The 72089-nt window shown below is 36.1% G+C and overlaps 4 protein-coding genes across 4 annotated transcripts; 3 read left to right on the plus strand and 1 right to left on the minus strand.

The window, feature by feature from the left end:
• Positions 1 to 1030: 1030 nt before the first annotated feature.
• On the plus strand, positions 1031 to 33574 carry mia3 (MIA SH3 domain ER export factor 3). The gene is given in 28 exon segments (XM_059498144.1): positions 1031 to 1212; positions 2577 to 2710; positions 3255 to 3341; positions 3430 to 5911; positions 6634 to 6942; positions 7026 to 7162; positions 8744 to 8875; positions 8963 to 8984; positions 9773 to 9861; positions 9932 to 10009; positions 10100 to 10210; positions 10301 to 10372; positions 11282 to 11386; positions 11467 to 11589; positions 11712 to 11787; positions 12466 to 12521; positions 12595 to 12685; positions 12775 to 12913; positions 26499 to 26661; positions 26736 to 26771; positions 26860 to 26927; positions 27012 to 27100; positions 29472 to 29500; positions 29502 to 29586; positions 29715 to 29783; positions 30568 to 30617; positions 31995 to 32247; positions 33017 to 33574. Coding segments are annotated over 28 exon segments (5448 nt in total). The 5' UTR covers positions 1031 to 1088; the 3' UTR covers positions 33256 to 33574.
• Positions 33575 to 36903: 3329 nt separating this feature from the next.
• On the minus strand, positions 36904 to 42526 carry aida (axin interactor, dorsalization associated). Its single transcript, XM_059498145.1, has 10 exons — positions 42247 to 42526; positions 41579 to 41645; positions 41359 to 41412; positions 41168 to 41222; positions 40843 to 40906; positions 40544 to 40647; positions 38485 to 38607; positions 38276 to 38398; positions 37431 to 37548; positions 36904 to 37342 (listed from the first exon to the last, which is right to left on the minus strand). Exons 1-10 carry the CDS (start codon positions 42351 to 42353, stop codon positions 37246 to 37248), a joined length of 912 nt encoding a protein of 303 aa, XP_059354128.1. The 5' UTR covers positions 42354 to 42526; the 3' UTR covers positions 36904 to 37245.
• A 2196-nt stretch (positions 42527 to 44722) lies between these two features.
• Positions 44723 to 54909, plus strand: brox (BRO1 domain and CAAX motif containing). The gene is made up of 13 exons (XM_059498146.1): positions 44723 to 44858; positions 45793 to 45899; positions 47040 to 47146; positions 47252 to 47348; positions 48052 to 48147; positions 48949 to 49021; positions 49221 to 49326; positions 49411 to 49500; positions 50455 to 50540; positions 50699 to 50780; positions 51795 to 51945; positions 52023 to 52182; positions 53118 to 54909. The coding sequence occupies exons 2-13, from the start codon at positions 45799 to 45801 to the stop codon at positions 53202 to 53204; spliced, it is 1236 nt and encodes a 411-aa protein (XP_059354129.1). The 5' UTR covers positions 44723 to 44858; positions 45793 to 45798; the 3' UTR covers positions 53205 to 54909.
• Positions 54910 to 55702: 793 nt separating this feature from the next.
• On the plus strand, positions 55703 to 57910 carry LOC132091758 (transcription factor Adf-1). Its single transcript, XM_059497878.1, has 2 exons — positions 55703 to 55892; positions 57292 to 57910. The coding sequence occupies exons 1-2, from the start codon at positions 55751 to 55753 to the stop codon at positions 57762 to 57764; spliced, it is 615 nt and encodes a 204-aa protein (XP_059353861.1). The 5' UTR covers positions 55703 to 55750; the 3' UTR covers positions 57765 to 57910.
• Positions 57911 to 72089: the final 14179 nt, after the last annotated feature.

Here is a 72089-nt window from a genome sequence, read left to right on the forward strand (position 1 = left end):
GAGGACTCAAAGGTCATGCGCTCAAAGACTCAAATGCTCCTTTTATACCCAAAAATGAAACCTTGACCTATTACCAATTACCAATTCACCTTATATTAATAGTAGTTTAATATAAGTAACGTTTAGTTTTAACTAAAACAGAAATAAATGACTGAGAACATCATTGAGACCAGATAACTCAGGACGAACGACATAATTGTTCAGGAGAATTAAGAGTTGATTAAGTTTATTTATTGATGCTATTCTTGAATCATTTTTAAATTTCAAAACCAGCAAGACACCAGACATTTATATCCAAATATAGTAAAGATATTATTAAATATATTATATTATTCCTTAAAAAAACAAACAAGCAAACATATATTACATGAAAAAGGTTTGCAAGGAATAATTTATTTTTGTTTATAAATTAAAATGTATGTTTTCCTTTAATTTCATTTAGAATAAATTATATCTAAGAAAGAAAACCAGTGAAACTAAAACTATATATAAGTTTTATTTTATTGATTTATTATATATTTTTTTATTACTAAATAAATTTTATTTTTATAATTTTATTTTATATATTTTTTTTCCATCCAAATTGACACAGCTATATATTAAATCTTCAAAAATAGGCATATATTATATATTCCAGCAATGACATAAAATGGCCTTTATTAATTTTTATTTATATGTGAAAATGCTTTCTTAATGTATGCTTATCTATCTATCTATCTATCTATCTATCTATCTATAGCTTCTTGAGTTATCTTATTAAATAATTATTTTTCCTAACATTATTTATGATCAAATTATGCAACGATGTAGCCTACCTAATAATAAAAAATAAAGTAAAACGTAACATAAACATTCTAAAGAGTCTTTATAAAACGTAACATGAACATTCTAAAGAGTCTTTATTGCGCGTGTTGTTGTTGTGGTGCTGCGGTCTCTTTAAGCACGCTGTAACGCGACTCCGGGTTTGTCTCTTCTCCTCCTCACACACACACACACACAGACATAGACACAGACACAGAAGCAGCTCGGCTCTCCTCGGATCTGCTGACGTGTCTGCAGCGGCTCCGTGATCAACAGCTGCCAGCATCATGGCTGCACCGAGTCCCTGTTTTTATTCTGTTTTAATGCTCGTTCTCTGCGCGTGTTTTCCTCCGAGCTGTGCAGAGCGGCGCTTCTCGGACCTGAAGCGATGCGCTGATGAGGACTGCAGCAGTGAGTATCACTGCAACTTTGTGTCGGGATGCGGCTGACGTCATAAAGGCCGCACCGCCGCTCCCGCGGGATACTGTAACTTTGTAACAGATGTAAATAGATTGCGTGAGAAGCGGGGTTTTGTGCTGCGTGGAGGGCTGATAGTGAGCAGCGGCGTCCGTGAAGATCCTGTGTGTTGACCCTGAGCTCAGTTTAGCCAGTCGAGCTAACAACATCAACGCACTGTACACTCAGTCTGGTTCTCTGACCCAGTCCATGCATGTTTCATGCATTTAATATGTTACTATCACACGCTGAAACACGTAATAACATTAAATAAAAGGCCTGGTTGGCATGTAAAACTGACCGATTGCTTGATTAGGAAGGTCGTTATTTACAAACTCCCTGCGAAACCTGATTCGATTGAGATGAATTAGGCTGAGCTGTTGTTGACAAAATAGTTTTTACTCGACATTCAGAGTGTAATGAACGAAAACCGAAGTATTGTCAATATATGCACAATGAAGATATCTGATATATTGCATTGCAGTTTAATCACTTGATGTACATCTGTAAGCATTTTTAATGTAAAATTCAGACAAAAAAAAAATTTGGACGTTGTTGAAAGTTGTGTATATATATTGTTCTTACTAGAACTTTACTTTAAAACTAATGTTTAGAAATAAAATAAAAAACGAAAAACATCAGATGTATTGTCTTTTAAAATATAAAATATTTGTATTTTATAATGCAACTTAATTTAGTTAACAATTTTGTAAGCATTTTAATATATTTTTCCTGTTAAAATTACTAAACTTCTACAGTAAATAATATAATCATTCCCAATCCCTCTTTCCTCAGATTATGTATTTGGAATAAAAAATAATAATTTAAATTTTTACTTGAAACACCACTTTCAACAGAAATGTGAATTTATGTTATCATTAAATGGTTAAAAAATGCATGCTGTACTGTACTGTACACACAAAATTTCTTCATGCAACCTGATTGGATGAATCTCACAAAACCTGTCCATAAATATCCGGATCATGTTGTGGTTCAAAATAATTAGTAAGAAATTAAAGATATATTTTGCTACATATAATTTAGGACCCTTATGATTTGTTGCATTGTCCCTGTAATATACTTTATTTTTAATGTAAATTACAATTAATTAATCACAATGTTTTTTTTTTATTCCATATTGCATTCGATTAAAGAATTAAAAATCTACATTGTAAACAAAATCCTAACATTTTTCATGCAACTTTCATGCAGAACAAGGTTTTGTTAACTTAAAGTGGATGTACAGTACATGTTAAGCTTTCATAATCAAACATGAAGTGAGTAGTTTTCATCCTAAAGTGTTTTTTGTGTCTCTTTAGTGCTTCTCTGCCGAGGGAAGGCTGCCAAGGATTTCACGGGGCCGGACTGTCGGTTTCTCTCTTTTAAGAAAGGAGAGACGATATATGTATATTATAAACTCTCAGGGCAGAGATCAGACCTGTGGGCTGCTAGTGTAAGTAATGATTGATTGATTATTTGGTCGTTATGGGTGTTGCTGATGATGTACTCAGTATTTGATTAGTATTACTATTGTCATCGCAAACAGTTTACATGTCTTTATTTAGTTGGGCGACAGATCATGCATGAATCTTCAACAGCAGAGAAATTTGTTAAAGGAATATTTCACAAAAAAAAAATCCTCTGCAGTGAATGGGTGCCATCAGAATGAGAGACCAAACAGCTTATAAAAACATCACAATAATCCACAGCACTCCAGTCCATCAGTTAATGTCTTGTGAAGTCAAAAGAAACAAATTCATAATTACAGTGATTTCAAACCATAATATCCATAATAACGCTTCCTCCAGTGTTAAAAGTAATCTGGTCTGAATCAGGAGAGAAATCCACACAGATCAAGCACCGTTTACAAGACAAAACAGTCCAGAACCGTTTTAAACAAATATATGGGTGGATTTTGATGTTAAGGACAACAGACAAGGGTTTTATACTGTAGCACAAAAATTTACCTTTTTCTCTCTGTTCGTCTGTTTGCATAGGTTGGAAACCACTTTGGTTATTTCCCAAAGGACTATCTTATTATAAATCATATATATACTGAAAAAGAATTGGAGGTACCCACAGAGGTATGTTGATGTGGCTAATATTAACTTATTCATGTTAACGAAATGACTCCTCAAAAAAATAACCAAGCATCTTTCTTTCCCTTTTCAGGAAACAGATTTTGTTTGCTTTGAGACTGGTCTTGATCAATTTGAAAGCTACGACATTGATGTGTTATTAGGCAGCACAATGTTGCTAGAAAATGAGAATTCAACAGAAGAATCGAAAGAACCAGCTCGGAATGAAGATGCATCTCAAATGACAACAACAGAATCAGTGGAACCTCTTGAATCTGAGTCATTCGATTCAGAATCAACATCGATACTTGAATCAGAGTCAGTAGATTCAGAATCACTTCATGAATCTGAGTCCGTAGATTCTGAATCTACATCGCTTCTTGAATCGGAGTCAGTCGATTCTGAATCAACATTGCTTCTAGAATCCCATTCAGTCGATTCAGAACCAACATTGATACTTGATACAGAGTCAGTAGATTTAGAATCATTTCATGAATCAGAGTCAGTCGATTCTGAATCAACATCAATTCTTGAATCACAGTCAGTAGATTCAGAATCAGATTCACTTCTAGAATCAAAGTCAGTTGATTCAGAGTTAAAATCGCTTCTTGAATCCAAGTCAGTAGATTCAGAATCAACATTGTTTCTCGGATCGAAGTCAGTAGATTCAAAGTTAAAATCACTTCATGAATCAGAGTCAATCGAGTCTGAATCAACATTGCTTTTTGAACCAGAGTCAGTAGATTCAGAATCAAAATCACTTCTAGAATCAAATTCAGTAGAATCAGAATTGCTCCATGAACCACAGTCAATCGATTCTGAATCAACATCGCTTCTTGAATCAGAGTCAGTAGATTCAGAATCAAAATCACTTCTAGAATCAAATTCAGTAGATTCAGAATCAGAATCACTCCATGGATCAAAGTCAGTCAATTCAGAATCAACATTCCTTATTGCATCTAAGGCAGATGACTCAGAATCTGTAGAAGCTCCTGAAATCGAGACATTACAAAAATCTACTGAAGAGGACTCTGATGGCTTTCAGCCAGAGAACGATGTTTCATCAGAACCAACGACTGAATTTAAAGATGCACTAACAGAAGAGAACGAAGGTATTTCAATAGGCCAAGATGCTGAGGTCATTTCAGAGGATGTAGAAACAGAACCGTCAGATCCTGACGCACAAGATATTGATTATTCTGAGCTTTTGCACAACCAAAGTGACGCTGATTTTGAGCCACTTGAAACACAAACCGCAGGTTTAGATGAAGTACATGAAGAAGCTGCTAAAACAGAGCTAAGTGATAAAGACATACCACTACAAACACCAGAGAAAACACTCGAAGATGAGGACAGGTCAGGCTTTAAAGATGCTTTCAAAACACAGCATGATGGTGAAACGCAAGCGAATGAATCACTTCAGGAACTCACCGAAGAAGTTGAAGAACAAGCTGGTCTTGAGGGCACTCATGCACAAAGTGATTTTGAAGTACTGGCTGATGCAGATGAAGCCATTGACGTCAAAATCCCAGAATCTTCTCATCCGTCTCCAAATGCTAAAACCGCTTCGAATATGAGTCAAGACGTCCCATCTGAACCAGCATTGGAAACGGAGTCTACCAAAGCACCACCGGCATTAAATATAAGTGAAATCACTAAAGAAGACAATCAAGAGGAGTTAGACGTTGTAGACGTTCTTCAGAAGGCCATCATGGGCAAGAATGAAAATGCAAACATAAACATAGCAAACGATCCTCAGGATGCAGTTACGAAGAATAGCGAAAAAGTGAGTGAATCTAATGGCGGGGATGAGAAGTTAAAGGAGGAACTTGTTACAGAAAGCTCAGAAACTCTACCTCCAATTGCCCAAATGGATGAACAGATTGATAAAGTGAAGAACGAACTCTTGGATCTACTGAAAAACACACTGGAAGAGGAAGAGGACTTGAATAAAGACGCCGAAGAGCTTTTAGAAGACGAAAATGCAAACGCAGCACTTCTTTCTTCTAAAGCTCAGCTCACAGAAGACATACATGAACCCAAAGAAAACCAACAACCTGAAGGCGATCAGTGGGTTGAATCCCAACAAAGCGCAAACATTACAAAACAAGAACAAATCAGAGAAATTCGTCTTCCTCCCGAGGAGCCCGAGTACAACGATAACGTGCTGAGGCTCACTATCTTACGGGATCACCTGAAGGACGAGGAAATGGAGCACATGCAGAAGTATTTAGAACTTAAGAACCTGTTCAAAATCGAAGCCATGTTTTCAGATCTAGATCTGGAGATGAAGTCTGCGAGAGAGCTGCAGACGGACACGGAGGAAATCGAGCAAACGCTGGACCAGATCATGGAGGTCTCGGAGAACTCGATTCTCGATGCCACAGAGGACATATTCAATGAAAGAGACCAGGAATCTCAGGGACACGGACAGCAGAAGGAACCGGAAATGTATGATGTTGAAGCTGCCATCTTAGACGCTTTCCAGGAGATCATTTTCACTTTACGACAGAAATATTCAGCAGCCAGTGACAGCGCACCGTTGGTCGAAGAAGAACATCTCGCTTCTGAAACAGGTCAGTTTAGCAGAAAGGTTCTTCATTGCAATGCTTGCATTTCCAAATCACTAATTAAATGCATTTGCCTTTTTCAATGCATCATTTCAGGTTTGACCTATAATCAGAAACTGTTTGCGTTGTTTTAACCCTTTAAAATCTACTGCATCACATTTGATGCATGCATTTCTAAAGTCTCTGTTTAACCAGTTGCACACAATCTCGTTTGACTGATAGTTTAGATTTTGTAGCAAGAAGTAAGTTTAGCATAATTGTACAAAAAAAACAACAACAAAAAAACCTGTAATATTGTGTAATATTATTACTATTAAGAATTCTGGTTTTCTACTTAAATATACTTTAAAATATAATTTATTCCTGTGATGCAAAACTGTATTTTCTGCTTGAAGTTCAAGTGTCTTTTTAGTGTCAAATCTTTACTGATTTTATAAGTAAACACTAACTAGACCTGGAGTAAACGCTGCTTGCACTTATTTTTTTTAGAAAAATAAGTGAGTATGAAATATGATCATCAGGCATTTAAGGAACGTTTATTTGTTCCTCTGTCAATCATCATTGGATTGCATTGCATTATATGTTTTGATCGTTTGAATCACATTTTACTAAGACATATTCTTGTTAATTTATTGTCTAAGGGTTTAATAAACCGTTCCAGTTCAAAAATGTCAAATTTTTTCAAATGTCAGGGTAAATGTTTTTTTTTATGCGCTTTATTTTCCCAGATGAAAAAATGGGCTCTGAAGAGGTGAATGGTTTGGACAGTATCATCAAAATGACCGAACCACATCAGAGCCCTGCGATGCATGAGGAGCAGAACGAATCTGAAGTGATTCTGAATTCTGAATTAAATGTGAACAAAGACCTGTCTCACAGTAAAGACGTGGGTCTCCGGGAGGATGGGGGCCATTTCAACAGAAATAAAGATGCTCAGATAGGGTTCGAGGATGCAGAGGAGATTCAGAAGGGACCTCGTGCTATTTTAGAGAACCCAGTGGACATCGGCTTTCACTTTGAAGTGGATCCATCCTCAGGTGTGTCAGTGTTTTTTTTTTTCCTTCAATTTGAATAATTCATTTAGCATTTATTGAGCTAAAAGTGTTGTTTCTGTCCCCAGGTTCACTGGAGTCTCCGAGCGTCTCTGATTTCTGCGACACTGAAGCAAGCGGCGTTTCCTCCAGCTCATCGACTGCAGATGAACTTTGGGCTTCAGTGCTTCTCATCAAAGAATATCTTGGAGTTTATGGAGAAATTGTGAGTAAGACCCTATTTTAAGATTCTAGCCAAACGATTGTGTCGTTCAGTTCTCAGCATTGCTGTATTAGATGCTATGGCAGATAAAACTATTCTTTATTCCAGACTGTCAAACTCTGACTTAAATGGACTTTAAAGAAACGTTGATTTGAGCAAGCATGTTTGGGATGTGGTTATGTGTTAGCCGCTGACACACTGAACTCACGTTGAACGAGGAATTGGTGCAATGTTAATTACAGGATTGTTTTCCGGGTTCCAGAGAAGCAAACTAGCAATTTGAGAAATAAAAACACAGCATTTCTGTCTTCATCCTGTCCAGACTTCAGGTAGTAAGTGGATCACTCACTTCAGAAGCGAAATGCATGATAATAACGACTTAAACTGCTTGCATTCCATCATTCAGTCAGCAGATGAGTATTATATCCATGCAGTAGTTGTATAATAATGACACAATGGCTGTATTTTGAGCTCGTATAGAGTAATTCTGCTAACCTAGTGAGTTAAGTCCATTAAGGATGGTTTAAATGATTTAAATGGAGTTGAAAGTGCTTATCCTATGGGCTTCAGGGGACTGGGTTTCATCAGAGGTGAGAGTCCAGTAAACTCCTAGTGTTGTGTTTTTGTTGCATGTGGCTGGTGCTGATCAGATTCAGTGCTTAAAAAGACTTGGTTGCTTTAGATTTGACAATATAAGTCTAAAATTGATCTGAAAGCGTCACAAGTTTGACATCCAGGGCTTCTATCTAAACCTGACAGATGGTGAAAACATTGTTTTCAATGGGATAAAGTAGTAAAAAAGTAATTGTGATTTTCTTTTCTCAGAATTGTGGGGTATAAAGTCAGATTTGTCAAATATAAAGAGATATAAGGTTAGAATTGAGAGATATAGAGTAACAATTACCCTTTTTTTAAGCTGTGTTGAAAACAAACAGACAAAAAAACTTTGAAACAGGATTTCAATATATAAACTCAAATTTTAAAATGTGCATTCCACGATAAAAAAAAACTGAATATAGGAATGAAACTCAGAATTCTGCGAATTAAAAAAAGATGTGTGTGTGGAATATAATTGCTAGAATAAAAGTCAGATTGTGAGAGAAAAGGTTGTAATTAACTTTTTATTTTTATCCGTTTTTAAGAAAAAAAATCTTAATTTTGAATTCGTGAGAAAAATTCTGAACTCTAAGCTTATACCTCGTAATTCAGAGTCTATCCCTCAGAATTGTGGAAAAAGTCAGAATAGTGAGCTATAACTCACTAAAAGTGGGACCTGTGTGAGAAAAAGTTGCAATGACGTTTTAAAATTTGTGTTCCATGTTGGAAACAAAATAACAGCGGAATGTTAACTCAGAATTCTGAGAAAAGAAAAAGTGAAAATTCCGAGTTTATATATATATATTTTTTTTAAATCGTGAAATCAGAATAATTGTGAATGTAGAATTGCTAGAGTAAAAGTCAGATTGTGAGAAAATGTTGCAATGACCTTTTTTGACTTGATGAAAATATGCTTCAGTAGAAATCAAGTATATTTGTAATAATTTCTAAAACTGAGGATATTTCATGTGTTTTTGTGGGGATCAGCTGATCAGTGCTCTTCCGGAGGAATGGCGGCCGGGATCCACGTTCCTCGGCGTCCCCTGGGAGCCGCTGGTTTTTACAGCGGTGTGTGGTACCTTTACAGTACTGATGTTCTTCTGGAGGACGGTTCTCGCTGTAAGAATCACCTTGTGATCAATGTTATCATTCTTTTGAGATTGTATCAGTCTAAATCAGTCGTTGAACTCTTCTCTCCTCCTCTAGATCAAAGGCAGAAGCTATCAGTGTAAGTCAACCTCTTTATGATGGAGATATCAGCTAAATATACATTTGATCTCAAAGATGCACAGATTTAGTCAGATTTATTCATTTAAAAATAAGATGATATTTGGTTTGTGTTTATCAGATACTCACATGCAGCAGTACTCATAATTTATAAAATATTTAATGCACTGGATTATGAAAAGAAAAATAGACATTATTCATCATATAATTATGGAGTTATTTGCAAAATGTCATTTACATCATAATATTATTTGTGATAGTGTAAGGTGTGAGATCATGCCAGCCACACTATTTTTAAAATATTTTCTTTAATTTGTATTAGAAAAAAAAAAAAACATACATAATATATAACATATATATATTTTTTCATCCATTTATTTTTTACTTAGTTTATAAGTAAACTTGTAATCATGTAAAATCAATAAGTATTGTTTTGTTTAGTTTTTTCTAAAAATTATACTTGCTCAAAGAAATATAAAAATTATTTTTGTTATTATTTGATAAATTAGTTCCAATGTAGTTTATAGTTTCCTTTCCAAATAATTCAAATGTTTTTTTTCAGTATTTTTTGAATCACTTTTCCAATCATATTTATGTCCTCATAGGATATTGTAATATTAGTTATCAATATTAATAACAAAATAAGCTTATAATAATACTATTAAATTATTCTCACTTTAAATAGGTATTTTTTTCTGTCATTTTTTTGGTAGTAATTTGAAGTGTTCTTAAAGTCTCTTAAAACATATAGTTTTTAAATATATATTCACATCATCTTTTCTTTTGCAGTAACTGAAAAGCAGCTCCGAGACAAGATCCAGCAGCTTCTCAACGAGAAATCAGATGCTGTTAACAAGATCTCAGAACTGAACGACATGGTAAACTTCACCGCCTCGTCTCAGTGTTTTCAGTGAAGGCTGATGAATCTGATCAGGTGTCTCCTTGCAGATAAAAGAGCGTGAAGTACGGCTGAAAAACTCTGAGAAATCAATGAGTTCCAGTCAACAAGAAATGAAAGTGCTGAAGGTGAATCACAGCAGCAGGATTCATGCATCGGTCACAGTTCCCTCACGATGCACATTCGTTTAACATAGTTTGTTGTTTATGCTGTGCTAGAACCGTCACCAAATGCTCCAGAGTCAGTGGGAGCAGATGTCTGCCAGCATTTCACAGTTCAACCAGAATATAGCAGACACACAGGAAGAAAACTCAAATCTCCGTGAGAAGGTAAGCTCAGGTTTCTTCCATTTTTTTGCCACTGTGATTTATCATCTCTCTGATTTTCCAATACCCTTTTTGTTTTTCTCCAAACCAAAGATTGGCAAAATGCACCAGAGAATCGAGAAATACCAGAAAACGCTGAAGAGCTTTGATGAGGAGCGTGCAAAGGTTACTTCGGAGGCTGTTCTGTATCTCCATGTATTGTTTCTGTGGACATATGCTAATACAGGACAGTCTGTCAGCGGTTGTGGGCGGGGCTTGAGTAATATGACATCATTTTGGGGTATTAAAAAAAAGTAGTGATTGTAGGGAGCTTGTGTCCATTTATTACTATGTTAAATTTCATTTTGCATCTGATGTCCCCTTTAAGTTTTAAGTAAATAAAAATATATTTAACGTAGCAGTAAATGGACACAAGCTCCCTACAATCACTACTTATATATATATATATATATATATATATATTAGTAATCAACTACATTTTCAATGTCATAATTGATCATCATAATCATCACTTCTGTCATTTTAGCTATATTTTTATTGATGCACAAAAATGTGAAAAGAAAATAATTTATTTTTTATTAAATTTGTTTCACTTATAGTTTGCTTTCTAAATAATAAAAATACTAAGACCTTCACTTTTCTTATTTATATATTTCAAAATAGATTTTAGCATCAGTGAATATTAATTCTCAGTTGAATTGATAATTAATTATATAATTTATAAAATGTTTATATCATTGGATAACAGAAATTATGTACTTTCCATTTTAATTTTTGAAAAAGTTTTAGTAATTTTATGTTGGTCATTTTTAGGAGTTTTAGTTTATATATATATATATATATGTGTGTGTGTGTGTGTGTGTATGTGTATATATGTATATGTATATATATGTGTGTATATGTATTTATGCGTGTGTGTTGTGTGTGTGTGTGTGTGTGTGTGTTTATAAAATAAAAAATATATAACCCTGTTTTGAAAATGTATCTGAACATTTGAAATAATTCCCTCATGTCCTAAAGATGAAGAAAATAAATATTGTGCATCTCTTGGGGTTTGTTTTGATTTATTAACAGGTCCATGTCCTCATGGATGAAGCCAAACTCAGAGAAGATGCCTTCAAGGCTCAGGTTCTGTCTTTCGAGAAGGAAAACGGCGCTTTAAAAGAGCAGAAGAAATCTGTGAGTCCTGCTGTCAGAGCTGTGAATGTCACTCAAGCATCAGTATCCGCGCGAAGCTGATGATATTTCTGTTCTGACAGCTCCTCCGTGATGCTAAAGACTGGCAGGAGAAGCACAGGAGACTGAGCGAGGAGATCCGAGTTTACCACAAATCCCAGAAAGAGCTGGAAGACTCTCTGGTGCACAAGGAGAACGAGATCGACGTGAGTGAAACTTGTTGCATTTGATGAAACCGGTGCTTCGCTGGAGCTTTATTTACATTTTATCACAAATTATAGTGTGTTCTTCAAAATAGCATGACATCCCATGATTCTCTGGTGTCTAGGTTTTGTCCAGCTGTATTGCAGAGCTCAATCGTCTGGGAGCTTGTGATCCTGAAGAACTACAGAAAGATGATGCTGGTAAGCCAAAAAATCTATTAATGATGGGAAAAATATGGGATTTGGGGAAAAATATTATTGTCATTTCTGCTGCAATCAAAAAGCTGTTTGTTTGTATGCACAATTTGGCCAAAAATGAGTTATTCATCAATTTAATAATAATAATAATAATAATAATAATAATAATTATTATTATTATTATTATTATTATACATATATTAAGCATGATTCTTAATGAAATGTTAAACAAAATGGGATATTATTTTATTATTAGTAGTAATAGTAATATATATTTTTTTTAATTTAATGCATTTAATATTGAATATTGAATTTTTAAAATAAAGTTATTATAACTAATTACACAAAATAACCCTAATTCTTATATCACTGTAAAAAAATGTATTTTTCGAAAAATAATAATTATTTAATTTTACGGTAGAGTTGTAAACCTAATATCTTCATTTTCAAAGTGTGAATGGTTGCAGCTTTATTGTAGTCTAATATTTGATGAATTGCTCGTGATTTTGGTTATATTGCGATCATTCGTGCTGCCCTACATTTATTCAGTGAACATTAGCTCTATTGTTTTATTATTTTGCTGTTTGTTTCATACAAGCAATAAGCTTCTCGAGGCTTGAAGATGGTTAGATGAAACGTTCTCCTCTATTCTCTGAACAACAAGCATCTGTTTTCTTTCAGAGAAGAAGATGGACAGCATGAGACTGCGAATCACACAAATGATGGACGTCTCCAGGGTACATGCGTCTGATTTTATTTGGAGGATAATTCAACACTCTTCTCATTTCTAATGCAGTTTCTGTTTGACAGATTAAAGTGACTCTCAGTGTCATTGAAGATGAGAGGAATCGCTATGTGGAAACTCTTCTCGCCGAACAGAAAGCCAGACAGGATCTGGAGGGTATGAAGACTGCGGCTGTTCGCTCGAACACCTTCTGATCGGGTTCCTACCTCTTCATCTACTCATGTATTGTTTATTTTTGAATCTAGAGCAATATCAGAAGGCTATGCATGCCCAGATGAATCTGAACAATGAGAAAACGCATCTGAAGAACCAGCTGAAGACCCTGCAGCAGAGGCTGGAGATCACCACTGAACTCTACCAGCAGAAAGAGAACGCACTGCAGCAGTGAGAGCTCACACTTCATTCATGCACACCATTACATCACAAACCCTTTACAAGTGCTCAGATCAGATCATTAGTTCAGGGACTGTTGCAATAGAGGAATTTGAATTCCCTATTTTTAGTCAGTGGGTATGAAATGAAACCGTACAGAAGGCATTCTGCTAAGTGTAGTAATTATTTCAATGTAGATGCTTGCTTTTTGTGTGTAATTTATTCAAAATTTAAATAAGTTTTTTTTGCAGCAAGAGGACCAGCTATATATATATATATAAAATTAGGTCTGCATGGTTATTGAAATGCTTTTTTAATTTCTGTTTAAAATGCAATTGAATTTTTTTTTAATACATTAAATTGTACGGAGCCCCCAAAGCGACTTTTGCAAAAATAAAAATGACTTTCACGTTCGCACAAGATACTAATGCATGCTCGTGAGAAACTATTACCTGCTATTGTGTGCTCACGAGAAACTATCGCATGCTCGCGAGAAACTATTGCCTGCTATTGCGTGCTCATGAGAAACAAATGTGTGCGAATAAGAAGCTATTGCGTGCTCGCGAGAAACTATTGCATGCTCATGAGAAACAAATGCGTGCGAATAAAAAGCTATTGCGTGCTCGCGAGAAACCATTGCCTGCTCACTAAAACTATCGCGTGCTCACAAGAAAGCCTGCTATTGCTGTCACAGTGTCTGGGTTGTGTTCCCTGGGTTTCCACTAGGTGTCCTCCTTTCCCACGGTGTCTGTCACCTTATCACTTCCTGTTCCCTTATTTGGTCACCTTCCTCTTTGTTGAGTAATTGATTGTTCCCCACCTGTCTCCTGTTCCCTCATTATCCTTCTGTGTATTTATACCCGGTCTGTCTGAGTCTGTGTTACGGAGTCCTTGTTTAATGTCCTATGATTATTCATGTCCGTCGCTCCTTGCCTTCGTGTCTTCGTGTCTTGTTTATGTTGGATTTGGATATTCTGGTTTTGACCCTGCCTGGACTGTTTACCCCTTTGGATTACCCTTTAAATAAATGACTTACCTGCAATTGGTTCCCTCTCCTGTGTTTCCTGTAACGCCGATCGTGACAGAAGGACTCCGTCACAGTAGGAACCAGCGGTATGTCATTTTTCCGTTCCCCAGCCAAGATGGCGGAGCGGCGAACCAAGTACCTTCGGTTGATCGCCCTCCGCCAAGAGGGCAATGAAGTGGGTGCCCTGGCTCAGGTGTTCTGGTCCCTGGCCGAGGGCATGGGCTACAACGATGCGGCCCTCAAGGACTATTTCAATGGTGGGCTGGATGATCCAGTGTCTCAGGAGGAGATGGCGCAGTTAGAGACACTGGAATTCTGGGAATACGTGCGCTACCTGCAGCATCGGCTTCGGTAGGATGCCCCAGCCACTTCTGTCTCTTCCGGCGGTGTGGTCGTCAGCCCAGCACCACTGCCCAGGATGGCAACCAGCCAAGCGCCACAACCCAAGATGGCTGCCAGTCCAGCACCACTGCCCAGGATGGCTACCAGCCAAGCGCCACAACCCAAGATGGCCGCCAGTCCAGCACCACTGCCTAGGATGGCTACCAGCCAAGCGCCACAGCACAAGATGGCCGCTAACCTATCGCCAATGCCCAAATTGGCCAGCGCCACAGCCCAAGATGGCCGCCAGCCCAGCACCAATGGCCAAATTTGCCACCGGTTCAGCGCCACAGCCCAAGATGGCCGTCAGCCTAGCGCCACAGCACAAGATGGCCGTCAGTCCAGCGCCACAGCACAAGATGGCCGCTAACCCAGTGCCAATGCCCAGATTGGCCACCGGTCCAGCGCCACAGTACAAGATGGCCGTCAGCCTAGCGCCACAGCACAAGATGGCCGTCAGTCCAGCGCCACAGCACAAGATGGCCGCTAGCCCAGCGCCAATGCCCAAATTGGCCACCGGTCCAGCGCCACGGTACAAGATGGCCGCCAGCCCAGCACCACAGTACAAGAGGGCCGCCTGTCCAGAGTCATGGCCCAAGATGGCTGCTTGCCCAGCGCCGCTGCACAGGATGAGAGTCTCAGTTGACCCTCCGGAGTCGAGTCAGGTTCCAGTTGACCCTCCGGAGTCGAGTCAGGTTCCAGTTGACCCTCCGGAGTTGAGTCAGGTTCCAGTTGACCCTCCGGAGTCGAGTCAGGTGCCAGTGAACTCTCCAGAGTCGAGTCAGGTGCCAGTGAACTCTCCAGAGTCGAGTCAGGTGCCAGTGAACTCTCCAGAGTCGAGTCAGGTGCCAGTGAACTCTCCAGAGTCGAGTCAGGTGCCAGTGAACTCTCCAGAGTCAGGGCTAGTCACCGCTGGTCCTCCAGAGTCAGGGCTAGTCACCGCTGGTCCTCCAGAGTCAGGGCTAGTCACCGCTGGTCCTCCAGAGTCAGGGCTAGTCACCGCTGGTCCTCCAGAGTCAGGGCTAGTCACCGCTGGTCCTCCAGAGTCAGGGCTAGTCACCGCTGGTCCTCCAGAGTCAGGGCTAGTCACCGCTGGTCCTCCAGAGTCAGGGCTAGTCACCGCTGGTCCTCCAGAGTCAGGGCTAGTCACCGCTGGTCCTCCAGAGTCAGGGCTAGTCACCGCTGGTCCTCCAGAGTCAGGGCTAGTCACCGCTGATCCTCCAGAGTCAGGGCTAGTCACCGCTGATCCTCCAGAGTCAGGGCTGGTCACCGCTGATCCTCCAGAGTCAGGGCTGGTCACCGCTGATCCTCCAGAGTCGGGGCTGGTCACCGCTGATCCTCCAGAGTCAGGGCTGGTCACCGCTGATCCTCCAGAGTCAGGGCTGGTCACCGCTGATCCTCCAGAGTCAGGGCTGGTCACCGCTGATCCTCCAGAGTCAGGGCTGGTCACCGCTGATCCTCCAGAGACTAGGCTGGTCACCGCTGATCCTCCAGAGTCTAGGCTGGTCACCGGTGATCTTCAAGGACTGAGTCAAGTCACCATTGATCTTCATGAACAAAGGCAAGTCACCATTGATCTTCATGAGCAAATACAAGTCACCAATGATCTTCATGAGCAGTGTCAGGCCAGCACCAATCTTCTGGAATCCAGTAAGGACACCAGGGGATTACCAGAGTTTCGTCGTCCCGTTGGTCCAGCCGCACGGAGGTCTGCTCCGCCTTGGGGGGCTCTGGTCCTGACCACATGGCTGTGGTGGTCTTCTGCTCCGCCCTGGGGGCCTTCCGCCCTGACCACACGGTTGTGGGGGTCTTCCGCTCCGTCCTGGAGGACTCTGACTTCGTCCACAAGGACGTGGTGGTCTTCGGCTCCGCCCTGGGGTGCTTCCGTCCTGACCACACGGTTGTGGTGGTCTTCTGCTCCGCCTTGGGGGCCTTTCGTCCTGACCACATGGCTGTGGTGGTTTTCTGCTCCGCCCTGGGGGACTTCCGCCCTGACCACACTGTTGTGGTGGTCTTCTGCTCCGCCCTGGGGGACTCTGGTTTTGACCACAAGGACGTGGTGGTCTTCCGCTCCGCCCTGGAGGACTCTGGCGTCGACCACAAGTATGTGGTGGTCTTCTGCCCCGCCCTGGGGGGCTTCATGTTGTTGTTTTTGTTTTTGTGTTCACTCCTGTCCCTGTTCCTTTCTGTTAGTCTGGCCCTCCGTCCCTCCCCCTGAACCTCCTCCGGTCCTCCTCCCTCCTGGTCTCCCTGTTTTGTGATTTCAATTCTGGTGCCTGTTCCCCATGTTTTTCTTTTCTGGCCCTCCGTCCCTCCCCCTGAGCCTCCACCTTTCCGCCTCCCTCCTGGTCTCTGTTTTGTGTCTGTCGTGGAGCGTCTGGGAGCCGCTCCGTAGAGGGGGGGTACTGTCACAGTGTCTGGGTTGTGTTCCCTGGGTTTCCACTAGGTGTCCTCCTTTCCCACGGTGTCTGTCACCTTATCACTTCCTGTTCCCTTATTTGGTCACCTTCCTCTTTGTTAAGTAATTGATTGTTCCCCACCTGTCTCCTGTTCCCTCATTATCCTTCTGTGTATTTATACCCGGTCTGTCTGAGTCTGTGTTACGGAGTCCTTGTTTAATGTCCTATGATTATTCATGTCCGTCGCTTCTTGCCTTGCCTTGCCTTGCCTTGTCTTCGTGTCTTCGTGTCTTGTTTATGTTGGATTTGGATATTCTGGTTTTGATCCTGCCTGGACTGTTTACCCCTTTGGATTACCCTTTAAATAAATGACTTACCTGCAATTGGTTCCCTCTCCTGTGTTTCCTGTAACGCCGATCGTGACAATTGCATGCTCATGAGAAACAAATGCGTGTGAAAAAGAATCTAATGCGTGCTCGAGAGAAAATATTGCCTGCTATTGCGTGCTCATGAGAAACAAATGCGTACGAATGAGAAGCTATTGCGTGCTCGCGAGAAACTATTCAATTCAATTCAAGTTTATTTGTATAGCGCTTTTTACTATACAAATCGTTACAAAGCAACTTTACAGAAAATTATGTTTCTACAATATTTAGTAGTAGCTAGTAGTTTGTGCACGTTTGACAGGATTTTAGAAAAAGAAAAATAATAATAATAATAATACAAGACGTAGTCAGCTAGATGATGAACTATCAATATTATTAATTAATAGTAATTATATGATGCAGTCACACATGTAGCAATAATTGTTAGTTCTGTTTGTTGATTCAAGGTTAGGATCATCTGGGGTCCTCTGAGGGTCAGCATCATCTCTTCTCAGGTGTTCTGGATGCAGACTGGAGCTTGTGTAAATCCTAGTTACCACGGGATGTAAATGTGGCAAAACATAGAAACAAAATAGAGACATCATTAGCATAGCTGCTGATCCAACAAAGTAAAATTAGTTTAACCCAAGCTAAAGAATAAAAATGCAGATGCAACTACACTCACAATTTAAGAGATACATTATTCGAATGCTTGGCGAAAGAGATGCGTTTTTAATCTAGATTTAAACAGAGAGAGTGTGTCTGAACCCCGAACATTATCAGGAAGGCTATTCCAGAGTTTGGGAGCCAAATGTGAAAAAGCTCTACCTCCTTTAGTGGACTTTGCTATCCTAGGAACTACCAAAAGTCCAGCGTTTTGTGACCTTAGGGTGCGTGATGTGTTGTAGCGTGGTAGAAGGCTAGTTAGGTACGCAGGAGCTAAACCATTTAGGGCCTTATAGGTAAGTAATGATAATTTGTAACTGATACGGAACTTAATAGGTAGCCAGTGCAGAGACTGTAAAATTGGGGTAATATGATCATATTTTCTTGACCTGGTAAGGACTCTAGCTGCTGCATTTTGGACTACCTGTAGCTTGTTTATTGACGAAGCAGGACAACCACCTAGAAGTGCATTACAATAGTACAGTCTAGAGGTCATGAATGCATGAACTAGCTTTTCTGCATCAGAAACAGATAACATGTTTCGTAGCTTGGCAATGTTTCTAAGATGGAGAATGCAGTTTTTGTAACATTGGAAATATGATTTTCAAAAGACAAATTGCTGTCCAATGTAACACCCAGATTTCTGACTGTAGAGGAAGTAACAGTACATCCGTCTAGTTGCAGATTGTAATCTACAAGATTCTGTGTGGTGTTTTTTGGTCCAATAATTAATATCTCTGTCTTATCCGAATTTAATTGGAGAAAATTATTTGTCATCCAATCTTTTACATTTTTAACACACTCTGTTAGCTTAGATAATTGGGAAGTTTCATCTGGTCTTGTTGAGATATATAGCTGAGTATCATCAGCATAACAGTGGAAGCTAATTCCGTATTTTCTAATAATATTACCAAGGGGCAACATGTATATTGAAAATAGAAGGGGACCTAGGACGGATCCTTGTGGCACTCCATATTTTACTGATGATAAATGAGATGACACCCCATTTAAGTAAACAAAATGGTAGCGATCGGACAGGTAGGATCTAAACCATCTTAGAGCCTGCCCTTGAATACCTGTATAGTTTTGTAATCGATCTATGAGTATGTCATGATCTATGGTGTCGAACGCAGCACTAAGATCAAGTAAGACTAGAAATGAGATGCAGCCTTGATCTGACGCAAGAAGCAGGTCATTTGTAATTTTAACAAGTGCAGTTTCTGTGCTATGGTGGGGCCTAAAACCTGACTGAAATTCTTCATACTGATAATTTTTATGCAGGAAGGTGCTCAATTGAGCAGACACAACTTTTTCTAAAATTTTAGACATAAATGGAAGATTTGAAATAGGCCTATAATTTGCCAGTACACTAGGATCTAGTTTTGGTTTCTTAATAAGAGGCTTGATAACCGCCAGCTTGAATGGTTTTGGGACGTGACCTAAAGATAACGACGAGTTAATGATATTGAGAAGCGGTTCTTCGGCTACAGGTAACAGCTCTTTTAGTAATTTAGTGGGTACAGGATCTAATAAACATGTTGTTGGTTTAGATACAGTGATAAGTTTATTTAGCTCTTCCTGTCGTATATTTGTAAAGCACTGCAGTTTATCTTTGGGTGCGATGGATGAAACTGAAGGGTTAGACGCTGTAGAATCTACATTCGCTATTGTATTTCTAATGTTATCTATTTTATCAGTGAAGAAATTCATAAAGTCATTACTATTTAACGTTGGTGGAATATTTGAATCAGGTGGCGTCTGGTAATTTGTTAATTTAGCCACTGTGCTAAATAAAAACCTTGGATTGTTTTGGTTATTTTCAATGAGTTTGTGGATATGCTCTGCCCTAGCAGTTTTTAGAGCCTGTCTATACCTGGACATACTGTTTTTCCATGCAATTTTAAAAACTTCCAAGTTAGTTTTTCTCCATTTGCGTTCAAGACTACGAGTTACTTTCTTGAGAGAGTGAGTATTACTGTTATACCATGGCACAGTATGTTTTTCTCTAACCTTTTTCAATTTGATGGGGGCAACAGCTTCTAATGTATTAGAGAAAATAGTGCCCATGTTGTCAGTAATTTTGTCTAATTCATGTGTATTTTTGGGTACAAATAGCAGTTGAGATAGATCAGGCAGGTTATTTGTGAATCTGTCTTTGGTGGCTGGAACAATAGTTCTGCCCAGACCGTAATACTGAGACATATAGTTAATATCAGTTATACGCAGCATGCACGATACAAGGAAATGGTCTGTAATATCATCACTTTGGGGTACAATATCTATAGCAGTAAGATCGATTCCATGCGATATAATTAGATCTAGTGTATGATTAAAACGTTGAGTGGGCCCAGTGACATTTTGCTTGACTCCAAAGGAGTTTATTAGGTCAGTAAACGCAAGTCCTAATGTATCATTTGCATTATCAACGTGAATATTAAAATCTCCCATGATTAGCGCCTTATCAACTGTAACTAGAAGGTCTGAGAGGAAATCTGCAAATTCTTTTAGGAATTCTGTATACGGCCCTGGTGGTCTATACACAGTAGCCAGAGCAAGAGATACATTAGACTTCTTTTGCATGTCTGACAGTGTAACATTTAGCAGAAGTATTTCAAAAGAGTTAAACCTGTATCCTGTTTTCTGGGTAACATTGAGAATATCACTATATATTGTTGCCACGACCAGTCTGACGGGGCTCATGCTTATAACAGTAGTTTGGTGGAGTAGACTCATTTAGACCAAAATAATCATTTGGTTTTAGCCAGGTTTCAGTCAAGCAGAGTACATCAAAACTATTATCTGTGATCATTTCATTTACAATAACTGCTTTGGGTGTGAGTGATCTAATATTTATGAGCCCAAACTTTAAAAATTGTTTTTGTTCATTTACTTTACATTTTTCTGGTTTAATTACGATAAGATTTTTTCTAGATCCTACATTATATTTTGACCTCACTATTCGGGGAACAGACACAGTCTTAATAGTTTTTACAGCGCAAGTACTTTTATCATTTAAGCGGGTGGAAAAAAACTCATCATAATAGTTATTAGAGAATTGTCTTACTATTCACATGGAGCGAAGTGTCCTGGAGATGTTGTCAGAGAGCAGCTCCGCTCCGATTCTGCTGGGGTGTAATCCATCAGCGCGAAACAGCCTAGGATGCTCCCAGAAAAGATTCCAGTTATTAACAAACAGCAGTTTCTGTTCTTTACACCATGACAACAACCATTCATTTAAAGCAAAAAGTCTACTGAACCTTTCGTGTCCTCGTCGATACGTGGGCAGTGGTCCTGACACGACGATTGTCGCCGCGGGCGTCGTGCTGCGAACCGTCTCGATCAGGCTGCTGAAGTCCCTCTTCAGCGTCTCCGTCTGCCGCAGCGTGGTGTCGTTAACCCCGGCGTGAAGCACGACCGCTCTGGGGCTCTCGTCGACCTTCAGGATCGCGGGTATCTGCGCAGAAACATCGAGAACACGAGCACCAGGCAAACAATGAGTGTGCACTTTACCTTCGGCTAACGTAGCACTTACGTGTCGGACGATGGAGTCTCCGATGATCACAGCGTCGCGTCCTGTCTCGCGGAGGGGAGCGAAGCGGTTCCGGATGGAGATGTCGAAGGCAGGAGGGGGAGAAGTCGTCGCCCGGGACCCGGCTCGCGTCCTCCGCTGTGGATGCACCCAGGGTCCGTGGTGTCCCGGCGTCGCAGTGAAGGACATCTGGGAAGATCGCGTCCTGGGTGCACCGGGCCTGTGCAGAGAAACACACGGAGTAGACGTGGTGGGACTGTTAGCAGATCGCTGTATACTTACCCCGGACTTGTGAGCGTCAGCCCGGGATGATTCCAGCGCGGCTCTCTGCTCTCTCAGCTGGGCCTGCCTCACCTCCAGGTCGCGAATCTGCTTTCCCACGGCCTCGAGCTCGAGCTGCACAGAGTGGAGACATTCATCCGCCATTAAAGCAAGTAACAGTGAGTACAGCAGTGGTAATGCGTGTGAATAGAGTATTAGCAATGTAAGCGCAGTTAGCTGCAACCACGCCGCTGATGCTAACGGGCTAAAAGCTAATAGCGGACCCGCGAGATCAAAATAAAACTAGTGATAGCGAGGCGTTCTGATTGTTTTTGTTGTAGAATACAATAGAGGATATATTCACACGTTATATAAACAGAAACGATGATGTATAAAATTTATTTTTGAGTTAAAAATAGTCAATGAAAAGAATATAGTGACGGAGCTCAAACGCAGTACAGCTGCCAACAACAAAGAGGAAGTGAAGTATTGCTTGCTCATTAGAAACTATTGCGTGCTCATGGGAAACAATTGGGTGTGAATGAGAAACTATTGCGTGCTCGCAAGAAACTATTGAGTGCTCGCTAGAAACTATTTAGTGCTCATGAGAAACAATTGCGTGTGAATGAGAAACTATTGCGTGCTCGCGAGAAACTATTGTGTGCACATAAGAAACTATTGCGTGCTTGCGAAAATATTGTGTGCACATAAGAAACTATTGCGTGCTTGCGAGAAACTATTGTGTGCACATAAGAAACTATTGCGTGCTCGCGAGAAACTATTGTGTGCACATAAGAAACTATTGCGTACTCGCGAGAAACTATTGCGCGCTTGCGAGAAACTATTGTGTGCACATGAGAAACTATTACGTGCTTGCGAAAATATTGTGTGCACATAAGAAACTATTGTGTGCTCGCGAGAAACTATTGTGTGCACATAAGAAACTATTGGGTGCTCGCGATAAACTATTGTGTGCACATGAGAAACTATTATGTGCTCGCGAGAAACTATTGTGTGCACATAAGAAACTATTGCGTGCTCGCGAGAAACTATTGTGTGCTCGCGAGAAACTGTGCGCACATAAGAAACTATTGCGTGCTCGCGAGAAACTATTATGTGCACATGAGAAACTATTACGTGCTTGCGAAAATATTGCATGCACATGAGAAACTATTGCGTGCTCGCGAGAAACTATTGCTAGCTCGCGAGAAACTATTGCGTGCTCGCGTGAAACTATTGCGTGCTTGTGAGAAACTATTGTGTATGCATGAGAAACTATTGTGTATGCATGAGAAACTATTGTGTGTGCATGAGAAATTATTACGTTTTTTACGAGAAACTATTGCATGCTATTGCGTGCGCGCGAGAAACTATTCCATGCTCGCGAGAAACTGTTGTGTGCACGCGAGAAACTATTGTGTGCACATGAGAAACTATTGCGTGCTCGCGAGAAACTATTGTGTGCACATGAGAAACAATTGTGTGCTCACGAAAATGTTGCATGCACATGAGAAAGTATTGCGTGCTCGCGAGAAACTATTACGTGCTCGCGAAAAACTACTGCGTGCTTGCGTGAAACTATTGCGTGCCCGTGGGAAACTATTGCATGCTCGTGAGAAACTATTGTGTGTGCATGAGAAACTATTGCGTTCTTACTAGAAACTATTGCATGCTATTACGTGCGCATGAGAAACTATTGCGTGCTTGCGAGAAACTATTGTGTGCTTGTGGGAAACTATTGAATGCTCGTGAGAAACTATTGTGTGTGCATGAGAAACTATTGCATGCTATTGCGTGCGCATGAGAAACTATTGCATGAGTGCGAGAAACTATTGCAGTTTCCGGTTGCGTTACTCTTTGCCATCTTACAAGAAGGAAGCAAAAGCATGGATGCGCTCAAATTAATTGAGATCTATTTTAAACTTGGCCTTCAATAAAGACATTTGTTTCTGTTCTTGCATTTGGACACAGATATGACATTTAAAACGCATTTTGAGGTCTAGACGCCTGTTTCGACGAAAAGAATACTCAAATGTCGAAGACGCTATTGGATTTATTCAGCATCAACTCCAAACCTCAGGCCAGCTCCACAGATACAGTTGAATGCATGCAAAGTGTAAAGAAAACAGATTGCATACTAGAAAATATGTTCGTTAAATAGACTCGCTGGAGTAGAATTTAAGAAAGCCTGACATCTCCATCGCTGTAACTATTTCGCAAGAGGACCGAATTACATCTGACATTGAGTCTTTTGATAAACTAAAGCCATATGGTATTTGCATAAACGGCTGTATTGACTGCTTTTCCGTGAAGATCATTTAGCTAAATGTGTTCACAACCAGCAGTGCATGCATAGAGTTTTTCATCTCTTTGTTCACTGACCTGAAGGACCGAGGATTTTTCGATGGGGGATTTTTGGATAAAAATCTCATCCTTTTCTGTTTCTCGGGAATTATCCAGGTGAGTTTTGTCTTAATTAAAGAGGTACCTTTTCCCTTCCACAAAATTCTCAGCACCATTTGCTTACGAAATATTACATTTCTTTTAAAAAGTCACTTTAATGTCGACCTAAATGAAATGTGGTGTTTATGGATATTGATGATCTAGAAACTAAATGACACTCCAAAATGCAAACCTTTGTATATATTTATTTATTTAATTGCAGGATGAATTGGATGAAACTGCACGTTCAAAAAAACGATGCCAAGCGTTAGACCCACTGTCATGTACTTATTCCCAGAGCTCACAGAACTACATGTCACCAGTGGACACAGGAGACCTACATCTGTGCAAGACAGAATGCACATTCGTTCATCTATACCTTGTGAAAGTGATGTCTACGACATTTGTAATTCTGTTATTACTGAGGCACAATTTGAGCTTCCAAAAAACTCCTATCAAGCAATAGACATATACTTGCATCTAAAGAATGCAACACTGACTTTATTGTAACCTGTGCTCAGGCTGAAAATAAATCGAGGGGTTGGTGGCATTTTTTTATTTACAGGATATCTGATGCACAAATGCAATGCTAAAGAAGTACTATGATACAATTCAAAAGGCTTGTATAGCAGTTTAAAGGTGCACTTTGTATTATGCAAATATTTAGGCAACGGTTTTCAGGAAAACTAATTCTCTCTGAAATACTTAATCTTATTGTTTGTTTAGGCAGGGTCCTTTCCTATTAGTCTTATTAAATTATGTCCTGTATTTGCCAATGTGTTTTCCAAATTCAGACTTTTTCTTCTTTGGAACACAAATGTTTAGCAGAATGTGCATTGAGCAGTTAATCAGCATCCTCTGTCACCTTTTTTCATACAATTGTTGTGAATGTTATCTGAGGCTGTCGATGCCTAATATTCTGTTAAACATTTGTGTTCCTCAAAAAAATAAAAAAGTCAGTCTTGTTCAGAAGAAGCACAAATAAAAACAGAATTGTGATTTTTCTATTTTTTTTTAACTTTCACTTTAAACTTGTATGCAGAAACTTTTTTTCTCCCTTTATTATAATTTAATAAGCATTATATGCACAGTGGGGGTAATTTTATTGATTATGATACTTAAATACAGATAATGCATTGCTGACATCTAACAATGATTACAAACATGGATACTCAAACCTAACATGTTTTTCTGCATTACAGTAAATTAAGGAAAGAAAAAATTGTCAAGGTGGCAAGTATATTAAATGGATTAAAATTACAGTGCGTAAGAAACTGTGTTTTTCCCCCATTAAAATTGAACAGAAAAATTTTATAAGACCTTTTGCCTGAAATGTATAAACCTGTTTGTGTATATAAAAAAAGTTTTGAATAATAAGCTCAACTCCCCTCAAACCAATCATGGTGAAATACAATGATTTACATTATCAGTCGTGATTGCAATGACACTTATGTTGATCTACAAGGAAACGTCAGCTATAAATACATTGGCAACGAAAGCATGCATATGGATTAATTATAGCCTAACTGTAACAATTAACCTTATCCTCTTATATTTTCTCAACTGAATCTTGAGAAATATTTTGTGGCCGCAAAAAAACAACAAAATCTTCCATGATGTGACCTAAACACTTTCACCTCCACATTATTAATGATGCTAATTCAAAATGCCTAAACCAGGAAATTGTGACAGCATGTGCATGCAAAAGTTTCTTGCGAGCACGTGAAAGTCTGTGTATTTTTTATCTTTGCAAAGGTCCCTTTTGGGGGGCACAGTTTGGAAAATATATATATTATTTTATTTTATTTTACAATTTAAAATGCAAAAAAATATATATATATATATATTAAGCAAATAAGATATATTAATATTCTCATATTTTATGTAAAAAAATAAAAATTTAAATACTCACATGAGATCCATTAAAAAGCCAGTTATTGTGATCTGTTATTGTTGCATTAAATTGGGGCTGTAATTTTTTTGATCTAATAAAACATTTTTAAAGAAGAAATATATTAAACAAAATAAGGTATATTGATATTGTAATTCTTCAGTGTGAAATTAAAAACCGAGAGCCATTAGTTCAGTGTTGCACATATATAATTTTTTTTATTGCAATTCAGAGGGAAAAAAACTTGAGCATCAGTTGAAATGAGAAATTTTGCACAAGTGCATGTTGTGATATAAACTAGTGTATTTCATACAGCTGTTGTGCATTTTGTATGGCGCTGCATCCTAAATGATGCACAATACATTTACACTCACACATTTAACAGGCGACCTACAACAGAGAAACAACAGCAATTTGTCAAAGAGCCAACAATATTCAGAATATACGGTGTCAGGTTTATTAGACGGCTACAGCTAGAAAACAGGAGAAACAAGAAGAAGAAATAGATGATTAAATTCTGATCTGGCTGTTCAGGATGACACAGATCTCACTGAAATTGAATTTCAAACCTCAAGTGCAGCCTGTGTTTCATGTTGCTGGATTGATGTGTGTGTGTGTGTGTGTGTGTGTGTGTAGGAAACTGACTCAGGAGGAGCTGGAGAAGCGTGAGAAGGAGACGAAGCTGTCGGAGGTGGACAGTAAAGCTCTTCTCTCTGACGAGGAGCTGAGGGCCTTGAAACAGAAGATCAAGGACATCGAGGAGGAGATGCAGCAGAACGAACGCTCTCTGAAAGCCGAGGTGAGAAACATTTACTGGACACAATCAGTGTGTTCTCATCTCATTCTCACCTCCATGCCTTTGCTTTCTAACAGGTGGCCATCCAGGAGAAGAAAGCCCATGAGAACTGGGTGAGTAATCAGCATGATTTGTCTGGTGATAATATAAGCTAATGCTGATATATTGTATTAATCATACCTACTTGTGTATGTCTTGTAGTTGAAAGCCCGCGCCTCTGAACGAACTCTGGTGGAGGAACGAAGAGAGTCGGCCGTCCTTCATCAGAAGTGAGTGTACTGTTCAAGTGCTGTATCCTTCGTATCAGTGCTGTTATTGAACGTGATGTTTCTGATGTTTGTGCTTTTGTAAAGGCTTGTGGAGTACAGAGATAAGATATCAGAGCTGGAGCAAAGTCTGTTCAAACTCAGCTCTGGAGCTCCAGAGCATCACATACGCCGAGGTGAGGAGCTTCTGTCCTCTCGTGCTCACTTCACACACACACACTTCACACACACACACACACACACACACACGAGCCACTTAATGACTGCAGCTGCTGCTGTCCACAGTTCATTTCACATGCTTTTGTCTTTGCATAATGTGCTGGTGTTGTTAACTAAAACTGTTAAAACATCCTTTTTGTTTTTATTAAAAAGAAAAAAAAGTACTGAAATAACTGAAGTAAAAATAAATGAAAGAAAACACAAACCTTTTTTTTTTTATAAACGTAAACTGACAAATGCGATGACAAAATCATATTTTAGACACAGGCATTCATTCTTTGATAAATGCAATGTTATTTTGTTGATAAAAAAAATACAATTATTTTCATTAATTGAAATAAAGCACAAACTAAATTAAATATAAATATTAGATATAGAAAATAGGTGACAAAATAACTCAAAATGAAATAAAATCATTCATGCAAAATAGAAAAACTAACAAATTATGATGAGAAATTCATTCAGTTTTGTATAATTCTATGTTGTTATTGTTTACTAAAACAAAAAATCTTAATTAAAATAAAATGTAAATATTAGATGAAAAAAAATTATAATAAGTACTAAAATAATTAAAACTTAATAAAAAAACATTAATGATAAATAGAAAATTGTTATTGTTAACCAAAACTATTGAAAAAAAATGGTTTTCATTAATTGAAAATAAAATTCAAATAAAATATAATTATTAGATAAAAACATAATAACTAGATAGAAAAAGTATTAAAAAACGGACAATGACAAAAGGATATTAAAAAATGACTAAAACTAAAATTAAAAATGAAAGCTAATTAAAAAAATAACTACATTAGATGTTGACTTGAAATGGAGATAATATCATTCATTCAAAATAGAAAAAACTAACAAATTATGATGACAAGTGCATTCAGTCTTGTAAAATGCCATGTAGTTATTGTTAACTAAAACTAAAAATCTTTATTAATTAAAACAAAATGAAAATATTAGATGAAAAAGTAACTATGAGTACTAAAATAACTAAAACTTAAAAAAATAATAATAACGATGAATAGAAATTTGTTATTGTTTACCAAAACGATTAAAAATCATTTTCATTAATTGAAAATAAAATTAAAGATAATTATTAAATAAAAACTTAATAGCAATATAGAAAATGTATATCCCGTATTTTTCGGACTATAAGTCACACCTAAGTATAAATCGCATCAGTCCAAAAATACGTCATGATGAGGAAAAAAACATATATAAGTCGCACTGGACTATAAGTCACATTTATTTAGAACCAAGAACCAAGAGAAAACATTACCGTCTCCAGCCACGAGAGGGCGCTCTGTTTTCAGTGTAGACTACAGGAGCACTGAGCAGCATAGAGCGCCCTCTGGCGGCTGGAGACGGTAATGTTTTCTCTTGGTTCATTTCTCTCGGTTCATGTCAAATTAATTTTGATAAATAAGTCGCACCTGACTATAAGTCGCAGGACCAGCCAAACTATGAAAAGAAATGCGACTTATAGTCCGGAAGTACTGTATTTTTTCTTTCAACTGACAATGACAAAGCATATTAAAAAAAATTAATAAAACTAAAATTAAAATGAAAGTTAATAAAGAAATAATTAAATATGCAGTTTTTAAAAGTACTCTTCATCATAGTATTTTTCCTCTTTTTTTTCTTTTTGATAATTTTGGGAGGCTTGTCAGACTCGGCGACAGTAACCGAGGGGCGGAGCTTAGCGCGGGGTTGATTGCTCTTACAGTACAGACAAAAAGTTTGGACACACCTTCTCATTCAAAGAGTTTTCTTTATTTTCATGACTATGAAAATTGTAGATTCACACTGAAGGCATCAAAACTATGAATTAACACATGTGGAATTATATACATAACAAAAAAGTGTAAAACAACTGAAAATATGTCATATTGTAGGTTCTTCAAAGTAGCCACCTTTTGCTTTGATTACTGCTTTGCACACTCTTGGCATTCTCTTGATGAGCTTCAAGAGGTAGTCGCCTGAAATGGTCTTCCAACAGTCTTGAAGGAGTTCCCAGAGAGATGCTTAGCACTTGTTGGCCCTTTTGCCTTCTGTCTGCGGTCCAGCTCACCCCTAAACCATCTGGATTGGGTTCAGGTCCGGTGACTGTGGAGGCCAGGTCATCTGGCGCAGCACCCCATCACTCTCCTTCTTGCTCAAATAGCCCTTGATGCCTTCAGTGTGACTCTACAATTTTCATAGTCATGAAAATAAAGAAAACTCTTTGAATGAGAAGGTGTGTCCAAACTTTTGGTCTGTACTGTATGTGTCCGGTTGTGTCATTGGCTCGTATTGTGTCTGATTGTGCTGGTTTGATCTGAGCAGGTGATTTGTTCGGGCCGTCTCCTGTGAGTGGGGGGGGCTCCCTCTCCTCCTCTAATGATAGAGGGTCCCGGACGCCCCCCGTCTGCACCTGCAGAGCGACGGGGCGAACCTTTCGGTGAGTCTTCCTCACCTTGACATCAACTTTATCCTCTCCTGATGTGTTTGCTCCTGAGCTCCAGCCTCTGATTTCAGTATAAAATGACTGATAACAGCTCCTTAATAATCACTTGTGACGTGTTCCAGGTCCACGACCCCTGTCTGACCCTCACGGACGCTTCTCAGACCTCGGACACCCGCTGCCATCCAGACCAGGTGTTTATGAGACCACCTGTTATAAAGCAGCAAGGAAGGCTGCGTCTATTTGATCAAAACTACAGTGAAAAATTCAAAATATTATTGCAATTAAAAAGAACGTGCGCAGCTGTATTTTCAGCATCATTACTCCAGTCTTCAGTGTCACACGATCTTTAGAAATCATTCTTATATGCTGATATGCTTTATTTTTATGATTATTATCAATGTTGAAAACAGGGCTGCTTCATATTTGTGTGGAGACCATGATACATTTTGTCTTTCAGGATTCTTTGAATAGAAAGTTCAAAATAAAAGCCTTATTTGAAATAGTATTTTGTAACATTATAAATGTCTTTACTGGCACTTTTAATCAATTTAATGCATTTTTGTCAAATAAATAAATTAATTTTATATATATATATATAAAAGAAAATGAGATGTAACCTTACCAACTAACTAAAATAAGTACCGAAATAACAAAAACTTAAATAAAAATAAATCAAAGCTAAATAGAAAAAATATACGAAAATATGACAATGGTAAAAAATTAATTTGAAATATAGCTTAAATAAAATATAAATGTAATAAAAAGCTTCAATGAAAATTAGAAAAGTGACTTCTAAACTAAAAATAAAACATTTAAATTTTTTGTTATTGTTTGATGAATAGAAAGTACAAAAGAATAGCATTTATTTGAAATATAATTTTTTTTTAATAAATGTGGACTTTATCAGATATGGTTTGCATTGCACAGTTTACGATCTACATCCGCTGTCTAAATGTGGTTTTGTCTGTTTTTCAGAAATGTTTCCTGCGATGACTTCATCTCCCTGTGCACGTGATGAACCGATGGTGAGGATCATGCTTTTCTCTTGAGATGTTAAGTACATTATGTCCAAATGTGAGCGAGGAGATCTCCAGTAAACGTCTGTAAGAAACAGTCATGCGTATCCAGATGTTGTTCTCCATTAAACGGCGCTGGGTGTGTTTGGGAGAATTACAGCATGTATAGGCCTGAAACATACTCTATACAAGTACATGAATGATTGATTGAAATGAAACACAACAAGACTTAAGTGTAACAAGCACGTTAAGTATGTGAAATTGAATTGAATGTAAAATGTAATTGCACAAATAATGCAGTTTCATCTCTGCATGTCCTGCAACATTTCGACTCATGCTTTTACACATTTTCATAACTTCTGACATTTTTGTGTGCACAAGTGTACAGCATTTCAGCCTAATTCTGCCATAATAAAAGCTTGAGGCTTTGAAATGTGAAAAGCGTAAATATTTAAAACATGTAAATATTTTAATATATTATAAAAGCTTGAGTATGCATTAATAATGTATTTGGAGAACAAAATCAGTCGCTAAATCATTAGGATATTAAGTAAGGATCGTATTCCATTAATATATTTTTTATTTCTTATGGTAAATATATCAAAACTTCATTTTTGATTAGTAATATGCATTGCTAAAAACTTCATTTGGACAACTTTAAAGGCGATTTTCTGAGTATTTAGATTTTTTTGCACCCTCAGATTCCAGATTTTCAAATAGTTGCATCTCAGACAAATATTGTCAGATCATAACAAACCACACGTCAACGGAAAGATGATTTATCAGCTTTTAATACATCTCAATTTTTTGGTTGTGTGGTCCAGGGGTCATATGATCAGCATTGCAACTTGTAGTGTAAAATACAACATTTCCATCAATCTTTATTTTATTTTACATCATACTTTTATTTTTATAATTTAAGTCAAGAATTATTATAATTATTATCAAAAAAGCGTGAAGCTTTGAAATTAGTATTGTAACTTTATATATTATCAAATATTCAGATTAATTTAATATTTGTTTAGTTATATTAAGTTATATAGAACTGATTATTATTAGGACTGTTATTGTTATTAATATATTTAATGTGGTTGGGTTCCTAAAACACCAGTGTGACCTGTAAACATCACCAGAGAACTGTGAGCATGCAAGAGAATGTTAAATTATTCAAATTAATTTTAAATCAAATTATTGAAATACCTAAAATCTCAGGGTGACTAATATTAATATGTCTTGATGTTCGGCTAACAGAAGGGTTTGTGAATCCCTGCACTTGTTCTTGTGTATAGTATGTTTCTGGCCTTGCAGTGGCTCAAGGATGTCTGCTTGGGTCGGTTAACAGGAATCTTTTTTCATAAACCTGTAGTTCTGCATCTTCTCCTCCAGCTCTCCAAGTCTCAGAGTCAGGGATCCTTCTTGCCGTCTCTGATCCGTGATTCTCCGGTTCCTCCACCAAAGTCGTACGGACCCCCAGTCATGCCTCCCAATGGACCGCCGCTCCCACCCATGATGATACGACCTCCCAATGACCTTCCGCCCATGATCCCACTCGAGCCGCGCTTCAGACCTCCACCCTTGGACTCGTACGGCCCTTCTCCTCCTCCCATCGGCCCGTTTGGACCCGTACCGACACCGTTTGGTAATCTTCATTACCTTTGAGTCTGCTTCTTGTAAGATTGGGACCATCGTACAATTACATTACATTTAGTCCCCAACCACCGGCTCGCAAGAAGGTTCTGTGACACTAGATATGACACGGTGTTATTTATTTATATTAATGATTGTTTTAGGGCTGCACGATTACTACAAAAAACGTAATTTTCGATTATTTCCTTGAAATTGTGATTATCGCAATTTACATGGAATGATGTTTATAGCATTGTGTGATGCAACTGCACGAGCTGAAAACACTCTAACTGAAAAACCTTTGATGTTGGCAATGTAATGTGAATTTAACCCTTTTTTTGCACATAATATATGCCTACATGCTTGCTTTATTTGTTTAATCCATATACAAAATACCAAGATATATAGGCTACTGTATACCCCAAATCAGCCCAAAAGTACAGAGATATGAACTTTGGCTCATATTGTCCAGCCCTATACAGAAGGTTTAATTAAAGTGTACTGGAGTTTTTTTTTTCAAGTAACATTAAAAAAAAACTAAAGAGCAAAATTAACTAAACATTTACGGTAAACAGTAAAAAACTGTAAAACTGTTCACCCGCTCACCCACAAATAATTCCAAGGTTGGCAGGTTTGTTAAAGTGATCATGCCACGTTAAAGAGCAAAAACACAAATACTGTTTGTATTACTAAATTGACAATTCAAAAGTTAAACATCACTGTTTTGATTAAGGACTTTGGATATTTATTTGCAGTTCACTGCTTGCTGAAATCTTCATCAGGACGAGGGCCACCGTTGGGATCGCTCCCCCCTCCTCCTCTCGGACCACGGGACGTCCCTCCAGAATTCTTCCCCCCTCGCCCCTTCCCCCCCGGAGCCATGGTCCCGCCTCTATACGGTGGGCGTGGCTTCCCGGGACCCCCTCCACTGATCCCCCAGCGCTCCAGAGACAGCGAGGGGAACGTCACACCAGCCAACGGGGCGCCAACAGACACGTCCCATCAGAACGACGAACCTTGACACGAGAAACTGATTCTGTTCAGGGTTTACCCATCAAAATCAGGTTTGGCTAGAAAAACAAAAATAACAACACATTTGTGACAGAAATAATGAGGGTTTTGATTTTATACGTTAGCAAACCTTTCCTATGGAAATAGTTTGATTTAATATGCATTACTTTTTTTGTGGTTAAATTTTAATCTCTACCACTCGACCCAGTGCTGATGCATTCTGGGATGTCGAGCCGATATTCAGGCACGTCGTGAAGCCATTTCCTCATTCCTTTAATGTGAGAGAACATGTTTTTATGCCTTTTCACTATTTTTGAACAACCATATTACTGTTCGGCCGCTTTTAATCGCTTGATTCGCCAACTCTCGTGATTCTTCGCCTCGCATGTGTTTATTTTAACGTTTGATTCGTCGTGCATCTGCTCTTATGATTTCTTTTTCCTAGCGGAAAGGCACATTTGATGTCATATTGACAGAGTATTTGTACATTTCTTTCAGCTGCGTATATAATAAAATATTCTCACAAATCAGAGACGATAGAAACAGACGAACGTCTCTGTGTTTGTACATCCGAGCTTTCATACAGCCAACAGGTGTGTATTAATGGATGTTGCATGACATTTAACCTGAGCAGAATTAATTTTTAACAAACCTTCACGCAAGAATGATTTTACATGCAAGTGCCACACATTCATTGCAAAAGATTAATTGAATTGCAATAAATTATAAATAAATAAATAAAACGATTCGCTCAATTTCATTCCCAGAAAACCTTCTTGTGTTTTTTGAATGAGGCACATGAATGATGTTCTCTTTGTTTTTTCATGCAATGCTTTAGGAAACAGAATATAAAAATGCTCCAATACTCAAAATCCATAATCGTTTTTGTTTTTATTTTTTCTTTGCATATACTGTTTTTGTTTATTTAGAGTAAATTATTTTAGCAAGTGTGTTGAGAGGATGTATCATGTGCACGCAGTAAGAGGGAAGAAACGGTTTTAAAAATATGTGGCATTAATTTGACGGGAATGTATGAGTTAAATAAAGCTTATTTTGGTCCTGTAGTTTTGATGAATGTGTTTACTGGCAAATCCACCATCATTCGTCTCAAAATCTTTCAACTAGAACTCCCATGAGGAGCCAGTGATTTTGCTCTGGACTTATTAATACAGGACATTTGCATTAAACAATTAATCATGCCAGCATTTCCCCTTTAAGAGGATTTAGGTACTTATCACTTGCTGTGCTGAAAATCCTTTCCTTATGGTTTTCCTGGTCAAATATGACCGGCCTTTTAAGTAAAAAAAAGCATTACGTGTGGATCATTTTGGCAGTGTTCACGCAGAAACTGAAGTGCATGAGCTCACATCAATCTATTATCAGTCAGTTCTTAAATGAAATACAAAACCTGTGCTAATTAAAAGAAGACAGTCCAGTATTTGGTAATATGTGTCCCTGAAGCACAAAAGCAGTCTGAAGTCTCTGGGCTATATTTGCAGCAATAGCCAACAAAACATTGAATGGGAAAAATTAAAGATTTTTGTTTTATTCCAAAAATAATTATGATATTAAGTAAAGATCATGTTCCATGAAGATATTTTGTAAATTTCCAACCGTAAATATATTGAAACTTTATTTTTGATTCGTAATATGCATTGCTAAGAACTCATTTAGACTATTTTAATTGGTGATTTTCTCAGTATTTTGATTTTTTTTTTTTTTTTGCTTCCTCAGATTCAAGATTTTTAAATAGTTGAATCTCAGCCAAATATTATCTGATCCAAACAAACAATACATCAATGAAAAGATTAATTCAGCTTTCAGATGATTCAATTTTAATTTTATAGTATAAGCCATTTTTAGTGGGTCATTTTTGACCTGGAACACTTGTAAAAGTTGTAAAAAGGTACAAAAATTATCAAATTTTTTGGCAAGTTGTGATACCCTGTGTGAGAAAAGTCGATAAGTCGCTGTCTAGTTAATTTTTGTAACATTAACTTTAGCATCCTACCAGAATAAGACATGCTTAAAAATATCTGAATGTGGTGGCTTTAGATGCCATCAAACTTTTAGAAATGTTTTTTTTTAAAATGTTAAAATAATAGATGTAGTGTTGCAAACGAAGTATTATGTGAGTTTGATTCTCTACACCTGTGTCCACTAAAACACCAGCTAGTTCTAAGAAAACATTTTATTTAATGCAATTAAACGTGCACTTGTTTTAAGTGAACCTTGCGTCTCAACGTCTTTAAACAGCAAACTGGCTCACATGGGATTTCACTCTGGACTAATGATGCACTTCCTATAATCCAAGAAATTCCAGGCAATTAATCAAGCAGAGATTGCCTGCATGTTCTCATTATGTCATATATGTATTTCAGACTGAAGTGTATTTATAAAATGTTCATGATTCAAGCAGCATCGTCATTTATTAGAAATGAGACATTCGAAAACGCTGTGTATTAATACAGGCAACGTCCATCAAACAACATGATGTATAAAGTCTTCAAAGAAATGCAATACTTTTTAACCATTTAGTTGATTCCGAGACTCCAACACTGACATCACATTAAATTAAACAGCCCGATGTGGGAAATATCTCCATTAATGTTTTGCTTTTTTTGGTAAATTCCTGTAATGAAAGAAGCAGTAAAAGTTATCCTAGCTAGTGACAACCTTCGGAAATCTTTTAGTATACTTGGTTAACACTGCTTGAGAAACTAATCCAGAAGTAAGTCATTTCCTCAATACTAACTTCATATGATTAAAAGTCTGTAAATATGAAATTATATGACCATATATGGTCAGAAGTTCACATTTAATAGCTTTTCTGATTCATTTGTGACCCTGGAGCACAAAACCTTAAAAAGTCTTAAGGGGCAATTTCTTGAAATTGAGATTTATGCATCATCTGAAAGCTGAATAAATCATCTTTCCATTGATGTATGGTTTAACTTTTTGAAAATCTGAAATCTGAGGGTGAAAAAAAAATCTAAATATTGAGAAAATCATCTTTAAAGTTGTTCAGATGAAATTCTTAGCAATGCATATTACTAATCTAAAATCAAGTTTTGATATATTTATGGTAGAGAATTAACAATATATCTTCATGGAACATGTTCTTTACCTAATATCCTAATGATTTTTAGCATAAAAGAAAAATCTGTCATTTTGACCCATACAATGTTTTTTTGGCTATTGCTACAAATATCCCCCAGAGACTTAAGACTGCTTGTATGCTCCCGGGTCACATTTAATTAAACTTCTGAATGATCTATTAAAGTGTACTGCAAAGTCATTAGGATTAGAGTATTATAGAATAATATTAACATTAAAAAGCAATAAACTTGTCTGTTAAACGACATTTATAAAGGTATAGTTCATTCAAAAGTTATTAACTCACCCTCATAGGATTCCAAATTTGTATATCGTTTTCCCCCCAGTATGCATAAACAAAAACAAACCAAAGATATATGTTCACATTCAATCGGTTTAAGAATTAACAAATCATAATCAAACAAATACTGGAGGTTTCCACTGAATAACAGTTTAATATTAATTCTGCAATGCTTTTGTATGGCTTAAGTAAACGTAGAACATAAAATGGATTGTTTTTATGATGCTTAATGGTGCTTTGCTTTTTTCGTCTTGACTTCAAAGACTATAAAATGAAATTTCATGAAAAGTAGACTTTCAAATAATAACCGCATACAGGTTTGGAAGATGAGGGCGAGCGGTTTCTTTAATGCAATAAAAATAACCAATGGGGAGCTGTGTTGTATCCAACTCATATCCATCCGTTTCCATCTGAACTCCATTTGTACACAATTCAGTTTTTGAAAAGGTTTTTCTCGAATGAAGCACCATGGAGAAATCAGGCTGTGTGCTAAACTTCAGACTGGAGATATGAAGAAAAGCATCTGATATTGCAAGGAATGTGTGAGATGTTGCACCAAACGTTTCTGAGAAATATAACCTCTGATGTCCGTCAGACCTTGGTTTAGTCTTTGTGCAAAGTCTGGTTGAGGTGCAGGTAGAGTGGTTTCTTTGTCAGGAGGTTGAGTTTTTTCCTCTTGAAGTCAGTTGGTTTCTTGTACCTAAAATCAGATTAATATGCAATAGATAAATACGATGAATTGATTAATTTAGGAGATGCAAGCAACTCTGAAGAACTCTGGTACTCACAGTTCTATAACAATGGGACCTGGTTTGATTTCATCCATTTCCATGAAAGCAAAACACTTAGTGCTTGTGAATCTTTTCTTGGGTTTATAGTGTTTGAATTCGAAGAAAATAGCTGTGCCTACAGAAGAGGCAAACGCAATAATGAACCACTGGAGTATATTTCATACAGCATCTCTTGAGTCTTAATGCAAGGTTGGGATGAGTTTGTTTCTTCGTCAGATTTGGAGAAATGTAGCAATGCATCTGACTGCAAGTGAATGGGTGCCGTCAGAATGAGAGTCCAAACAGCTGATAAAAACATCACAATAATCCACAGTCCATCAGTTAACATCTGGAGAAGACAAAAGATGAAACAAATCCAGCATTGAGACGCTTTTAACTTTAAACTGATACTATCAGATAAAATATGAGTCCATAATCCATAATAACACTTCCTCCAGTGAAAAAGTGCATCTCCTGTCGTCTCTCACATCAAAATCCAGACACAGATTTGTTTAGAGCTGTTTAAACACTGCTTGATCTGTGCAGATTTCTCTCCTGATTCAGACCAGAACACTTTTTCACTGGAGGAAGCGTTATTATTTTGGATTAAGGACTCATATTTTAGTCAGTTTAAAGTTAAAAACATCTTATGCTGGATTTGTTTTATCTTTTGTCTTCTCCAGATGTTATTGTGATGTTTTTATCAGCTGTTTGAACTCTCATTCTGACGGCACCCATTCACTTGCTGTGAGCAAGTGACGCAATGCTACATTTCTTCAAATCTAATGAAGAAACAAACTCATCTAGATCACAGATGGAGCAAATTTTCATTATTGGGTCAAATAATCCATTAAGAGCAAGACCTTTTGGTAGTTTTTCTACATGTTTCTGAATCTCCACGTCCACGCTGAAATGAATATACGTGTCCTCCTTCCGCGTGGCCACTGGCGTTTCCTGAACCGGGTTCAAGTCTATACCGTTCAGATCTGGAGGGTGAAAAGAAAAGATTGAAATGTAAGAAAAATGTCAAGACAGATCTGATATGAGGTTAACGAGTGCTGCAGAGTTCTACCTTTCACACTGACTGTAATGTACGGGTCAATGCACTGTCCTGCGTCTTTCAGACCGATCTTCTCTATCGTCAGCGTAAGTAAAGTCATTCCAGGCTCTGAGGGCAACCGTGGCAAAAGCATACCTGTCAAAGACATCAAACTTTCATTAAAACTGTGAAAAAGTAAGAATTTGTTTGCTTATTGATAAAAAAATGCATCAGTTTCTCTGAAAGTGGATTTCACTTTTGTAAGTTCATCTACTGTTTACTTATATCACATTTAATATTGCCATAACAGAGCTTGGGTTAGTACTGGTAAACTAAAACCATAAACAAATTAAGTGCAAAAAATTATTTTCTTACTCAGTATTTTTGTCTTGTTTTCCGGTCCAAAAATCTATAAACAATTTGTTTCTGGCATTGGGGTAAGAAAAATAATCTAATTCAGTGGTTTTCAACCCTAGTGGGTCGCGGTGGTATTGCAGGTGGGCCGCCAATTACTATTAAAAGAAACCATAATATTGCTCATATATGTAAAAATGTCTAAGTCATAACATTATAACACCATTTCATATATATACAATTAAATAAATAAAAATATATTAAACTGATACTATGCTTCCACTATTCGAGCTCGCTGATTGGTTTAAGCATAATAATAATAAGAATAAACCAACAATTTATCTTAGATATTTTTGGTGCATATGCTACAGAACAACAAATTCAAACATGCATAAACGGCTGTCAACATGTTTCCTCCTGACTGCTTGCTCCGCTGACTGTCTACCCGCTGCCGAGCTCTGCCTGGATCTGGGTTTCCCGTTTTGCTGAGCGGTGCCAGCCCGAGTAATTTTCTGTTCATCTCCAGTTCATTCTAGGGCTGTGTGATTAATCGAAATAGTCATAAAATCACGATTTGAGCGTGCGCGATTTCTAAATCGCTTTATAGCACCATTTTCCGCGGCCCTGACCTCCCGCAGTATGCTATCCGATCCAATCAGAATGCTGCGCTCCTAGCGCGAGAACAGAAAAGACTGGGCATATGCCTAACTCCAGGTTCACACACTGTCTGTGATGCGCCTTTTTTCCGAGTCCATGTTAACGGATCAGAGCGTTCACACTGCACACAGTAAAAGGCTAGAAATAAAAATGTGCGCAAATAATGAATATCTAGCACATGAGCATATATAGAGTTGTGTGTGCACAGGACGCAGTTTAAGTGAGAGGAGACACGTTTTAAGTGCACACACTCTCTCCGGGCGAGAGCAGCGTGTATCGGAGCATGCGCGTCTGGTTTTGTGACAAAGCAAAGGAAATCTGCGTGTGAGCTGAGAGATTCGCGCTCGCACATTATTTTAAAATGCTTTCGCGTTACAATAATGCGCTCTCGCTGCTGACCGCATACACCTACTGCATACGCACTGCAGACGGAGTGTACGTGTGAACCTGTATAATGTATAACAAATCTGTTTCAACACCTGAGGCACCGCTACAATGAATGAGCTCTATGAACAATGCATGGCAAAAAAAAGAAAAAAAGTCCTTGTACACGGGATTTATTTATATATATATATATATATATATTTTGCCATGAGTCTATAAAGTTTGTTACACCTTTACTATAATAAAGCTCTAATTGGTTTTCTTTTGGAAATATGTTTCAAATTCATCCTGAATGCATTTATGACTGTAAAACATATGTGTGTGTCAAAATTGTGATTAAAATCGAAATCACAAAATTTATCAAAGAGATCTCTATAGTTTTTTTTTTTGTCCATATCGCACAACCCTAGTTCGTTCAATAAATACAGTTAACAATCTAGTTTCTGAGTTATGAGTTATTAACCCAACAATAGCGGGATCAGTTAATTTTTTTGCAGTGGGCCGCGCAACATTAAAATGAAGTATATCAATGATACTAAAATAACACTGAACAAAACCTAGACTTTGACAATCTTTGAAGAAAATGGAAAAATATATATATATTTTTATAAGGTTGTAAAATCATATTTAAGGCTGATCATATCCATAACAAGATGTGCATCAAAGTAAGTCCTTCGTGCACTATGTAGTGAATGACCTGGAACCCTTGAAGGGAATGATGGAGTTGAACCTGCACCAGTCCCAGCGTCCAGCTCCTCCTCCAGCTCCAGGTTCTCCTCTTCACCCGGCGCAAGAATCCTCCTAAAACACCCAGAATCAGATCAATCACTGCAGCGGAAATAAAAAACGTGGAACAAAGTATCTTCAAAAGTTTGAGATGTAATACTGTGCATATATTCATCAATTATAGCATAATCTTATAAATGGAACGCTGGTTGACCAATCAGCATCCAGGACCGGAACTATCTGTTCTATAAATAAACATCAAAGAAATACCTCAAAGGCACTGGTTGGACATCAAAAGGAAAACCTTTGTTGTAAGTCAGAATGTTCTTAATAACTGTGGAGAAATAGAAGTGATAGATATATATAGGTTTAACATGAATTAATTTTTTTTTTTTTATTGGAACAGTTTACTGAACCTTTAGACTAAATATAAACAAGTTTGCATGTGTGTTTTGTATCATTTGTGATACATCAGGCTTTTATGACTCATAGTGAGAATATTTCAATTCCAAAAGGGTCATCTTGGCCCTAAATATAACAACAGCAGCCTTTATAGGGTTAAAATCATTCATATTCACATATATGATGTACATACTGGGCTCCAGTTTTTTCAAGTCTTCTAACTTGAACTCCTCTCGAGATTGTGTGCACTGCCGAAGAAAACCAGCAGAATCACAGTTGCAGCACTGAGAATTCTTCTCAACCATTAACAATCATAGAAATAGATTTTAACATTTCCTGAAGGAGCTGTAAGTGATTAACTTATTATTTCATAATAATACTAACATGTAAGGACGCACTTCGCATTTCAAGGCATGTTGCAAACTTTCCAAGGGTTTTCTGGAAAATAAATGAATGAAATTATGCATATTAATGTTGTGAGATAACAGAGGAAGAAAAAGACCAAACATCTAAATAATGAATATATTTTAAATATTTTAACATCAATTCTGAAAAAAGAAAAAAAAAAGATTGACAGCTGTCATCATCTCTGGGAAACACACACCTTCTGCTCCTCTGTGAAATCATGTGAGTTTGAAGACTGCACTTCTTTCTGAAGTTGCCTCGCGAGTCTGATGAAACATCACAAAAACTGGTTACAAACCACTGAATGTCTTTTTCATTTCTACATGGAAATATATGTTCATAGATCATGATGAGGGAATAAACCACGCCACAAGACTTCAATCTGAAGAATTAAAACAACATAAATGAAAACTTTGTTTCCAGACACATTTGCCATCCAGCTAAGAGATGAATTATACTGTAAGTGTCTAAATAATAAAAGTCAGTGTCTTTATGAACATTACTGCAGTTGTTGACACTGTGTTCTACGCACAAATGCACAGCATTTGAAGAACGGAGTTGCGTCTTATTGACCTAAATGGCACGAGTTCAGATTGAGACTGGAGGGTGTGGCGCGCGACGTAATGCAAACAGGCTGTCAAACACTCAACACTTACTTATTTACTCACCGCATCTTGTGCATCACATTGAACAATGCAAGAACACGCGCATCTGTTTTTAAATTGCAACTTTGTGTAATTGCAATGCATCACTTGTCATTTAAGTTCTATGTGTATTGCTTTTAGAAAGAAAAATTGTGCTCCTCGTTTTTTAACCAGCTCTGGTCGCCAAATATCTCTGCTTATTTTGAACACATACGCAACTTACATCTGATACTCATCGATGGCTTCCACCAGCTGCCCCCAAGAATCAAAGTCAGTGCCCTTTTTAAAACTCGCATGCCATTTCTGGACGGTTTTGGTGACATCTGACATCTTCTCCGGTTAAAGTTACGCGAAAGCTCCGGGATCTGGCATCGCTGGGGAAGTTTATTCTTCAGCACCGCATTGCTGCGCACCGCCGGGAAACGCAGTGGGCTCCGGATGCTCCAGTGGCACCGTCACACACCGACACAGGCTTGACGCGAGTGCAACCGGACTATCTGCGACTGCGCCGGAAAGAGAGGTTTTCAAAATAAAAGTCCCAATATGCGCTCAAGAATAAAGAAGACGTGAGTAACCTTATAAGAATTCAAGAGAACGCGGTATATAAATAACATTTTCTTGTATCAATAATAATGTGTGATTATTCACATCCAATGATACTTGTATCACACTGATCATTAATAGCACTTCAAATCATTTAATGAAACAACTACATAAATAAATCCTGTAATGTAATGTAAATTTTTTTAACTATTTATATATAGCTAATTAAGTATAATAATAAGATATTTAATTTCAGCTCGATGCCAAGGCAATATTTATCAATTAAAAATAAAACTTTATGGAAGCATTAAAAAAAGAAAAACTAATAAAAACGACAAAATTTTAACTAAATCGAAAAGCCGTTTAATAATAATAAAAAAACATTAATAATTTACACTTTCTCTAATAATGTATATCTCTACACTAGGCAGCAAGCTCTAATAAGTGAATTGGTTGATTTGTGGATATAATGTTTTTTTTCTCTATTTTTTTTCATTCTGGATTATGTAAATCGTCGTTTTCTGTTAATACACACACACACACACACATATATATACATATATATATATATATATATATATATATATATATATACAGAGCTGGGTAGATTACTTATGTATTGTAATCAGTTACTGATTACAGATTACATGAAAAAAATTGTAATCAGTAATATAATCTCTTAGATTGCACATTTTTGGTAACGTAATCTGATTACTTTTGGATTACATTTAGATTACATTTTTGCTAACCCTTATTTGATATCACATATATTCAGTTAGCCTAATCTTGTATTTTTAAAAAAAAAATATTTAAATATATAAAATATTCAGCAAAAAAAGCCACAATAGCTTATTTGTCAAGTCCAATATATGGACCGTTAATACTTAGAAAATACTAACACTAATTTACATTGCTGTTAGAGTTTGCTAGTAACACTAAAAAAAAAATCACATCTTATGATTTTAAAGCATATTTACTTATAATTAAGTACATTGTGAAAAACAATATTGAAAAACATGAAATTCACAGCAATATCACTACTAGGTAAAATATTTAATCAAAAAAAAAAAAGAAAAACACTAAAAGTGAATAAGACTGTATCAATGAAAAAACATCAAACAATATAGCTACACTGCGAAAGTGAATTTTGAAAAAGACTAAACTCACACAGCGATTACATTTCTATCCATCTCAAACCATTTTAAGTGCAAAGTAACAATGAGGAAAAGACAAACAATAACAACATTACAAAAATGAATATTAAAGAGGATGAAACTCACAGCAAAAACATTGCTAATACAGGGCTCCACATTAAAGGAGCATTGCGTAGGTTCTGAAATTTCTAACCATTACTGACACCAGTGGCCATTAGAGGAACTGCAGCCAGTCTCATGCTCGTTCTCAGTGCGCATGCTCTTTTTTTTTTTTTTACTTACGAGGAGTGTCCGTGGGTGTCTGAATTGTGCTGGAGGCTGGTCACTTCTTTCCATCCGCAGAGTCCATCTGAAAACACTATTGCCGCTGCTTACTATAATGGCTGGCGTGCCGTACGGTTGTAAGCCCAAGTAGACGAGAACGCACATGACGTCACATTTTGTGATTTTCGCGCCAATTCGGGCCCGACTCCTCCACACACAATTGAGCCTCCAGGCTGATAGAGGCAAACGTGGTGGACAGTCGAGGTGTCATTCTTTTTTTTACATCATGGTTGGCTCATACATGTACAAATGAAAACTCTATCTTAAAGATTTTTTTAAGTAAAAACCTCCCTTACAAACCACCTTACACTGAATAGTGACATTTTGCCATGTCTTAAAAAAAAAATTTAAATGATGTCTGAACATCCAGTGATTAAAGGCTGCGTTCCCCTCCATATTCCAATATCTTGCTGATTTCTTCTGAGCGTGATTCTGACACCCCTCTATAAAATAATATTTACACAATAATCTGATTACGTAATCCAGATTACATGTAATCCGTTACTACCCAGCTATATATATATATATATACTCACGTACACAAATAATTTTATTGCACATTCAAAATATATACCCTTTTTGTTTTACATAAATAAACAAAACCGATCTTGCACAAACACAGCCAGTTATAAAACGGCACCAAAACATGTGTCAAAATGATTACGTATGCCCGTGGGTGTGACGTCACCCCCCGAGATACGTCACACAGGAAGACCGTTCATTGTTTTGGCCTTTCCTGGACCACATCCTCGGAGTCTCGCCGATCAAAACAACAAACATCTGACAGTCAACACACTTCTGGTACGAAGACGAGGTCTGTTTCGTTTGAATAGAGTGTTAATTGTCTGTTGTGAGATTTTAGCGCGTGCCTGCTGTGTTTACTGCGAGGTTTTAATCATTGTATGAACAACATGAAGCTCGCAGATCAGTGTGTTTACATCAGTAGACGAAAAATCACCAACATTAGATAGTTTGTGATCAGTGTAGAAATCTGTTTACCGGGATGTTACAAATCAAATGACTCACTGAAGATCATCTGATCTCTATACTGTTAAATATTTCTTCTTAATATGAAATATTATATATAATAGATGTGAGATGTGCTCGGTTATTTAGTTGCTTGCGTCACAAGCACCGAAAATAGTCCAGATACCATCTGCATAGACTCTCACTGATATAGAAATCACATAATCTAGACTAATAAAAAAAACAGTTACACTTGTTATTACTTGCACTACTGTCTGTTCATCCAGAAACACTGAGTAATCCATTTGCACACTGAAATATTTTCTATGTACTTTACTGTCCATTGCACTAGTGCAAATTATGTTTATTATTTCATAGTTTCTGCTTATAGTGTACATACACTTATACATAATCCATCTGTATAGTATAGTACACCTATCTGTATATCATGCTGATAGTATTTAAAATCTTTAAATTATTTCCATAATACTTATCTGTATAGTTATTGTACATATTGTAGACCTTGTATATTATGTACTTAATGCTTATTGCACTTCCGGTTAGATGATAACTGCATTTACCTTACATGTGCAATGACAATAAAGTTGAATCTAATCTAATCTAAAAAGTTATTTTAGTCGAGTGGACATGTTTTTGTGTTTCACAGGAATAATGCTCAGGATCCTGATTCACGTCTGATGTTTGGGTTGAAAATAAAATGTCTTTAAAATCAATTATATCAAAGTAAACTAAAATAAATAAGACTGTTTCTTCCCGTTCAGGTGACCATGACTCACTGGTTTCATCGAAACCCTCTGAAAGCCACGGCTCCGGTGTCCTTCAATCTGTACGGCGTGGCGTCCAGTCCCGCTGCCAACAAGATCTGCAAGTGAGGATTTCATTTGTGCTGTTATATATGCATTGTACACGACCAGTTAAAAGTTTGTGAACCGTAAGATCTTTCATGTTTTTTAAAGAAGTATCTTCTGCTCAGCAAGCCTGCATTTATTTGATCAGAAATACAGTTAATATTTTAGTACTGTAAAATATTCTTACTATTTAAAACAACTGTTTTCTGATTGAATATATTTTAAAATGCAATTTATTCCTGTGATTTTACTCCAGTCTTCGTACTAATAGGCTGATGTACTTAAAAAAAAAAAAAAAAAAAAACCTTTATTGTTATGTTGAAAAGGGGAGTCAAATTTTTTTTTTAGCTTGATTAATAGAAATTAAAACAAATATTTTGTAGCATTATACACTATATCATTCAAAAGCTTGGAGTCAGTGTGTGTGTATATATAGAAATCAATACTGGTATTTTGCAAGGATGCTTTGAATTGTTCTAAGGTTATGATAAAGACAAAATATTTCTATTTCAGACAAATGCTGCTCTTCTGAGCTTTCTATTCATCAAAGAAACCTGAAAAAATTCTGCTCAACATAATAATAATAATAATTGTTTCTCAAGCAGCAAATCATCATATTTTCATGATTTCTGAAGATCATGTGACACTGAAAACTGGAGTAATGAAGCTGAAAATACAGCTGTGCATCACAGAAATAAATTTATTTTAAATGGTACAAATAGTTCACAATATTACAGCTTTAGCTGTATTTCTGATCAAATAAATGCAGGCTTGCTGAGCAGAAGAGACTTCTTTGAAAAACATTACAATTATTTCTGTTTGGTCATGTCTGTTAGGACGAGCGCAGGTCTATAGGATTTCTAACTTGACTAAAATATCCAGGTCTTGGCTTTGTTTTCATATTCTTTTCATTATTGCTGATGGTAATGACTGAAAACTAGTTTGGCCAATAGCATGCAGGCATTGTTGATAATCGACCAATTGTGTCAAAACAATGCAAAAACATCTCCATGTCATGTGTGAGGACTGTAGAGAGCAAGTCAAACACAGCCGAAACATGGATATTTTAGCCAGTTCAGAAATCCCGTCTGGGAAAAATAAGATGTACGGTCACCCTCTACTGTATGATTTTTCTAATATTTATATTCCATCTGTCTCAGTGACCTGAGAACGGCGCGAGCCCGACTGCTGGACATGTTCACAGATGCCACATGCACCCCAGAGATCATGAAGAGATCCAGTGATGAATATTTTGCTCTTATACAGGGTTTGTGCACTATTAGACTTCACTATTAGAGCTGCTCAGGCTGCTTTTTATGCATTTGCATTGATCCTGCTCAGAGATATGATGATGATGATGATGATGTTCTAGGATTTATTTTGCCGCTGGATGGAACCACACAAGAGAACAAGCTCCGATTCATCCAGAACTTCAAATGGACTGACACTTTACAGGGAAATATGGGAAGGTAACTCAGAAAGAAACTAGTGCACAATACATATATATAAAATGCATTATAAAAGCATTTTAATGCATTAATTGTAATGCACTTTATAATGCATTTTGATGAATAACCAAAGTTACAATACTTTATAATAATCATTTATTCATTGTTAACAACGGTTTCAACTATAATAGATTAAACACAACAAGGTAATCTAAAAATGTTAGATTGCATTTCAACTTTGGTTTCAATTTATGAAAAGATCAGATTAACTTTGAACCTTTTTTTACTCAGAAATTGCTAGTAAATTTCAAGAAGTCGTTACAAAGAAACCGCAAGTGACATTTTTTATAAAATGTGGAAATTTTAAAGAAAAAAGACTGAAATAGTATTTTGATGTAAAATGTACTTTACTAAGCTTTGTTTTATTTAAATAATGTTTTTGTCAGTGTAAAGTGTTACCCAAAATAAAAAAAACACTGAAATATATTATTTATTGTGTTTACCAAGCTAATTATTAATAACACAAAACACGTCCAAAGTGTTCGTCTTCACTGCAAATGAACCTGTTTTCTTATTTTTTGTCAACTTGTGTAATTTAGTTAAACTGAAGGCATGTTCTGCTACATGTCCATCTTGACAATGAATTTATTTGATGAGCTTTTATGAAAATGACGGTCGAGTTTAAATGTTTTGATTGGAATATAATCTGATTTGTGTTTTGCAGTGCCCAGCAGGATGCTGTTTTTGAGCTGGTGTCTATGGCGTTTAATGTGGCCATCTGGTACTCCAAGTTTGCCTCACGTCTGTCCGGAAAGGAGAAGTAAGTTGATTCTGTCATTTAAAATATTATATGCTGTGCTTTAGCTGTTAGGCAGTTTGTCCTCTCTCAGAGAAGTTACTTCTGCAGCGATTCGAGCAGAAAACATGCATCTGATGTTGTGAGAAGTTCAGAGTTGGTACACTTTTAAAACCAGTCAACCACTTTCCTGCAGAGTTGTGCTAGTTTCAAGTCTCAACTATGTCATGTTTAAACTATAAATAACGCTGCAATGGATATCAGCTTTATTTCTTATATTTTGAAAAGTTAAAATGTTGCTTTGGGGATTTAATGTTACTAAATTACTAAAACTTAACTAAAAATAAAAGCAAATAAATATATATAAATAAATATATTAAATGGTAAAAGCATAGAAAAGTGACTATAACTTAAACTACAAATGACAAAAAAATCTTAAAATAATAATTAAAATAATTAATGAAATTAAAAACGGAAAAATATAACTAATTTAAATTATTAATAAATTCTATAAAATTATTTAAATAATACTAAAATAATAGTCTTTCACAACACTCCGCTTTTTCTTCCCACGTAATAAAATTATTTAAATTTCAGAATCGAGATATCACTTATTTATTTATTTATTTTGGCGAGTAGGTGTGAAATAAAAGAGTTGATGCATTTTCTATACAGTCAGCTTCATTATCACAAGTTAAATTAAGTGTGTAATACTACATTATATTTATATGTGTTATAAATTATAGCAGAACATTTATTTAGATGTGTGATCATTAGATATGTGTAGTTTCAATAAAGACAGGTTGCTTTTATTTTTAATTGTAGCATCACAGAGGACGAGGCCAAAGATGTTCACAAGAGTTTGAAAGTCGCCGCTGGAATATTTAAAACCCTCAAGGTAAAATGAGTAGATTATGTGAAAAATGAAAGCAAAAAGTCATTGGAGTGCATGCATATCGCTGATTTCAGCACATAGAGTGTCTAAAACCTCTTAAACGTGATAATGCATGCTCGTGATTGGCTCACTGCTGGATTTATGGTAATATTGGACTCTTGTTACTTGTGTTTGTTCTTTCATGTGGTGTGTTTTCTGTCAGGAGACTCATATTCCTCGACTCATCACTCCAGCAGAGAAGGGTCGGGACCTGGAGCCGCGGGTCATTGACACCTACATTGTGCAGAGTCAGGCGGAGGCTCAGGAGGGTAAAACACACTGCTGAACAGTCGTGTGTGTGTGTGTGTGTGTGTGTGTGTGTGTGTGTGAGGATTCATGAATCTCTGTTTTAGTCACCATTGCCAGAGCCATCGAGCTGAAGCACAACGCCTCCCTCATCGCAGCGCTGTCCTTCGAGACCGCAAACTTCTACCAGAAGGCCGGTAGGTTGCGCTCGGCCTAATTCTGCATTAAAAATTGCCCAATTTATGAAGTTTTGTGATGCATTATCACTTAAATGTTTCTAAGCAATCAAAATAATATATTTAATATTGTATAAATATATTTGTATGTGTTTCTGTGTGTACATATTACTAAATTATATTATTATATTACAAATTGCCATTCAAAAGTGTAGAGCCCATAAGATTTTTTTAAATACTTTTATTAATCAAGGATGCATTAAATTGATCAGAAGTGGGAGTAAAGACATTTATATTGTTAGAAAATATTTCTCTTTCAAAGAAGTTCTGTGCTTTTGCTTTCTATTCATCAAAGAATCCTGAAAAAAAAATTCACAAAGATATGAAGCAACACAAATGTTTTTAGCTTTAATAATAATCAGAAATGTAATTTCTATATGCACATTTATATATAAATATATATATATATATATATATATGTGTGTGTGTGTGTGTGTAGACATATATATATACTTCTATAATTAGTTTCTTTAATAATACATTACATTTATAATTACATTTCTTTAATAATACAATTAAGTAATACGTACATTTTGAAAATGTATCTTTTATGTATTTTGAACTAAGATGAATTGCTTTTTTATTTTCATGTTAGCTAATGCCTTAATATTAATAAATGATGCCTTGTCATGACTTACCATGTAATCTCATAAGATTATATATAAAACATATTTATAGAATATGTATATTTAAAGAGCCGTGCTGACCCGAATGGACCTGGATATAAATCATGAAATAAATAAATGCATGGACATGAATGTTGATGTGAATTAAAATAATTGTGTCATGTTGAAATGGAGAGTGCAAAGAGACACGTCAGTTTGAAGAAATATTCAAGCATTCATCAAGTATTTCAGAGTGTTGCATAATAAAATGATATATATATATAGAAGATAATGTTTTGTGTTTGCTTAGATCACACTTTGAACACTTTGGATCCAGAATGCAGCAGTAAATGGAAGAAATACCTGCAGCTGAAGCAGCACTTCTACATGGCTTATGTGAGTCCGTCTGAAGCTGAACACACCCGGAGGTTTCAAATGGAGTAATTCAGCATGCAATATTTAGCAGGACTTTCTGTTTGCATGAACAATGGCAGACATTTGGTCTCACTGATGCAGTAATATCTTACTGTCAGGTTTGTTTGTGTTGTGTGCAGGCACACTGCTATCATGGACAGACTCTTCTGGCGGCTGATAAATGTGGAGAGGCCATAAGATCCCTGCAGGAGGCCGAGAAATGTACGAACAAATGAACAGATGTTTATTAATATTGTACTGTAGAATAAATACGCCTTACTACTACTGCTAGTATAATTATTATTACAAATTATTATGCACATTTTGATTTTTTGATTAAAAGATAAATTATTGTTTTTAAATAAATGTAAATATATGGCATCATTTGATTACCGGAACAATTCAAGTACATATCACAGAAGTTTTGAAGAAGAAGAAGAAGAAGAAGAAAAAAAAAAAAGCCAAATAAAAGGAAAACAGAATTTGGTTAAAAATAAATCAATAAATAAATATTTCATGTGCCCCGAAAAACATTGCTTCTTGCAAATGCTTTTCGATTAATAAAATGTAATTTTACCATTAAAACAGAGTCCAGAAAAAGTAAAAAAAAATATATATAAATGTATACATTTAATGTTGAAAAAAAATAAAATAATGGAATATAGGAAAGAATATATATATACAAATATTTCATAGGGCCCAAAAAAGTTGCTTTTTTGCACATGCTTTTTGATTAATAACACTTTATTCTTTCCATTTAATACAGAGTCTGGAAAAAAAATGTAATCCAGAAGAATTGGAAAGGGATAAAAATTTAATTTAGAAAAAAAATTGAATGGAACAAAGGGAAGAATAAAACGTATTTCATAGGGCCATAGGCGTTTAAGTGGACACTTATATTCAGATATATTTAGTAATATAGGAAAAGTTGAAAGTTTTTTTTTATTAATCTCCATTAGGAAATTCATCTTAATGAGCTCTTTATGCCTTGAAAAAAATGTTTTCACTCAGAAATTGGGAAAGTAGGAAAAATGTAAATATCGCAATTTCTTGTAAAACTTACTCTGGTCATGTTTTATTTACAACTTCAAAAAATAACTCATTACTCTGTATGTAAAAAAAAAAAAGAAAAAAAAAAGTTGTATGTCTCTTTGCAACATGATAGAGTACTGGTTTTTATTTCGAGCTCTGAGTGTTTTATTTCTGGGTGATGATTGTACTGAATCTGTGTCTCAGTTTATTCCCGCGCTGAAGCCTTGTGTAAAGAGTACCGTCAGATGAAGGGTCCGGGCAGCACGGTCAGACCCTCGGAGCAGCTCTTCTTTAAGAAGCTGGGCACGTTCATCAAGAACACCCTGGAGAAGTGCCAGAGAGAGAACAGCTTCATGTGAGTCAAACACGAGTAACACGTGATGGACCGATTCCTAGAGGACTCGGGATTTTATGGCTGGCTTTCTGTGTCAGTTACTTTCACAAGGTTCCTGCAGAAGCTCCGGCGCTGGAACTGAAGGCCAGTTATGGTTTGGCTGAACCGACTCCATTCGAGTTCCCGCCTCTCAGCGCTCAGTGCACGCCTGAAGTCTACGCGACCTTTGACCTTACCAAAGGACCCAAAGATGACAAGGTGAGGAGAGCTTTCCTTTCCCACAAATTGTATATACATTTGTTACCCTGGAGCACTATATATTTGTAGAAATAGCCAACAATAGCATTGTATGTGTCAAAATGATCAATTTTTCTTTTATGCCAAAAACCATTAGGATATTAAGTAAAGATCATGTTCCATGAAGATATTTTGTAAATTTTCTACCGTGAATATATCAAAACGTCATGTTTGATTAGTAATATGCATTGCTAAGAATTCATTTGGACAACTTTAAAGATGATTTTCTCAATATTTCGATTTTTTCTTTGCACCCTCAGATTCCAGATTTTCAATTAGTTGTTATCTTGTCCAAATAGTGTGATCCTAACAAACCATGCATGCAACTTTTTGAATTTGAAGATCAGGGTAAATTATACTAATTTTGTCTTGAGGGAAACATATAAGTAACTTCTGAAGGGCAGTACTAAAAATGAAAAAGAGAGATGTACCTAGTGTTCAAAAGTTTTCACCCCCAGGCTCTGAAATGTCAACATAAATTTTCAGCGTAACAGATTTATGGGAAAACGAAACGAACACACTTGTTTTGACCTGTACTTGTGAAAATATATAAAATAAAATTTTGGTTATATTTTAAATGAAAATTAAAACTCAAAATTTAAATTAAAAGCTGACAAATGCAGTTACACCTATTGGTTTGAAGGATAGTGGCAAATATTGAAAAGTGCTACACTGTGATCCTTAAATAGTCTTTTAATGTCATTAATGATTCTCGGTCTAAATATGCATGACAGCATTTTTTGGTATGTGAACTTTTGTTACATCGAATGACATTTTAGGGGGGTGTCTTCTGTAAATCATGGACAAAATGTATGATAGGCATTATTTTTTGCTCAGAAAAAAAAAATCAGCATAAATGAAACTGGACACATTCTAATGCACGATCCCTCCTCCAGGCAAAAGCGAAGCACGATGAGGAGATCAAGCCGGTGAAGGAGCCGGATCTGAAGCCGCAGAAGGACACGGGCTGCGTCGTCTCTTAAACTCCTGCTGAAGCATCAGCGTGAAGTCCAGGAGATCTGGACGAGTCTGTAATCTTCTCGAGTAACTCAAATATTTCCCAATATAACATAGTGATATAACAGTGGCGTCTGTCTCATGCTCTGATTCTGATGAAGGTGTTTCGTCTACAAGCGCCAGATGTTCTGATGAAGGGTTGTGTGGCTAATCTGACCCACAGTTAACTCTTAATAACCCAGACTGAATCTGAATTATACCACCATTTGATCTGCACTTGATTATCTCTCTGTAGCACAATATAGATGATTTCAGTCCGACTTTTAAGGTTTATTGGGTCCATTTATTGGAGAATAACTTCTATAGGTCACTAAATTCACCTTTTTTTTAATAATGTTTAGAATTTAACTCTTCATGGTGATGCTGGAAATTGATTTAATGCAATTGTTAAACAGTCTTTAAGCTATATGAATTTCAGAAAAATTTAAATAAAAGATATGAAAAAAATATGCTTTGCATAACAACAATAAAACCATTTTAAATACATTAAGATTTATTGCATTATAACATTATTTTCATGACAATTAAGCACATTTTCTTCCAAGTTTCTAAATACTGCAATGAAGAAATATATATATATATATATATATATATATATATATATATATATATATATATATATATATATATATATATAATATGCTATTAATTCTAAATAATTTTATTTGGGATTAAATGTGATTGATTTTCTTTAATATAATATATATTGTATTATATAATGATAAATTGCCATGCATATAATGTCAGAATGCAATAAATGGGTGTTTAAAAAATAGTCTTCATGCAAAATAAAATTTCATTAGTCAACATTACATTTAAGATAAAAAATATATATATATGACTTATTAGTCATCTATTGCACTTAAAATATCTGCTGTATGATTCATATTTCTCAGCGGGAGGAAGTGAAAAGCACATTTGTATTTGGGTTGTTGTAGGAAAAGAACAGAATGAATCCCAGTCTTAGCTGATTTGCTTGAACTGGGAATAAAATTAAACAGGGTGATGATGTGAAGTGCTACGGGCTTTGCTCTGATTATAATTTTTACTGGACTTACTTTCCATGTGTATATATTTACAGTCATTTAAGCAAAAATATGATTTGCTTCTGAATTGAAACCTGTCAGAATAATTCGAACTTGCATTGCTGTGCTGTACATGTGATGGGAAACTCAGTTCCCCAGTCGTTTACTGGTTTGATTTTGATGGGTTGGCTGTTTTTACGTAAGCTCAAGAAGAATTTCAACCATCTTTGATCTTTGGTACTGTGTTTTGAGGGTCACAGTCGTAAAAACTTCAACAAAACTACATGCACTTTCACTTCAGCTCCAGGTTCAGAGATGATCACTAAATGTTTGACGCTTCTTATTTTAACCCCTGCTTTAATCAGCATACTGAAAACAAAGAGCTTGTGTTCTTATTAAGGCTAAATGATTGGCAGATATTTTGCTGTATATTTATTTAACACAAATCTGCAGAGAACAAGACTTTCTCTGGCATTGTAAGATGACACTCCGTGATCACTTTTAGTTTTTGCAATTATTCGTTGTGCCGTCTATGCAGTTGTATGGATATGTATGCATCATCATATATACTCACAGATTACCATCAATCTGTAACTCAAAGTCATGCATTTAATGTTTTTTTTCCCATTAAAATGTGTGTCGGCTATTTGTTTTGTGCAGTGTTTGTTCTCCAGACATGAATGATTCCTCAACTTCTTGATTTTTGTAATACTAGCAATACAAGTATAGAAAGATCATCACGTCTACGTCAGCAAATATGTAGTTCATCTGTCCTTGCCATCAAAATAAGCATATAATGTATTTCTAATACACAAATAAAAAATATTGGTTCCAAAATCATTATGTAGATTTAAAGAAGAGCGGCGTTCAATTTTAGGCCACTTACACGTACTACATTTCCCGGCTTGCACTTCGGTGACTGAAAGGTACGCATGCGCAGATACATTTTTCTAAGAAATACATCATTTCACTGTTCCACTCTTGATCTATGTAATACGGGCGGGAGTTTATTTCTGACTTGTCAAGGTACGATGTTTCTAAATCGTATTTCTAAGCTATTAAATAACTTTTACATTCAATAGAAATTAAAGCGTGTCAATGTCCGTTGTTATAATATAATTTAAACTCATAACCGTGACGCTTCCGTGATGAATTATCACGTGGCACGTGTTACTTTTCTCAGCGGCGATCAGAATGAACCAATCACAGTCGTTTCAGATTACCAGAGATGAATATTTAACTTAAACAAATATAGCGAATTCGCTTAAGCAGATTTCTAATGGTAAAGCCTATAGTAATTATTATTAATAATACATTAAAAAGATTATACGTTGTTTTCAAAAAACCCTTTACAAACAGACAACAGTGTGCTAAATCTGAATACAACTCAATGAGAATTAGGAGTTTTGGGTCAACAGGCGCCCCATAGCGGAATAAACGCTCGTGTCCCATACCACACAGTTATTAGATAGAAAATTTTCCGCCCAATGCTAACAACAATGGAAGAGAGGTTAATAGCAGCGGTGTCCGACTACCCCGAGTTATACAATTCTACAATAAATTCATACAAAGACGTTGCTAGAAAAGCCAAAGCATGGAGAGCCGTGAGTCTGCAAGTGGAAATTCCTGGTAAGTTATTAGAGTCGCGGTTTCTCAAGATGTTTGTTGCTTACTAAACTGCTAGCTGTGTGTTGTTAGCTTGTTTCAGAGTACGCTAACAGGAATCCAGGTTTAAAGATTGAATTTATATCCCACGAATGCTGTTTCCATTTCATCGTAGACCTAGCTGAACGTGTATTAGAGTTGTAAAGGCATTGCATGGGTTAATCCGGTAGAAATGACACTTAACTGTCCGCGAACTTGACTTGTTTTGAATTTGGACTTTTGTAACGTTACAGTAAGTGGGGTTTGATTTCATCCAAAGTTTATTGAGATGGATTACAGCTGAATTCAGTTTTGATGCACAAAGCGTTCATTTTTAACTAGAGCTGCACCAGTCTGATTTGGGTTTGTATAGTAAAAATAATGATTTTTTTTGTTGCAAAGTATAATGTACACGCATGCATACCTTTTTTGATGCTGCATGCATAAATTATATATATATATATATATATATATATATATATATATATATATATATATATATATATATATATATATAAAATATATAATGCATGCTGGGAAAGTTTTAAATATTCACTATTAGTTTTCGTAAATTATGATCTAAACTGGTCCTAGACTTAAATACTTTTTTCATGCAAAAAATGTATATTACTGTTAAAATTGTAACTTTATGTGAATTAAATTAAATGCTCAATTGACTATTCATGTTATTAATTAAATATGCTTAAATCACAAACACTATGTATTGGTTATTGGAACATTTATTGTTAATAAATTTATGAATGAAGTATACCGATGCTTGAATTAATAGTTGTAAGATTTATCGTTAATCAATCATATGATAAATAAAATGTTTAAATCACTATTTCTGATTATTGTAATATTCTCTGTGAATTATTAGTTACATATACACATGCTGAATTTACTATTTTTTTTGCTTATTGTGAAATATTTTAATTATATAATTCATGATATAGACATGCTTCAATCACTATTGATTGATTATTCCAATTTCCAACATTAATTTTTTGATTCTATTATCATGTGTATACATATATTTAAATCCAGCATATTGATTATCTTAACATTTATTGTTTATTATATTATTATTTAATGTCTCCTTTTAGTGATTACTGTACAATTGTATTTTTTTGTATTCTTAAATGATTATTTATTGACTTTTGTAAAAATTAAGTTATAAATATGTGCATATGCTTAAATCACTGTTTATTTTTGTTGTTAAATTTATTGTTGATTGCATTAAGCATGCATACGCTTAAAAACATTAAATTTGCACACACACACACACAAAAGTCACCCTTTATATTTCATGACTGTTTTGCAGCAGTTGAGTGTGCATCACATCATGCATGTCTTCAGTAGTGTTTGTTGTGTCTGTGTGTAGAAGAGGACTGTCGCAGGAGATGGAAGAGTCTGCGGGACATGTTCATCAAAGACAAGCGTGCGGAGCAGCGCCGGCGAGCCTCGGGAACGTCCCACCGAAGCTGGAAGTACAGCTGGCAGATGTCATTCCTGACGCCCTTCATCCAGTCCCGATCACTGGCCAGCGACGAGCCCGAGGAGGACAGAGACGAAGAGGACAAGGAGGTCGAGAGCCCGGCGGACGGGAACTCTGCGTTCGGCGTGCAGGACTTTGAGGGCGATCATGGGATGCTGGACACAGCCTCACACTACTCCGCGTCGGGATCGCAGGGTTCGGGACGCAAGAGGAAGTGGCAGATGGAGGCCAACGAGGACTTGGAGGACGAGATGTTCTTGTTTAGTTTACTGCCGTATCTCAGACGGCTGCCTTACGCCAAGAAGAGCGCTGTCAAATTAAAAATTCACCAGCTGTTGTATGAGGCAGAGTTTAAATGATGTTCTATAGTTTCTTAATATTTTTTTATCGTTTATTGAAAATCTATCCAATGCATTTTTTTAACATTCATAACATATTGTGTCGATGCCGGTAGATGTTTGTTTCATCTAAGATCAGTAATTTAACAGACATGTGCACTATGAAAGTGGTGTTTGTGTCAATGAAGCTACGTTTCAAAAGGAGGAACGCTAAAATGTATAGTTCACGTGTAATATTTCACTAGCTGTGTTATTTTAAAATATAATTGAGATACTATTATAATTATTTTGAATGTTTACATTGAATCTTTTGTTAGTTTTAGCACATTTTTATTTTTCATTTTTAGTGTTATTTTAATGTCGTCTTAGTTTTTTTTGTCAGTTTTAGTCATTTCAGTATGAACTCCTTTTAAAAAGAGAAATGTTTAAATAGTTTAAATATTTTTTCTATTTTCATTTCATTTTCAGTAACTAATTGTATTATTATTATTATTATTATTATCTTGGTTAACCATAACAACCCCAGTCTATAGTGAGCCATCAAGGTTAAAAAAAAAAAAAAGTTCACACAGTCAATTATTCAAACTTAATATTTTTATAACAATTTTAACTCAAATTCAATATTTTATGCATACCGATACCTTGGTTAAATATATATAATTTTGTGATCTGAGGATAAAGTTAATAATTCTGGACATTGAATATTATAATTTTTTTTTATATTTAATAAGCAATCGGCTTAACTTTCAAGTATTATCATCTTTTAACAACTTCATAACATAATCAAATCGTTTTACAACATTCAATTTATATCGCACAACCCTTATTAATAAATATTGTATTAATAAAAACATACATTTTTTTCCTAAAAATTTATTTGATAACAGGTCATTCAGTTTTGAAACTTATGACACACATTCAATTTCATACTAAGTAATACAAATATAATCTAAAAAAAAAAAATACAATCATCGTCACTATCTAAAATATGTAATATACTTAAATATTATTAATATATTTAAAGATTGTAGTATTTATAATAGTATTGGTTGTGTTGCCTTTTATAATTTACAAATTATTTTAAAATGCAATTTGATAGCGTTCTCTTTTTTAACTTGCTATTTATAAATAGTATGTAGTATACAGTATCCATACAGCTGCACACTATTCAGTAAACAAGTACATCAAACAAGGCCTTTAGTACAGAAAATGCATTTAAAATCCTACGCATACGGTGCATTGTATATTCCATATTTAAAGGGCACGTGTAGTAGTGTCGTGTGTGATTTGAGACACGGCCCGAGTGTAGTGTAGTGTCCGGCTGATCTGATTCTGCGCAAGTCCTGAGTGAATGTTCTCAGGATCTGCCCCTCACTTCCTGTAGTTCCTTCCCATCTTCCCGACCAACCATCCTCCTGCCCCGTCTCGCATGATCCGCGAGCTCAGACGCTGAACGGCCGCCGAACGCGCTCGAGCTCGCACTGAGGTAAGACACATTTGGCGCGCCGCCGCGGTTACTTTGTATCTTTGATCCATTATGACGTGCCGTCTGTGTCCATTATGACGTAGGCGCGTCTGGAAATCAGTGCGAGCGCTGCGTTTCTCTCTCTGTGCTGTGTTGTGTTCAGCTTGTTGAGGGCGGAAAACGTGCTGCGACGGTTTAGGGCACAACTTTTCAGCTCTGTTGGTGTGTTTCAGGTGCTGTGATGTTGTGTGACTGCAGCTGGATGTGTGTTAGTGACGTGAATTGGTGAGATGCTTGTGTTGAGCAGGGAAGCGGTGCCCTGTATTGTTATGCGGGACTTTGTGTGTGTGTGTGTGTGTTTGTGTTTACTCTTCCCACAAGAAAAAAAAAAAATCCTGTTACCCCCCCCCCCCCCCCACACACACATACTTTAACACACACGTGTCCCAGAATTCAGCTAACATTATAAAGTTTGTTGTCAAAGAGTGAAAGACCTGTCAAAAACGTGTAGATCATATTCAGATTCATGTTCATGAGCAGAGCATCCCAAAATCTAAAGAAACTGTATTTAACAGCAAGTCATGGACATTTGTATAGTGTCTCTATCGTTTTATAGCTATGATCAGCTCTAAAATATTGAATCGTTTAGTCGTTTCGTATTTAATCATATTTCAGCCAAACCCAAGAGTATGTACTCAAAAAGTATATATTTGCATTATCACAGTATAAAATTATATGAAGTATGAAAATTAAAAAAACATTAAGATTTTATAACATTGTCATGACAATAAACCAAATTCATAATACTGTACCATACTATAGTGTAAAAAATAATACATATTTAAATACAGAGAGAGAAAAAAAGATAATCTAAAAAATGTGTAAATGAAAATATTTTTTACATCATTGTATCATTTATTAGACTTTTTAGTTTGCTTTATGATAAATATTATTTTGATGAATGTATGTTGTCAAAGAGTGAAAAACATAGAACATATTTTACCCCAAACTCAATATTTTGCACTATGAAAATATATAACGAATAGTTTTAAAACTATTTAGATTTGCATTTTTATGACATTATTTTCGTGACAATTAAGCACATTTCCTACCAGATTTATTATTGTAAAGCAAAAAAATAAATAAAAATACAGACACATTAACACAGTAAGTTCCAGTCCTTGGAAAGTCATTTTTTAATGTCACTTTTAATAAAAGCGTCTGCTAGATGCATGAATATAAACTTATTTGTAAAAATCCTGAACATGTATTGGTCACGAGATGTGGGAATGTTTTCATCAGTACTGTGTGTAAATGAACTGAGTGGTTTTGTGTTGCAGTCTTCTCCTCATCTGTCCTCTGTTTGACTGGCTGCTGACCCAGATTGTAAATGTTGGACTGGAATGCCCTTGTCTCTTCCCTTGATGTTGAAGGGTCCTCTCCGGCTGATATACTGTGTCTGGGAATGACTTCAGTTCAGCTCATCTCTGTGCACCTGGCTAACTGATTAATTTATCCCGTTGTTTCATCTGCCATTCTAGGACGGAGAAAAATGAGAATATGTGTCCAAGAGGGTCGATGCTGAACGTTCAGCCATGTTTCCCAGGGCTTTTCCACTGAAAACATGGAAATGTTTATCTCCCTGTACATGCCCTAGCAGAGCTGGCCATAGACTGCCAGGCTCTCGCAGAGACAAATGCAGTGAAATGGGAATTTAATTGAAGTTGACAAACTGATTTTGTTCCCTCAAGCCTAAAAGCAGCCAAAACCGAAAGCAAGAGTGACAGAAATAGAGATAAAAAAAAAAATTATACTGTGGTTATATCCACAGGACAAGCCCATTTAAGAATAAATCATAGACTGTAATGATACAGTGCACTGATTTTCTTTTTCCTCTTAAACATTGAAAGATGAGCATTGAAAGAGTCTTACTTCTCAGGAGTCATAACCCCAAAAACATTAAGAAATTGTTTTGTTTAATGACAAAAGGTCTCATTTAGGACTTTAAGTAAGTCACTACAATATTGACATGACAATTAAGCACATTTATCCCCCAATTCTTGCTTTTTCTAATTATTATAATCCAAAACTATTTGAATTAGCATAGTTTACAGCACAAGCAGTATTAACATTTATATATATGTGTGTGTGTGTGTGTGTGTGCGTGTGTGTGTGTGTATAATGATGTTCTATTAATAAATTAGAAAATTTTATTTATCTTTATGTAAGCAAAAATTGCAGCACAAACAATATTAACATAATTGAATTAAACATATATAATATTTATAAATACACATCTGTCTATCTATCTATCTATCTACATATATATAGTACTGCTGGCTGTAAAATATTAAATCAAATTAAAAATGGCAGAACACATATGTAAGCATTTAGGGGGAAATAATTTTTAATTAACATGACAGTATATCAGTAAAAAAACACCTTATGGTTCTACAAAAGGCATCTTTGAAAAAGTATTAAATATAATAATTATTATTATTTTATTTATTTATTTGTGCATTGCTCACACATGAGCTCCTCCACAAGAGGGTGCTGGTTTACTAACATGTCCATTACGGGTCATTTACTGACCTGAAGTGAAGTGTACAGTTGGTCACCATTGAGTCTGAATGTGAAATATTTTCGGCTGATTATATGAGCCTCAAATGTGAAGAGAGCTTGAAATCTAATATCCAGATTCAGCCCTGGTGATCTGTCACTCGTGTCCCTTTTCGTTGACCGGAGCGCTGATTCTGGTGATGACTGGCTGGATTTCTCTTTCCGCTTGCACAGTATGAGCTCCAAAAGAAATGAAAATCAATAAGAAAAACAGATGTTGTCCTGTTAACTCTGTGCTTTCACGATAAGAGGCTGTAAAAGCAATCGGGACAGAAATAAGTCCAAACATACTTCTGTTCGTTGCACATTTTCTGAAAATGCTATGGTTAACAGTTTAATTTAACTCTTCGCAAGTGCCTCTTGTCACTTTTACCCTCATATACTTTAAAGATGGTTGCAAAGACTTTCGTTCATGATTTTGTTCATATACTTTCTGAAGAAAGACATAGTGATAAATAGTGTTGAAGGCCAAAATGTTAAATGCAATGAATGGAAATTTACTGAATAATCCACAGTTTCTAGAAGAGGGTCAAAATTACCATCACCTGAGATTTGGAGCCAAATTACAGGACGAAAGATGCCAGCATCATTATTTTATTTTTACTCCGAGATCTGTCTTTTAGTAGAATCTGTTGACTTTAGCAATCTTTGTTGCATTATGAGCCAATGGTGAAAAAGCACTTTTTGTGATTTTTTCCTGAGGTTTGCATGCCTGTAACCCAAGATACATTAAAGACAGCTTAATAATATTTTAGATTCTGGTTCTTAAAAAACATTTCTTTTGATATACCAATTCTTAAGACCCTGTGCGGTTCAGTTCCAGAGATATGGGGATCTCAATGTGGCTATATGAGTCAATTGTGCACATGTATTATAAACCCAAGTGTGGATCACTTTATATACATGTTTGGACAATGAATGACAGAACTGATTGAATCGACCACGTCTCTCTTCTGAATGTGTGATCCTAGTAATCTCTGAGCTGATGGGTGAAATCGGGCCAGACTCGGGTCACTGGAAGCAGGTTTGACCCCAGTTGATGTCACTTTGACCTTTGCTTGTAGAAGCAGCTCGTAGCAGCAGATTGAGTTACAAATACAACCCAAACTCTGGCAATGAAATGTTACGAGAACGAGAGGAAATGAGTCATTAGCCACAGTTTTCTTTTGGAGACCATGAGTGAGGGTTCGATTTCATGGTGAGATATGATATCCCAATTAATGACCCTGCAGAAGTTCACTCTGATTTAGTGAAATTATTGAATTATACCTCAGACCGGTCATAACATTCATATTGGGGCTGACAAAGTCAATTTAAGCACTACGAATATCACAATGATTTTAATCTGTTGTAATATGTTTTCTGTTAAAATTCATAATATTTATGTAAAATTATATATATATATAAAAAACAAAGAAGCCACTTCTACTCACCAAGGCTGCATGCATTTTCATATTAATATAATATGCATGCATTTGAGTCTTAGACACTTCTTTATTTTATTATTTCTGTTTTCTTTTAAATTGATAATTAATTATTTATAAATAAATAAAATTCTTCTTATAGAAAAAATAAAGCCTATTTTTGGATGTTTAGTAATTAAAATAAATACATACATACATAAATATATATATATATAAATAAATACATTTCACTTATATAAAATTAAGCCTATTTTATTTTATATGTAAATTCACTGAAAAATAATTAATTGTATGAATGAAACTTTTTTTTCTGTGTATATTTAATATATGTGAATATATATATATATAGAGAGAGAGAGAGAGAGAGAGAGGGATTTTATTATTTATTTATTTATTATTATTATTTTAGTTTTAATTTTAGTTTTAAGTGCTTCAGCTTTTTTTTTAATTTTCATTAAGTTTAAGTTTTTTAATCTAATATTAACAAATCTTTGCTGATGAAAAATTTGAATGGTAGTGTAAATAATATAATAAGTCCTAATCTATAAAGGTAGACGATCGGTTCAGTTGATGGTGTTTTTACAGGTTTTATTCAGGTCTGATTTCCTTTGACTCATCATATCCTCTTATAAATTTATATATATATATATGTATATCATGTCATCAGTGTCACAGACTTTACGGTTAAGGTAATAGGAACCAGATCTTCCTCTGATGGGAGAAATGGATAGCGCAGAGAAGTCATATGTGAAATATGACAGATGAAGCGCTGGTGTTGGTCTCTGTGCTGTTTGAGCGGTCAGATTGTGCTCTCGCTGTCTCCGTCCGTCCGTCCGTCCGTCCGTCTCACAGCTGTCACTGCGCTGGAGCAGAAACAGCTGTTGTGTAGTTTTTTACACATTTAGTTCCACTCATTTCTTCCTCTCCTCCAGAATGTCAGCGAGCTGGATTGAGTTGTCAGAGTGCATTATTGTAAAATACGTCTGGAGGTTTATGTTTGACTATTGCTACAAAACCATTTCTTTCCCTGAAGGAAGAAAAATGTCATCCAGGTGTACTGAGCTCAGAAATGAAAGCTGAGCGAGACGAATCTGTGAATCGCTGAAAGATTCCTGCTGGTTAAACTCTCTTAGTGACTAGTTACTGAAGTAAAACGGGTAGCCAATGCCATTTGTTTCAGAACAATTCAAATCGTTGTTATTATTTGTTACTAAACATTAAAGGGGTGGTTCGGGATTTTTGACATCGGACCTCATTTTTAGGTCAGCCTGGTTGTTATTCATCAGTGGAGACATTTTTTTTTTTTAATTATCCAGTCCTTATATTTGGATAGTTGGCCGATGCTAGGCTAGCGCGAGTCAATGGGTATATGTTAGCCAGCCATTAAAAACCGTTTTACCCACTCCACAGTGCACCAAACGCAAATCAATTATAACACTAGACGCAAATGTCCGTTGAGAGAATAATGTTAGAAATCAAACTTACCTTTCATCTCAATGATCCTAACGGAACTAGTTTCTCAGCCGCTGCGGAATTTTAATTTGCTCCGGTTAGTAATGCGGCAAAAAGTAAACACAGAACAGAAGCGCACTGCAGTCGTTACATCCAGCTAACCGGCTCACTCGGTTGCCTAGGTAATCAATATCACTCCGCTGCTGCTGTCGACAAGGCTTATGATTACAGGGAACAAATTATAACTAATTCAATGTGATGAAAGGTAAGTTTGATTTCTAACATTATTCTATCAACGGACATTTGCATCGATAGTCTAGTGTTATAATTGATTTGCGTTTGGTGCACTGTGGAGCGGGTAAAACGGTTTTTAATGGCTGGCTAACATATACCCATTGACTCGCGCTAGCCTAGCATCGGCTATCTATCCAAATATAATAAAAAAAAAAAATGTCTCCACTGATGAATAACAACCAGGCTGACTTAAAAATGAGGTCCGATGTCAAAAATCCCGAACCACCCCTTTAACACATGAAATAAATAGTACTGAAATACTCCTGAAGATCATAGCTTTTATTAATCTTCTGAATTAGCTTTTATTTTACTATTTTATGTCTTCATTTGAGTTTTTAAGTAATTCGGAATTTTAAATAAATACTTTTTCTTAAATACTTTTTTAAATGAGGCCTATGTTAGGACAATTAATAATTGTAAATATATAAATAGTTGTTTTTTTTTAATAGAAAACAAGGCGTATTTTAGGCCCTTTTAAAAAGTTGAATGAATTAATAAATAAATTAATAAATAATAACATTTCTCATAGAAAATGAAGCCTATTTTAGGAGCATTGATAAAAAGTAAATAAATAAATATCAATTTATAGTTTTAGTATATAGTTAGTATATATATTTAGTATTTTACATTTCATTTAGTAACTTTAGTTCTTAGTTTAGTTTTTCACCAAATACATTTTTTTTTCAGTTGTGTTTATGAAATTTAGATATTATTAGAAGTTTTCATATTTGTTTATATATTTTCCATTTTCATTTAAATTGCATTAATTTTGTTGTGTGTTTCTGTCATTATTAATATGTTATATCGTTTTTAGTTCAGTTTTAAGTACTTTAGACCATCAAGTTATAAAATAAAAAGTTAAAATTGTATTGTTTGGTTTTATTTATTTTACTATAAGTAACACATTTTTTGTTTTGTTTTAGTGACTGATATTAACTTTGTTTCAATGACCAAATAATGTTCTAAATAGTTTTCTTAATAGTTACCAGAATATTTTTCAATATTTTTTTATTTGTTATATTCAAAGGCCTTTTGAAGTGCGTTTAATTGGTCAAAATGTACCTGGAGCAACCTAAAAATCAGATGAGATGCAAATGCAGAAACATGAAATCAGAGCCAGTTCTTCAGAATTAAAGTCTGGATCAGGATCTCTTCAGGATGCTTTGGAAACAGACCGCTGTGACCTTTCATTGCACAACCTGTGCACATTCATCATGTTTTCAGCTGATGCCTTGAAGACAGATGGCTTTACTCAAGGTCCCGCTGCAGTGTCCAAAAGCCTGCGCCCTTAATTCAATGAGATAAATTGGAAAAATGTGCAAATGCAAGTCATATTTGCTCGCCAGCGTCAGGAGTGCATTTCGTACCCCACTAAATCTCACCAGAGTTTTGTGCTTGGAGAGATCATTAGCCTGACACTGAGCAGAGGAAAGATCTCGGACCGAACGTCTTGCTCCTGAAGAACAGACTCATTAATAATTCCAGCCAGGTTTGTCTGCCTTTAATGAAAAAGTAATGAAATTAGCTGTGTTCACTGAGCAAGCATCATTGCTTCTGAAACACACTCTTAAAAATAAAAGTGATGCCCCAGAAGAGCCATTTTTGGTTCCACAAAGAAGCATTCAGTCAAACGTTCTTTAAAGAAGCAACTCTTTCTTACCTTGTTATAATAAAGGGTCTTTATGGAACCACTTAGACAAAAAGGTTCTTCTATGGCATCGTTAATCACCTTGATTTTTAAGAGTGTATACGTTTATATGCATGTATGCAGAGTCTGATGAATGCTTGCAAGTGCACCATCAATAGATTGATACGAATCTCAGACCTCGTTATATGAGGTTTGGTTCGTCCCCTAAAATATGTAAATTAATTGTCCTAAAATATTCCTCGTTTTCTATAAGTGTATGTGTATGTATTTTTAAGGATTAATGATCCTGCAAGAAAAATACATCTATTTATTTATTTATTGTGATAAATGGTCCTAAAATAGGCTTATATGTATATATATATATATATATATATATATATATATATATATATATATATATACATACAGTACAGACCAAAAGTTTGGACACCTTATCATTCAAAGAGTTTTCTTTATTTTCATGACTATGGAAATTGTAGATTCACACTGAAGGCATCAAAACTATGAATTAACACATGTGGAATTATATACATAACAAAAAAGTGTGAAACAACTGAAAATATGTCATATTGTAGGTTCTTCAAAGTAGCCACCTTTAGCTTTGATTACTGCTTTGCACACTCTTGGCATTCTCTTGATGAGCTTCAAGAGGTAGTCACCTGAAATGGTCTTCCAACCGTCTTGAAGGAGTTCCCCGAGAGATGCTTAGCACTTGTTGGCCCTTTTGCCTTCTGTCTGCGGTCCAGCTCACCCCTAAACCATCTCGATTGGGTTCAGGTCCGGTGACTGTGGAGGCCAGGTCATCTGGCGCAGCACCCCATCACTCTCCTTCTTGCTCAAATAGCCCTTGATGCCTTCAGTGCGACTCTACAATTTTCATAGTCATGAAAATAAAGAAAACTCTTTGAATGAGAAGGTGTGTCCAAACTTTTGGTCTGTACTGTATATAGAGAGAGATATAGAATTATTAGCGGTCCTAAAATAGGCTTCATTTTCTATTAAAAAAACATGTAACTTATGTATCTATTTAAAATTATTAATAGTCATAAATAAGCTTTTTTTTTTTCAAAGCAACATAAAAAGAGCAACAAAACCAATACGTCAAAGAGAAAACAGCCACCTAGCAACATGCCAACATGCACTTAGCAACACCTAGCAAATGCATGGCAACACTGTTAACCCCTCGGAGTTGTGCACGGGCAAACAGCACTTGTTCTCATGAAGATGCATGTAAACATCTTATTAAAGACAGTGTCGGTGTTGTCTGTTCAGTAGTTCATGTGTGATTCTCAGTGGGATCGTTCTCTCTGCTTTTCTTCGGATTTCAGAAAAAGTTGACAAATATGCTTTTTGATGAATGTGCTTCTGGATGCAAGCGTGAGTTTAAGAGCCGTTTTGGAGCTTTACCTGAAGAAATGTTTTATGTATAAGGTTTTAGTTTTAGTTTAGATTAATGCATTATTCTTTGGAAGTTCTACTGTTGCCATTAACCGGTCTGGTTTGTTTCATTTCTGAATCACATCTTTGAGCTTTTTTTGTTCTTGAGTACCCCTAAAAATGGTCCTAAAATAGGCTTCGTCTTCTATAAGAAACAAGCAAAAAAAATAATTAGTCTGTTAGCTATTTATGCTATTTATATTTAATGATTAAAGGTCCGAAATATTCTCCTAATTTTCAGATATGATTTTTTTTAATTTTTTTATTATTATGAATGGTTCTAAAATAGGTGTAATTTTCTATTAGAAAAATTTATGTATTTATTATTTATTTATTTACTTAATTATCTGTCAAATGCACCTAATACCTTGGATGTACTAAATATTCCATCTTAAATTTTCCAAATGCATAAAATGGAGACAGTGACTGCTTATTTCCCCAAAAGACACATGCCAGCGTTTCCTTCAGTGTCTTCAGAGACCTCTACAGAAGCCGTCTTTGAGTCCAGCGAGCTCTTTACGTATTCAGCAAACACTGAGATGTGCTCATGTTTGGCAGCAGAGACGGCACTGAGCTCACTTTCTCTTGACACTTGTTGATCGTCTCGTGATAGCGGAGCAAATGCTGAATCACTCTGTGCAATATTTAGGCTACGCTTCTCCTGCATACTAACAGATCTCAGCTTCAATTCAATCCAGATTGAACGATTAGAGGGCGAAGATCAGGATCGATCCAAGTGTGGGATGTGGGAAAGAAAAACATCTTTTGTTCAGATTTTGTTGCATTCACAAAATGCATTTTCCTAAGAGCTGGACTCTAAGTGAAACAATATATGAGTCTGTTTTATGCATGAGTCCTTAAAAAGCAGAGCTGCTTCTGTGATATTAATCGTTTTTAGTTGAGTGATGCACAGTCTGCTCTCTGTTAGTTAAAGGAATTGCATCACTAGCTCACTGCAAGTGAATGGGTGCCGTCAGCTGATAAAAAAGTTTCACCTTGAATTCTAGAAAGAGATTCAGCTTTGTTTCCAGGCAAGCAAACCAAATTAAGACTTTTTTCTTGTTTTATTTAAAGTGTTAAACCACTTCCTTTTCCTCTTCCCCTAAAAAGCCAATTAGCCGAGCGACTGTTCCTAACGAAGTGAATTTATGAAGTGAATCAGCTCTGATGTGAATAAAGGCAGTTTGTTCTCTCATATCCAGGTGTTCCACGTCCATTTTTACCCTCTTTTATCGGTATTCAGTATCTCTAAATAAAAAAATTAATAATAATGTGCCCAAAATGTCAGTGTTTGTTATTTCAGCACTGATTATCCAATCCATGTCATAATATTTCTTTCTCTGTAAATTATGATAAACTAAACGTATATATCATTATTTTTGGTGATGGAAAATGTTTGCTTGTTTGTTTATTTATTTGCATTTATTAACGGCCCTAAAACAAGCTGAGAAAATTAATTCATTAATTTATTCCTAAAATAAGCTTCATTATCTGTAAGAATTTTTTTTTTTTAAATTTGTGATCCTAAAACAGGCTTCATTTCCTATTAGAAAAATATTTATTATGCGTTTAATGATTTGTGTATCTATTTACATCTCTGTAAGAAAATTCATTAATTTATTTATTCCTAAAATTTAAATTAATATTTAATTTAATTTAATTTTAATAAATTTAATATAGCCTTCATTATGTATAAGAAAATGATTTAATTATGATCATAAAACAGGTTTTATTTTCTGTAAGAAAAATATTTATGTATTTCATTTTTTATGTATTTATTTACATAGAATTTGTAATGTTCCTACATTTGGCTTCATGTTCTATAAGAAAGCATATGCGTTTATGTATTTTAAATTACAAAACTATTTTCTGTAAGAACATTATATTATATAAAGATTGAGAAATGCACTAATATCATGTATTTAATTATATTTTAACAAATTTCACTTGTCTCTGTTTTTGTTGCCTGGACAACAAAATAGTAATGTGGTTTTGAGCTGACAAGGTGTGTGTGTGTGTGTGTGTGTGTGTGTTTCTCAGAGCTCAGTGTCCGAGGAATGTCTGTGTTTACCAGGCAAACGTTCCTGTCAATCCAGAGAGGCGGATTCTCTCAGGAATGGGAGCAATGCAGACATCAATCACTGGCCCTTTGCTGGAGGCTGGGTCAAATAATATTAAGCTACATTGTGAAAGCCATAATTATTTAACTGTGTTTTTTATGTGGCCATTAAGTTTCCTAGTGTGAGAGAGTTAAGACAGACTTGTTTCAGCAGCGTCAAGCTGAATTTGCGGCATCATTTCTCCAGTCTTCAGTGTTAGCATGTTTTCAAAGTTGATAATAATCAGAAATGTTCCTTGAGCAGCGAAGAATGATTTCTAAAGATCATGTGACACTGAAGACTGGAGGAATGATGCTGAAAATACAGCTGTGCATCACAGAAATAAATTACAGTTTAATATATATTCACAAAGAAAACAGCTGGTTTAAATTGTAATAATATGTCACAATTTTTCAGTTTTACTGTATTTTTTATCAAATAAATGCAGCTTTGGTGAGCAGAAGAGACTTCTTTCAAAAACATTTAAAATTCTGACTGTTATATATTAAGTTTTTTTTTTTTTAGCATCTTTGGACTTCTATATATATTGGCATATATTAATGGCTCTAGTGTAAACCGTGTGTTATAGGTGTTTCCTGAGTTTTCCTCGTCTAAACATGTGGAAACGTCTGCTGACGATCAGTGCGTCAGACTTCATCGCAGTAATTGGCCGGCTGTGCGCCGTCTCTGCAAGGGACACGAGTTTGAAATATTTTCTCAGCGGGATATATGTGATTTAGACTGCCAGATCTTATTAAACGTCAAAAGAAACAAGTTAAATGGTTTCTCTGCTGTAGTTCTTCGAGGAAGTTAAGTTTGTTAGCTGAGATCCACTTCTCAGCAGATTTGATAGCTGTTGTTTAACATCTATGACCAAAAACATAAGAAATGTGGACTGAACTCTTATGGATCATGATTTTTATGGAAGACTCATATTTTTAATGTTACGTGCTTGGTATTGTTTTTTTTTTCTTTCGTGTAAAATGCTAATGATGTGACTTGGCTCTGTAATGAGGAGCACATGCTTAATGCCGTTAACATCTGCACTTGAATCTTGGATACTGTAGTAAAGAAGAAAGTAGGAACCTATGTAGGAAAAAATGCATTAATGTAGTTTGGACCGGATGAGAAAATTTGCTTTATGAATGTGCTTAGTGTTAGTCAGGCATCACTGTGTTTGTGCTACTTGTTGAGTAAAGGAATAGGAATGGTTCACCCGAAAATGAAAATGTGCATGTCCATTCAAGATTAGGATGAGTTTGTTTCTTCATCAGATTTGGAGAAATGTAGTATTGCATCACTTGCTCACTGCAAGTGAATGGGTGCCGTCAGAATGAGAGTCCAAACAGCTGATAAAAACATCACAATAATCCACAGTCCATCAGTTAACATCTGGAGAAGACAAAAGCTTAAACAAATCCAGCATTAAGACGCTTTTAATTTCAAACTGCTGCTTCCTGCTAAAATAACAAGTTCATCATCCATAATAATGTTTCTTTCCAGTGAAAAAAGTGCATCTCCTGTCGTCTCTCACATCAAAATCCAGACACAGATTTGTTTAGAGCTGTTTAAACACTGCTTGATCTGTGCAGATTTCTCTCCTGATTCAGACCAGAACACGTTTTCACTGGAGGAAGAGTTATTTTGGATTATAGACTCGTATTTTAGTTAAAAACGTCTCAATGCTGGATTTGTTTCATCTTTTGTCTTCTCCAGATGTTAACTGATGGACTGTGTGGATTATTGTGATGTTTTTATCAGCTGTTTGGACTCTCATTCTGACGGCACCCATTCACTTGCAGTGATGCAGTGCTACATTTCTCCAAATCTGATGAAGAAACAAACTCCTCTACATCTGGGATGGTCTGAGGGTGAGTATATTTTCAACAGAAGTTCATTTTTGGCCGA

This window comes from Carassius carassius, chromosome 18 (genome assembly GCF_963082965.1).
Source record: "Carassius carassius chromosome 18, fCarCar2.1, whole genome shotgun sequence".
NCBI lineage: Eukaryota > Metazoa > Chordata > Actinopteri > Cypriniformes > Cyprinidae > Carassius > Carassius carassius.

Excerpts from the sequence above, each read along its gene's own strand:
- aida (XM_059498145.1), bottom strand. The coding sequence starts at position 42,353 with ATGTCAGATGTCACCAAAACCGTCCAGAAATGGCATGCGAGTTTTAAA. Across the intron at positions 38,399-38,484 it reads CATTACAGTCAGTGTGAAAG|ATCTGAACGGTATAGACTTG; the intron begins GTAGAACTCTGC and ends TTCACCCTCCAG. Across the intron at positions 37,343-37,430 it reads GGTCCCATTGTTATAGAACT|GTACAAGAAACCAACTGACT; the intron begins GTGAGTACCAGA and ends ATCTGATTTTAG.
- brox (XM_059498146.1), top strand. The coding sequence starts at position 45,799 with ATGACTCACTGGTTTCATCGAAACCCTCTGAAAGCCACGGCTCCGGTG. Across the intron at positions 49,022-49,220 it reads GAATATTTAAAACCCTCAAG|GAGACTCATATTCCTCGACT; the intron begins GTAAAATGAGTA and ends GTTTTCTGTCAG. Across the intron at positions 50,781-51,794 it reads CCTGCAGGAGGCCGAGAAAT|TTTATTCCCGCGCTGAAGCC; the intron begins GTACGAACAAAT and ends TCTGTGTCTCAG.
- LOC132091758 (XM_059497878.1), top strand. The coding sequence starts at position 55,751 with ATGCTAACAACAATGGAAGAGAGGTTAATAGCAGCGGTGTCCGACTAC. Across the intron at positions 55,893-57,291 it reads TCTGCAAGTGGAAATTCCTG|AAGAGGACTGTCGCAGGAGA; the intron begins GTAAGTTATTAG and ends GTCTGTGTGTAG.